We start from the raw sequence: 54,044 nt of genomic DNA on the forward strand, positions 1-54,044 counted from the left end.
TGGAAAGCTGGTCCTCATGAAGGTCTGGAGATTGGAGATTAGTCACAGGTGTGCTGCTCTGCTGCCAGCAACAGCCACACCCAGGTAGGTGGAACTATGAGGGACTCAGAAGAGGGAGAGAGAGAGAAGCAACTGCAAATCCTGACATCGCCACAGCCAATCAGTTGCCCCCATCTAACCCTGTCTTCTGCATCCTCTTCTCTCACACCAACTACCTCTTTCACTACATCCATAAACCTCCTCTTTGGTCTTCCTCTAGGCCATATATTCACTGGCTCTCCTCTGTCCAAATCATCTCAGTCTGACCTCTTGAGTTAATCTCCAAAACATCTAACGTGTGTTTGTGTGTGTGTATTTAAAAATAGATATACTGTTTATACATCAAATATATACGCACACATATTGTATAATATATAAGGATCCTTTTGGTCATGCAGGTATTGCATTAAGCTGTAAGGTAGAGATGAAACGCCATTGATTCAATCGGTGAAAGCACACAGAACAATGTCCATTTTGCAAACAAATGAACTAAACACAGCAATGATAATATCAATAATAGACGTGACCATTTTTTACATGGAAATCATAAGAGCAAGGGTATACAACCTTAAATTGCTTCAGTGAAATATTGAGAAAATTAAAAATAATTAAAAAATAAATTGAATACATACAATGTATACATATATATCAAGCTCTCTCTTATGTCGTGTTAACAAATGTAAGCTGTATACCAAGCCAATGCCAGACCATGATGACATGCGAGTGGAGTCAGATTTACACCAGCAATGTAAATGATGATGAATTTGCACTAGATAGATATATACTTTATTAATCCTGAAGGAAATTCAGTGTAACGTGCTCACAGGAAAAATACGTAAGTACACATAGCAGTAGCTGACACAAAAAGATGTTAAATAATTGCATAAGTACACATAAGAACATAGAAGAAGCATAAGAAAAAGCGAATGAACCGAGCTATGGACTGACACCAAGGACCCACCCGCATAAAGTATCTCCACAGTGCAACCCCCGACCCCCCGTCTATTCCCTTTTGGCTGACCTTGATGACAGTGCAGCTTCAGCTTCACCCCCCTCCTTCTGAAAGAGCGGTTGTGCCCCCTGATGGCATGGGGCACAACTGTGCCATCAGGGGGCACATCTCAATGTTGAGGTTCTCCAGATGTCACACATTTACAGTGTAGTTCCCATGTGGATGAGTGTAAAAGTTAACAGCCAAACTCATTTTAAATGAAAATAGTGTCCAAGTGTTTGGGAGGGCAGTGGCTCAGCGGTAGAGCAGATGTCCTGTAGACCAGTGGTCCCCAACCTTTTTTGCGCCACGGACCGGTTTCATCTAAGACAATATTTTCACGGACCGGTCTTCATTTGCTCGATAATCGTTAATGACTCCAGGACAGCTGTAGTCTAATAATAAATCGTCCGCAGTGGTTTTATGTAAAATGTAGACATTAACAGACAATTAACAAACTTTTTACATAAATTGATAATCAACATCTCTATTTCGTCTCTGTAAACGAAATAATTATAAGAAATAATTACATTAAAAACTCGATTCAAGTGACTGCACTGATGAGGTTTATTTTGAAATTTCGCGACTTACAGTCAGTGCATTCAACACAGGAGAAATATTGATCATTTCCAATAGAAAGGTGAACAAGTCAATGAAATGATAGTAATTACAATAATGAGAATTAGTGGATGGGGACCGCTGATCTAGGGGTAACGGGAGACAATGACACCTGAAGTGTGTACCATATGTCTGCTCTACTCCGCAGTTTGGTTTTCGGTCACAGCAGAAAATCGCTTCACAAAGACAGGAGGTTGGAAATGGAAGCAGGGTTTTCGATACTTTTTGGGCGATCTCAGGATAATCTGCCTTTACTTTAATCCAGAACACTGGTGCGTTTATGGGCCCTTCATTGTGTGTGTTGATAACCTGTCACGTGACCGAGACCCGTCAAGCGGGAACAGATGCATGAATTTGTCAGTGCGTCATTCCACACAGACGTCACTTTTCAAACTCAACGTCTTTCAGACTCCAAAATAAATAAAACGGAAGTAAATAAGTTCTTCTTTCTGAGCGGCCCGGTACCAAATGCCCCACGGACCGGTACCGGTCCGCAGCCTGGTGGTTGGGGACCACTGCTGTAGACAGATTGCCCCAACGATTGGCGGATTGAATCCCGATCTCACCAGGACATCTTCGGAGGGAGTGTGAGCTGACGGTGGGAGGTGTCAGCTCACCTCCCAGCCACTGCCGAGGCGCCCTTGAGCAAGGCGCTGTCCCCCCTACAAGCTGCTCAATTGGGGCGCGTTCCTGAAGCCGCTGCCCGTCACTCTGCCTCCCTATGTGTGTTGTTTGATGTGTGTACTAACTGCTAACTGCATGCTTACAGGCCCCCCTGTGTGCTGTGTTTCACGGGGCCTGTGTATACACTGATTGTCATAAACTAACACAAAGAACATGTAAAAATACCTGAGTGACTATGTAATTTCCCTACGGGGATTAATAAAGTGTACTTCTTCTTTTATGGAGCAGCACTGTTGTCCAATGTTACTAAGAGTTAAACTGAGAAAAAACAACAACTCCAATATAAATTATACTTCACTGCGACAGAAATTGAGTGTATATGGCTTAACCCCACAGTATAAAGCCAAGTCTATCATATTTGATGCACTTGGACTTCCAGGCTTTTATACTTCATCATAAATTTGATATTTTTTCACCCAAAACCTAATGTCTGCAATGTGTATGTATCTCCAATTCTTCATTAAAAATATCAAGGATATACGTAGACAAAGAAAGATCTACTCACTCACACCTACAGACAATTTGGAAGTGACCAATTTACCTGAGACGTACTGTATGTTTGTGGATGCGGGAGGAAGCCAGAGAGTCTGGAGATCCGGGGCGAGTTCGCGGGGGCAACAGTCTCAGGAAGCATGTCCATACTTCCCTCTCCCCAGACACCTCCTCCGGGAGGATCCCGAGGCATTCCCATGCCAGCCGAGTGACATAGTCCCTCCAGCGTGCCCTAGGTCTTCCCTGAGGTCTTCTCCCGGTAGGACATGCCTGGAAAACCTCCCCAGGGAGGTGTCCAGGAGGCATCTGGAACAGATGCTCCAGCAACCTCAGCTGACTCTGCTCGAGGCGGAGGAGCAGCAGCTCTACTCCCAGCTCCTCCCTGGTGACTGAGCTCCTCACCCTGTGTCTAAGGGTGCGCCCAGCTACTCTATGGAGGAAACTCATTTCAGTCACTTGTATCCGGGATCTTGTCCTTTCGGTCATGACCCAAAACTCATGACCATATGTGAGAGTAGGAACGTAGAATCACCGGTAAATCGAGAGCTTTGTCTCGCGACTTAGATCCTTCTTCACAATGACAGACCTATACAGCGACTGCAGCACTGCGGAGGCTACACCAATCCGTCTGTCAATCTCACGTTCCATCCTCCCTTACTCGTGAACAAGACCCCAAGATACTTGAAGGGACAGTAAAGTCAAAATGAACCATGTCTGTATTTGAAGTACATCAGTAACTGACAAGACAGCACAGAGGCACTGATCATGGCAGCATAAGAATAGGCCCTAAGTACAAGAGCAATAGAGGCCAATCTCTACCACAGTAGATCTGATTCAAGGTGCAGGCTAAGTAAAGAAGCCCCAGAGACAGTCCAGCATGTGGTAGCAGGGTGTAAAATGCTAGCCAGGGCAGTATACATGGAGAGGCACAACCAAGTAGCTGTGATAGTGATATTTATGTCAATATAAAGCATAGATAAAGGAAGATGTAACGGTTAACACAGCACAGCTGAGCTGTCCTAAAAGGTGCCTGACTAAATTTTTTAAACATCACGATAAGGTCGATAACATAACAGCAACGTGCAGTCAGGGGAAGCAGGTGCTTCACCTGCCATCATAAAAGAAAAAAATGGAAAATGAAAGAAATAAATTACATGGTTATATTTGTCCAGTGATGTGTATTATGTAGTTATTTTCTGTTTAGTGTCACCAATTTCAATTTTTTTTACTCATTTTCACATTTACTGCTGAAATACTGAGAAGAGTCCTGTGGTGAGGCACCAGCCAGTCGAGCTTCACCATGGATTGCGCAATGACTTAGCCAGCTGTGCTTGCAGGCAATACAGTGAGACCATAATGCTATCTCTCTATATGTCGCTATTAATATGTTCAAACACATTTGCTCTATGAACTAAATTTCCATTATTTAGCTAATGTATATAGTGTGCAGTGTTTTTTTTGTCAACAACTGCATGTGTGTAACCGCTGGGAAAAGACCCGAATTGCGTCACACAGTTCTCGTGCATCATGGCAGGAGGTGCTGGTGATCCCAGGATTCGGCCGAGGATTCTTTGGCCGTAGAAGAAGTGACAGTAAACTACAAGTCATTGAGTCTAGTGCAGCCAATCGATTCTGCTCGCCTTGCCTTACCATAAAAATGGAGAATTACATCGTAACTCAATACTTTTGTTCAGAAGGAGCTGCGAATGGACTTCATTTATAAGTAAGTAAGTATAAGTATAAGGAAAATCAGAGAGGGGAAGAATATGTACAGGAGGAAGATGGAGGACCAGCTGCAGCAGAATAACGTCAGCGAGGTGTGGAGGGGCCTGAAGACCATCTCAGGCCATAAAGGACCCGACCGCCAGGTCACTGGGGACCAGAAGTGGGCAGATGACCTAAACAAATTTTTCAATAGATTTGATCAGGCATCCACGCCCCCCCCCAGCCCAGCCCTCCACGCTGTAGCCCCCTCCTCCTCCTCCCCCCCTACCCCTGCCCCTCTCCAACACCACCACAGCTCCTCCCCCTCCCCCTCTACAACGATCAGCTCACGGCCACCCCCGACTGCTCAGGTCATATTACAACCACCCCCTACAGTTCACCTCTTCAACCCACCCCCCTCACCCACACCCCCCAGCACACAGTCCCCCTGCTCCACCCTGTCCCTCACTGAGTCCCAGGTGAGAAACCAGCTCCGGAGGATCAAGACGAGGAAGGCTGCGGGTCCAGACGGCATCAGCTCCAGGCTCCTGAAATCCTGCGCAGACCAGCTGTGTGGGATTGTTGGACACATGTTCAACATGAGCCTGAAGCTAGGAAGGGTTCCACAGCTGTGGAAAACGTCCTGCTTGGTTCCCGTGCCCAAGATCCCGCATCCCAAGGACCTAAACAGTTACAGGCCGGTGGCACTAACGTCTCACCTGATGAAGACCCTGGAGCGTTTGGTCCTCTGTCATCTCCGCCCCCTGGTGAGCCCATCACTGGACCCACTCCAGTTCGCTTACCAACCTGCCATCGGGGTGGATGACGCCGTCATTTTCCTCCTAGACCGAGCTCTGTCCCACTTGGAGAGGCCTGGGAGCACTGTGAGGATCTTGTTTTTTGATTTCTCCAGTGCTTTCAATACGATACAACCAGCACTGTTGAGGGACAAACTGGAGATCACTGGGCTGGACCACCACCTTACGGACTGGATATTGGACTATTTGACCAATCGTCTGCAGTTCGTGAGGACCCGGGACTGTGTGTCGAACACAGTTGTCTGCAGCACAGGGGCACCTCAGGGAACGGTTCTGGCTCCGTTCCTGTTCACCCTGTATACTGCAGACTTTTCCTACAACTCCCCCACATGTCACCTGCAGAAGTTCTCTGACGACTCTGCAATCGTCGGCCTCATCACCGATGGGGACGATAGAGAGTACAGAGAACTGACCCAGGACTTTGTGGACTGGTGCCAGCGGAACCGCCTCCAGATCAACGCGGGTAAAACCAAGGAGCTGGTGGTGGATTTCCGCAGGCGATCACGCTGCCCGGTTACACCGGTGAAGATCCAGGGTACGGACATTGAGGTGGTGTCCTCGTACAAGTACCTGGGTGTTCACCTCAACAATAAACTGGACTGGAGCACCAACAGTCACTCACTTTATAAAAAGGGTCAGAGCAGACTCTATCTGCTCAGGAGGCTGAGGTCTTTTGGAGTGCGGGGGTCACTCCTAAAGACCTTTTATGACACGGTTGTAGCCTCAGCTATTTTTCATGGGGTGGTCTGCTGGGGCAGCAGCATCACTGCGGCCGACAGGAAGAGACTGGACAGGCTGATTAAGAAGGCGGGTTCTGTCCTAGGATGCTCCCTGGACTCAGTGGGGGTGGTGGTGGAGAGGAGGATGACAAACAAGCTGTCATCAATGATGAAGAACCACTCCCACCCTCTACAGGGCACACTGACATCACTGGAGAGCTCCTTCAGCGATAGGTTGCTTCACCCGAGATGCGTGAGGGAACGCTATCGCAGGTCCTTCCTGCCCACGGCTGTCAGACTGTACAACCAGCCGTCCTCCCAGCAGACCACTCAAAGAACTCAGGGAACTACAACAACTCACCAAACTCAAAGAACACAACGTTCTAACTCCGGATGAGCAGTGTAAAAACCAGCCTGTAGTGTATATTCTTTTTTTGGTGTGTAAATATAATGTACATTCGGATAATATGATATATGTTAATATGTTTCCAATATGTGAATATGTAAATTTCATATGTTGCAGATGTTAATATGTATGTATATTATTTAACTATTTATGTTTGACCCCCCCCCCCTGCTGCCACGATCGCACAAATTTCCCCACTGTGGGACAATAAAGGTCTTTTATCTTATCTTTTATCTTAAACATAACATAAAAAAGTGTAGGTTTTTTTCATCAAATGTGCTTATTTGTGTGTTAGTTGGTATGTGTAAATAATTCTGCTATCAGACTTTAAAAATAACCCACTCACTGCTGCTTATTAACCCTTACAGCCCTATGATCACGCCCCCGTGATCTGATCGCATGATGTTTTTAAACTGTTCATAACAAAGTCTGTCACGTGGATTGCTGTGTGCATGTTTACGTGACAGTATAGATGTGAAACTGTCTTTTGGTTTTTATTTGGAGCCGATTGACTGCGGAAAACCGGAGATATGATCGTTTACATTTGATCTAAGACAAGCGGTTCAATCAGATGGTAGGCGCCATATTGCTGTCCATGTTGTTGCCATCATACAAGCGGTGATGCATATATTCACTTGATTAGAACATGTATCACGATTCATGCATTTTGTCACGTGATGCAAACATGTACCAGGATTGGTGCATTTTGTGACGCAAACATTGCGTCACATGATTCATGCATTCATGCATTCGTGCGTCTTATATTGAGAAACTCCTTTGAAGAGTGGCACAAGTGACACAAACTGTATTTAGTTATTTTAGAAGCCTATGGCAAACTTTTTTGAGTTCGAAACAAATTGACGAGCATGTTTTTAGTTTTTATATGCAATAAAATATCATTTGTTCCAATTTCAAATTTGACTGTCAGTCTATTTTGGCCCAAAAATCTCCTTTAAAGAATGGAACAAGTGAAAGAAACTGTATATAGTTATGTTAGAAACCTATGGCAACCTTTTTGGAGCTCAAAATCAATTTAATTAGCATGTTTTTGGTTTTTATGTGCAATAAAATACAAATCTTCCACTTCCGAATTTGACTGTGTGTCTATTTTGCCCCAATATGTCAATATAATAAGTTATAGGGAAATAAAAAATCTCTTCATATAGCTGAAGTTGTGCTGAAGATAAACATACCAAGCATGGGTATTTTTAATGTGGTATATAGAGTAGAGAATATAGTAGAGTAGAACTTTATTGATCCCTTAAGGAGGTTCCATCAGGGAAATTAATTTCTCCGTCGCACTACACACAGCACAGTGAGTACACAAAAACACGGAAAAAGCACACAGAAAGCACCAGCACATACAAAGTAGTACCAACACCAAATAGTGATAAATAACCCATCCATCCATCCATCCATCCATCCATCTTCCACCGCTTATCCGTAGTCAGGTTGCGGGGGCAGCAGCTTCAACAGGGAGCCCCAAACTTCCCTTTCCCCGGCCACATCCACCAGCTCTGACTGGGGGATCCCAAGGCATTCCCAGGCCAGTGTTGAGATATAATCCCTCCACCTGGCCCTGGGTCTGCCCGGAGGTCTCCTCCCAGCTGGACGTGCGAGAAACACCTCCCTAGGGAGGCGTCCCGGAGGCATCCGCACCAGATGCCAAAACCACCTCAACTGACTCCTTTCCACCTACTTCACTTGTGGAGGGACCTCATTCCCCACTCGGAGAAGGCAGTCCACCGGTTTCCTGCTGAGGACCATGGCCTCAGATTTGGAGGTGGTAATCCTCATCCCCGCTGCTTCACACTCGGCTGCAAACCAGACCAGTGAGCGCTGTAGGTCACAGGCTGATGACGCGAACAGGACCACATCATCTGCAAAAAGCAGCGATGCAATCCCCAGGCCACCAAACTGTAAAGCCTCCTCACCGCGACTATGCCTCAATATGTCCATGAAAATAAATAACCCATCAAGAATATACAAATAGAAAGGCATAAATAGGCATGGGAATAAAAAGGCATAAATAAACAGGCCTAGTTAGGCATGGTTAGACTGAAATGTCTATAGTGTTTGCATTGTTTTTGATGTATTATGTGTGTCATCCCTCAGATCTTGTGTGGACTCTCTTCTTCTTCATCTCCCCCAGAGAGGAGTTGAGCAGTTTAATGGCTCGGGGGATGAAGGAGTCAAGTCTGTTGGTCCTGCATGTTGGGAAGCGCAGCCTCTAGCTGCTCAGGCTTCTCAGGCTTCTCTGGTTGTTGGTAATGGTGTGCAGAGGATGTCTGACATTGTCTTATGTAGAGAACTCTTCTTCTTTTCCTTTTGGCTTTTCCCTTCAGGGGTCGCCACTGCCAATCAGTTGCCTCCATCTAACCCTGTCTTCTGCATCCTCTTCTCTCACACCAACTACCTTCATGTCCTCTTTCACTACATCCATAAACCTCCTCTTTGGTCTTCCTCTAGGCCTCCTGCCTGGCAGTTTAAAACTCAGCATCCTTCTACCAACATATTCACTATCTCTCCTCTGGACATGTCCAAACCATCTCAGTCTGGCCTCTCTGACTTTATCCCCAAAACCTCTAACATGTGCTGTCCCTCTGATGTACTCATTCCTGATCCTATCCTTCCTGGTCACTCCCAGAGAGAACCTCAGCATCTTCATCTCTGCTACCTCCAGGTCTGTCTCCTGTCTTTTCCTCAGTGACACTGTCTGTAGACCAAACAACATCGCTGGTGTCACGACAGTTTTGTACACCTTTCCTTTCCGTCTTATGTAGAGACATTGTCTTTATATAGAGACATATGAAATGCACCAAAAAACGGCCAAAATAGTTCACGGCTGTAAGGGTTAAATGGTGAATAAACTACACTGTAGGTTACTATGTTTGTAAACATTTTCATCTGATTATGATGAAGTCAGTGCCTCACCACTATGTCACTGGTAACAAAACAAAACTGCAATTTCCTCCGGGATTATCTATCTATCTATCTATCTATCTATCTATCTATCTATCTATCTATCTATCTATCTATCTATCTATCTATCTATCTATCTATCTATCTGTCTATCTGTCTATCTGTCTGTCTGTCTGTCTGTCTCTGTCTGTCTGTCTGTCTGTCTGTCTGTCTGTCTAAAACATAGGGAATTTACCAAAATAAGTTTTGTTTGTAAAGATTTTTAGCTATGAGTAGAATATCAGTCTATTTTTTTTTTCTTTTAAGTATTTTTTTTTTCTTTTGTGATTAATCTCCAGGGAGCCGCAGGGCAGGCGATACAGAGCCGCATGCGGCTCCTGGACTAGACTGACAGTGGCTTCCGTTTTCTGTGAATCTGGATGTGGTTCTTCCTCCAGACCAGATGGTGGCGGTAGTTACCAAATAGATGAATCACAACCGCCAGAAAAACAGAGAGAGAGAGAGAGAGAGAAAGAGAGAGAAGTCACCTGACCTTCCTGATTTCCAAACAGGAAGTGGTTTTGCTGATTCAACATGGCTGCCGTCTGCGCCGAGACGATGAATATTTAGGCAATGAGAAATCTCAAATTGAAGGACAGTTGACTCGGTTAAGTGTGTTAGCTGTTTTCTCGGCCATGGCGCAGTGTGCCCAGTCTGTGCAGGAGTTCGTTCAGGATTCCTTTGTACCGATGGTTGGCGTCTTATGTAGTGAAGAAGCAGAGAGAGTGACTCGCAAGAACAACCTGAGTTTTACGGAGCTGCTGAGGCCTTTCTGCAGACTAATGTCCGAAGGTAAGGGCATCCGTAGGATAACCACCGCCAATATCGCCTGTCGTACTCAAAGATGTCGCAGGTCGAGTAAATTAGCGCCGGTACACGGAAGAGTTTATAGTTGACATTTGCTCCACTTTATCAGACGGCTAGCAACCCGGATTAAGATTAAGACGCTTTGACGGGCAGTGAGATGAGATTACGGAGTGAAACCTGCGTGGGCCGAGTGTCACCCGAACACCCAGTTTCAGGAACATGTTCAGGGTGGCTGTCGACCAGTAGGCCGCTGGTCCGGTGAGTCCAGGAGACCAAACCACACGCAGTTGGCTTGTAAATATGCTAACTGGGTACGGTTTGCAAGAGTCTGAGAACCAATGCTTGCGTTGAACCGACAGCCTTTCACAAACAAACCACTGTTGCTCGTAAACTGGAGAGCTCTGTGGATGTGACCGTAGATTCAAGCCGTCCTATTTATGACATGTAAACCAGATCATAGTATTGGTAGACATTTAATGTTAGGTGCAGAGTTGGTCCCATGGGCTGTCCGCTCTGGTCCCCCAGGCCCAGGAGCGACATAATAGGCATGTTGAGAGGTAGCATTATTGGTCCCTGTGACTTTTGGTCGTTTGAGTTTCTCTTTAGATTATTCTTCTGCTTGATGAGGAACTAATGACCTAAAAATACCAAGAGTGGACTGATGAAAATTCCGTTTTGGATGGGAAAAAGTACATTTCCTAGAAAAAAAACCATAGCACCCAGAAGACAAACTTCCGCACACAGTTCAGTTTTGATCTCATGATCTCACCAAATCTTTCCAGTGACCAGATCTTTGCCTCCTTAACCACTGAAGCTGCACTTCGCTTTGCCTGTTAGTACCTATACGATGCTACAATACTCTCACATGGTAACCATGTGGGAGTATTGTAGTGGGGTTAAGTAGCAAAAACATTGTGCCTTTGAAGGCAAGAGATTGCTGGGGACCTGCAGTTTCATGGATGTCTGCAGGATTAGCATCAATCTATTACAAAAGTCTAGTCCGATACCATGTATTCAGAAAGCAGAGGTCTAGGTAACTCAGTAAAATGTTGTTGTTCTTGTATAGGTCACATACGGGACCCCAACAACCAGGTGCAGGTCGTGAAAAACCTGCGCATCTGCATCAATAATGTTGTGACCAGCCTCAGTACACCACCAGCAGCCCTGAGCTCAGCAAAGTCCAGACTGCTCAATGAAGTGGTGCTATCCTGTCAGCCTCAAGAGGGCGCTGTGACCAACATGATCATCGCAGGAAATTATGAACTCAACTTCAGTGGTAAGGTGGTTCCCACAGAAGCCTTTCATAATCAACAGATTTTGTGTGTGTATGTGTGTGTGTATACACCAGCATTGATTCTCCCTTGCACTGAACTACATCAAACAAAATTCACAAGATCAATTCTTCTATTATTTTCTTGCACTTTAATTTTTGAAGATAGTGCTCACTATGAATAACATCAAATGCCAGTGCCAACTTTAACCTGATATGCTTGCATTTTTTAATTTGCATAAGACTGCTTTGATGACCAGGGTTGTACGGGGGCATGACCCCATCAAATTATTTAGATTTTGCTGATTTGCGATCGAGCGACAAACTATTTCTTATTATTTACGGCAGGGGTGTCAAAGTCAAATACACGGAGGGCCAAAAAAACAAATTCACTACAAGCCGAGGGTTCAATTTTTATTAAAACATATTCAAATGAACATAGCCTATTAAACGAACAGCTAACAGTGTATATTATTTAATGATTAAATAAATAAAGCAATATTTTCTTATGGCTCTATCAGTAACTTCAAGGGGAAACCTTTTCAACAGGCAGACAGCAGAAAAGTAAATGTCTTTTGAAAACAAAATATGTTCCTTAATATCAAGATAAATGCATGAATGAAATTTAATGCATTATAAACTGAAAATAGGTTATTGTTCATGTGTTACTGCTTGAACAATAATAATGTTGTACATGCACAATAATAAGGCATTATTGTGCAAAAAAATAAATAAATATATTGTGCTGCTCTATGATCCTACCAATCACTGCTTGCAAATAGTAAAATTTTAAAAATCAAATCAGTTGTATCCGTTCTTGTGGCTCTTATTTGTAGAAACAAATGTAAAAATGTAACTGAATTTAAAACAGAAAATATGTTACTGCTGTGTGATGCTTCCTTGTCTGAGGCTGTCCCTGATATTTGATGGTGTTTTATCTTTCGTACAACTTCATCAATGTTCGGGGTCAGGCTCTGACCTGAGGAAACCCTCAGGATTGAGTGAAGGTGTTGATCAGTCAGACGGCTCCTATGTGATGTTTCGTTCAGCTTCATCAGAGAGAAATATTCTTCACACACGTATGTGCGATAGAGAGCATCCAAGCTGGATGCAATTGTGTCGTGGATAAAACTTTCAAACTTAGCAAAAGACACACAGATTTACCTTTTACCTCTTTGAACATACACTCTGACCCCCACCTGGCTTGAAACCCTCTGCTCTCAGCCTCCACCTTCCTATTAGCCAATTTGAGGAGGGGAGTAGCTAAATTCAACCTCCGCCCTGACTGATGATAAATAATGAAACCAAAGCCCGCTTGTTGGACTGCATGACTTTCGCTACCATTGCATTGTGGGGAATGTAGTTTTGTTGCGTGCAGCGGGCCGATGTGGTCTGCGGGCCGGTTCTAATAGTAATTAAAAAGGACCATGAATAATTCGTCATGGGCCAGATCTCGCCGCGTTCCTTGACTTAGACATATCTGATTTCCGGTAATTAAACGTTTATGACCCTCCCCATACTGATATTAAACCACCTTACCTTTTCCCACACTCTTATTGATTGTTTAAAGCACTTTTGTGTCTCACGGAAGTCCTAGACTCACGGAACCCACTTCCAGATGCTGTCAGCCAATTGAATGCGCGTACGTTATCACGTGACTGCCTACCAAAAATCCGAAATGAGGTGAAGTCTGAGCGTTGATGCGCGAATGCGCAGGGGCGCACTGTAGTTATAAAACCATGGCAGTGGGCAATGCATGACAATCATAATCATGTTAACATTACTAACAGTACTTATAAACGTAACGCAACATCATCAATGATGACAATGTTGACACGGTCTCTATCTGGCCTATCTGTCACTCTCTCTCTGTCTCTCTCTCTCTCTGATACTGTTCTTATCTTCCTTTGATTTCTTTTCCACCCAACCGGTCAAGGCGGATGGCCGCCCAAAAGAGTCTGGTCCTGCCCGGAGTTTCTTCCTCATCGAGGGAGTTTTTCCCCGCCACTGTCGCTTATGCTTGCTCTGGAGGGTTCCGTTTGGTTTCTCTGTCTGTTAAAGCACTTTGAAATGTCTGCTGCCATGATTGAGCGCTATATTAATAAAACTTGATTGATTGATTGATTGATTGATCAATGTATTAGTCAGTTTTGTCTACGTGATTAAACTACCAGGGTGAGGGTAATCATCTTTGTTCTCTTTCTCTGTGCGTCTCTGTCTATCTCTCTTATTGTTTCCTCCCCGTAAACTATTATTCTGTCTCTAAAATATACAGTACTGCATGAAAGTATGTAACCATTTTAATAATTAGTTTTTTGGTGTTAAAATAATTTTCTTCATCGTCACCATATTTTTAACAAATATCAGGGTTATGCTATCTCAACTTATGTACTTGTGTAGAGGAAATTGTTTACGTAGCAAAAAACCACATGAAACATGGAATTATGTTATCTGCAAAACGAAGTGAACTCACAGCCACACTGACAAAATCAAGTAGGTAACAGATTTAAGCGAAACTTGAGACAGCCTTAGGAAAGGGGCGGGACAAAACTGATTGGAAAAGCGAGGAAGGAACCCAAAACACTGCAGTGCCAACGAGAGCAAAGAAGATACCAAGACCATTACATGAAAAGTAGTGACACCTCCATATGATTCCAGCTGCAGCCACTGGAAAGACAAATCAATTACAAATTGAGGTCATTCAACATGACCACAACGCTGAACAAAAGTGGACACCCATCAAAACTATCACCAGAAACACACAAAACCAAGAAGGGATCAACCCACATATCTGCTTTCAAAACAGAACAATGTGTAACCTGTCAAATTTGCCAAAGAGCACTTGGACAAACCGTAGGCATTCTGGAGCTCTGTCCTCTGGACAGATAAGTCCAAAATAGAATTACTAGGTCACAATAAATACACATTTTTTTGTAGAGAAATGAACAGTGCATACCAAGAAAAAAACAGGAAATGATTATGGAAATGTGAAGTTCTAGGGCTGCTATTTTCTTCGGAACTAATTTAGCTGGGTTTACTTTCAAGCTGTTATTGATTGATTGATTGATTTGCCTAAAGCAATGACAATATCTGGAGGGTTCACAAATTTCATGCGGTACTGCATATGCTTAAACTGCAAAGTCAGAAACTGAACGCACTAGGTTTTAAATTTAGACCGGTAAACAAGAAGAAACAGTCAGCGGTTGATTGGTGTCTCTTTATGTCTGTTTTTGCAGCGACCACGCCTTGGTTTGAGACCTACAGGGAGAACTTCCTGCAGTCCATGCCTCCCTCCGACCATGAATTTCTGAACCACTATCTTGCTTGTATCCTTCCAAAAAAATTGAGTTGCTTGCAAGCACTGGTTTGAACATTTCTAAGCAAGTTTGAGCGGGGTCTTGGTTCACTGCTGTCGCAGATCTGAATTTGTTTGTTCTATGCACTTACAATGCTGACAAAGAAAGCATCAATGTCTAAAATCCTAAATGAAGGCATTGATTAAGGCTATATTATTATTGTTATTGTTATTATTATTGTTGTTATTGTTGTAGTTGTTGTTAATAATAATAATACCCCTTTTAATAGTTCTCATTTCAATGTATTTATCATTCTGTGGTGGCTCCACATGGTCCGTAGTGTTGTCCTTGACATCGCGGTCAGGTCTACTGGTCGTGTCTTCCACTGAGGCGGTCCCTGTGGAGCAGTTCCTCAAGCTTTCTCAAGAGCAGCATAGGATTCAGCACAGTGGAGACTATACAAACCCCAAGTGGTTTATCCCCAATACACTCAAGTACTACGTCTTACTGCATGACATGAGTGAAGGAGATGAACAGAGGTACTTGACTGCCAGCACGCTTACAGTTATACCACAGAACTATATATTATATCTAGGCCTCTTTTGCTTCCTGTCCAGGGCCAATGGGGTGTATGAGGACATGAAACAGAGATATGGGTCTCAGGGCTGCTATCTGTTGAAGATAAACACTCGTACTTTCCCAGCTGAAGATGATGAACAGATTCCAGACCCATGGAGTCAGTACCTGAATAGGAATAATCTGCATAGTCAAGTAAGAATTGCAGACTCCTGCAGGACACTCAATCAGTATTTGACAGATTTAGAGTGATACCCTTGCTATAAATTCAATTTGATGTAACATTAATATCCATTCTGTTTATCATTTTCAATAGCTGTAAATACCAAAATATTGTCTTAACATTTTTAGAGACTGAATAAATTTCCAGATTATTATCAATGTGGCAATGGCGGGCCCACAATCAGTCAGAGGACTAGTCTGCTACATACACGCTATGTCAATATCCTGGTGTTATCACGGTGTTAACATGATGAACCTTATTGCAGGACATACTTGAAGATTTGTCTCCAACTGTGAACAGTATCAGTGCAGCTGGAGAGGACTGCCATCAGTATACGGAGAAAGGTAACTCAGTTCAACTGCTCTGTAATACTCTGTATTACTGGCCCTACATAGAAAACCAACAATCATCTCTTAAGGCAACCATTTTAAGATACAGTGGTACCTCTACCTATGAAATTAATTGGTTCCGGAAAGAAATTACGGAAGTAGAGACGCGTTTTCCATGCAAATGCCCTAATCCGTTCCAAGCCCCCAAAAATGCCGACATAAATGTTTTATAAAGCATACAAATGCATCAAAACATGTAACAAATGCATGTTACGATTAGATTATTACACAATAAATGAGAGTTGTGCATAACGTAAAAAACAAATAATAGAGTAAAGAACAATGACGGTTATTTACCTTTTAACTGCTGTCCTCATTGTTTTATGCCCTCTTTGGTTTATGCGCTCCTATCTCACGATGCTGAACAACAGAGGGAATTCCAGTCGTCCTTTTGAACTTCTCCAACCACCCACACAATGCCTAAAACTCCTTAAACTTCCCTTTGTTTTAATAACGTGGTGACTGTACAGTAGATACCCTACGGCCATATTCTTTGGCTAGATCAACCAAACGCATCCCTTTCTCATGCTTTTCTATGATCTCTTGCTTTGTTTGTATGGACAAAAAACTCTCTTCTTCGTCTTTTCTTTTCCTCTTTACTCCGTCACTTTCTCGGGGTCCATAGCGAATACGTTATTATATTTGTGCAAAACTATCAGACTACCTCACGGGTCGAGTGCCGAATGCCCAAGATGCTGCATAAACACCATCTAGGTCCACACAGTGTGTCCTAAACAATTTTTTAACTAGTTTTTAATGTCAGGCTGCTAATTTACTGTCAAATGTGACGCTGTTTTACTCCTAGAACTGACTTTAACGTCGGTGTCTCACCGACGTTAATCTCAGAGCACGTCCCTGCAGACAGAATACACAAGCCTGAATGCGCCCCTCCGCTCGCTGCCCGCCCAGAGCTATCAACTACATTTGTAAATCAATTGCAGCACACCAGACACCTCTGTCTAGCAGTAACTCAGCTCTTGATATTTCAGAAAAGACTAGAAGTTCAGCTTTGAGGGTCTTTCATTCACCTTTATAGATAGATAGATACTTTAATGATCCCAAGGGAAATTCAGGACAAATGCTAGTTTCTCCGTGTGTTTCCACAGACTAATAGAATGGACCGTCACTAGATTCCAGATGACAGCACAATGGCATTTTTAAGACCAATTAAGATTAAAGTGGGTTATTTCCGACGCCAAATAGTTAGGAAATACTGAGATCAGCCAGTCAAACTTTATCGATAGAATTGTTGAAAGTTCCTTATGTTTTGCTACGTAATCACCGGTGCTCCTACAGTCTGCTCTACCGTCTGAGAGCAGCTAAGTCAGAGCGACGCCCGGTGACGCCCCTTGACTACCGTTGTTAGGGGGCGTAGGCCCGAGTGCCTCGTGAGGGTGCTCCTCTGGTGGCGGAGTATGGCATGAATGGCGGCCAGACTGCTGGGTTTTTTTCAGCGATCATGTTTTTAACCAATATTAATATGAATATTAATCCATATATAAGACGCACCGAATTATAAGGCGCACTACGCGTTTATGAGAAAATTTTAGACTTTTAGGTGCACCTTATAGTGTGGAAAATACGGTAATAGGTACTAGCCAATGGAAGAGCAGCTATGAGAGTGTTGCGTTCAGGAACCTTTGGGAGATTCGATTATCAGCCAATACTGTGTTTTTACATTACGTAAGTCAAAATTTCTTTCGTAAGTAGAGGCAATATTTTCTTGCTGAGAAATTTCGTAAGTAGAAAATTTCGTAAGTAGAGACATTCGCAAGTAGAGGTATCACTGTATACTGTCAGCAGTCAGATTAAATAATTGCAGTTTTACCTTGAGCATATATGCATATCTATATGCATATATAAACAATGATAAAGTATGAAAAAAACTGCAAAAGTCACAACAACACACAAGCTATGTCTTTACTCCATGAACAAGAACGAGATTCCATCTCAGGTGATATTGTATCCAACTGCCAACTAGCAGTGAGCTGAAGCATGGCTTTTATCTTGGATTTTGCGACAGCTCATATTTCAAAGAACTTGTATGTATGAATAGTTTGTATCTTGAGGTAGTATTGTAACAGTAATTATCTCTTTCCTCTGGCATCTTTGAAGGTGTGAACTATTTTAGTCTATTGTTGCTGTTGGTATGTTGGATGTAAGCTAAGGATCTCTGAAACTTGAAATAGGGCTAAATTTTAATAGGTTGGAGCAACTCAAAAGTCGAAGGTCTTATAGGGTTTTCAGGTATGTAGTGGTTCATACTTACCAAAGTGGCTTTAAGAAAGAAGTGAACTCAAGACAAACGCAGTGGCACCCAAACGGGATACTAAAAATGTTTCTTTCTGGATATCCAAGTGTTATCAGTGGACATGGGTAATACAGATCCCACAGAAGAGAGGCACAAGAAAAATAGACATCACAGTTTACAGTGACCCAACTAAGAAAATGAAGTTGTAGTTCTGAGGGCTCTAAATAGAGATATGAATAATCCAATACAATATGAAGATCAGAGTCTAATAGATCAGTTTCTGTAGCTGAAATTGCTGAAGAAGTCAGTTGTGGTTCTGATTCAAATGTGTCTGAATACAGATTGCATCAGTTTCTTAATTTAACTTAACTTCACTTTCTTAATTTCCCTTCGGGGATCAAACCAGTATATAAAATTAAAAAAAAAAAAAAATCAGTTTGCACATTGTATCACCTCTCCACTGCCACTTCACACTCCAAAATATTTGTCTCTTTGTTTCTCATCAGATGATGTATCAAACAACGTGGAAAGCCATCCTCTCCAGCTGAACCCTGGGAGCCTGCCCCCTTTCACTGATGACATGAAGAAAGATTCAGATAATCTGGCAGGAGGAGCAGGAAGCCACGGAGCATGTTTGACTTTGAACGACCACGACCACATCAGACAGTTTATCCAGGAGTTCACCTTCAGAGGTCTGCTGCCACACATAGAGAAGAACATCAGACAGCTCAATGATCAGGTACAACATCCAGCCTTGCTCGTGTATGGATTTAAACAGATAGTGCATCTGTGAAATAAACACCCATGTCCAAGTCCATGTGCAACTTAATCCAGATTTGCAGCAACAGTTGATGGAGTCTATTTTCAGTTATATGGAAATCCTTTTATTCATTTTTCTGTTATGCTACTTACTAAATAATTGACTCCCCCGGGTGAATATGTAACTTGCTGGGTAGACGTAAAGATAAATGCTTCAGAAAATTAAAATGCATTTGGGAGCTATGCAGCGATATTGAAGGCTCTTTAATATCTTATCACTGCCGCCCCTCTTATAGGGGCGGCAGTGGCTCAGTGGTAAAGCGGGCGGTAGAGCAGGTCGTCCTATGATTCAAGATCGGCGGTTCGATTCCCGCTCCCGCCCCCCCCAAAATATACCCGGAGGTGAGCTGACAGTGGGAGGTGTCAGCTCATCTCCGGAGCACTGCCGAGGCACCCTTGAGCAAGGTGCCGTCCCCTTTACAAAAAAATTGCTCATTTGAGGCGCACCAAGAAGGAGCTGCCTGCCACTCTACCTCCCCTGCATGCCCACAGGCCCCCTTGTGTGTGTGTGTGTGATACAGGGGCCTGTACTCACATGTATGCATGCGTTTGTAATCAGTAGCTAGAGTGTGCTGTCTTAATTTCCCTTCGGGGATCAAACCAGTATATAAAATTAAATTAAAAATTAAAATCAGCCAAGATTCTCTATTAAGCTCTTCATGCATTACAGGGTATTATGTTTTTTAAAATATATTGATTATTTTATGCATGTATAATGTACCCTGTAATCGCTTTTATTGCTTCTGTGCAAATTCATTAATTCCTTCACGTTTTTGAGGTTCTTCTTCCACTTTGCCAAACCTGGATACACAGGTGGTCAGGATTTAAATACAGACACACAGACACTCAACAAGTGCTGCATCTACTCAGATACATGGTCTGACTCTGTTCACAGTTGGTCTCCAGGAAAGGTCTGAGCCGGTCTCTGTTCACTGCCACTAAGAAGTGGTTTGGTGGAGGGAAAGTTCCAGAGAAGAGCATCAGTGAGCCAAAGAGCACCTGTGGCCTCCTGTAAGATCTGTAACCTCATATGAGAATTTTACTCACCACAGCATGACCATTGTCAGCCATTTAATCTCACCTGTGATTGTAGGTATCCCCCAGAAGCCCCTGAGCTGCAGATCAGGAAGATGGCTGACCTGTGCTTCCTGGTGCAGCATTACGAGTTGGCATACAGCTGTTACCACACTGCCAAGAAAGACTTCCTGTCAGACCAGGCCATGTTATATGCTGCAGGGGCACTGGTGAGAAGACACACACCTCTCTATGTCTCCTCCTTAAGACCATGTGTTTCTGGTATTCATTCCTAACTTTTAGCTGTTTTAGCAACATATTTTGATTTTCAGCCAGCTTTGGTTTGTCTAGTTTGCTCGTACTCAGATCCTGCTGTTCATTTTTTAAACTGAATAGACATGCCAGCTCTGGGCAGTTACTCAGACTGCAGATAGTCCTTCTTCATTCTTGCGTCCAATAAAATGGGCAGAAAGGTATTCAAATCAGACGCAGATAGTCTGTCTTTCTGGTTGTGGTATATAAAGGGGTGTTACGCTAAAGTCAGACTTGAAATGGGTACTCCCATGGCTTGAGTACCCATTTGGTACCGTTATTGTCCCCAGAAAACATGCTGCTACAGTGTGATGATTGCATCTATGGAGAATGATGGTCAACAGACACAGCTCCATTCCTTGTTTTCCCATACAGTAGTACCTCAACATAAGAGCTGCTCAATATACGAGTTATTTGAAATATGAGCCCTCTATATTTTTGTTCGACATACGAGATCTGAGATATGAGTCGGGCTTCAGGACACCACTGACAGTAGGCGGATGGACACAACATGAGCTGAGACCGGATCTCAGTCTCGTTCGTGGAGTAAAGGCGTAACTTGTGTGTCCTCGTGACTTTTTGCATTTCTTTTCATACTTTATCATTGTTTACGTAACTTATATGTAATTGATTGTACACAGATAAAGAATTCATGTATATTAGTTGATAAAGAGTAATGGAAATTTTGTTTGACTTAGGAGCTCAGTCACAGAAAAGATGAAACTTCTATCTCGACATACTTGCTTAAACCGAAGCTGAAAAAACTCAAATGAATAACTGTTCACATGTGAACAGTGATTGTGTGCAACATCCAGTCCTCTACTAATTTTTTTTCACACACAACATTTTATTCTTTATTTACCTGAAGTCTAGCAGGTAATACTATTCATTAAGGCGCACCACGAAGGAGCTGCCCGCCACTCTACTTCCCCCACACTCCATGCACCTTAAGTGTGTGTGTGTGTGTGTGTGTGTGTGTGTGTGTGTGTGTGTGTGTTAGAGCCTGTATACACTATATATATATGCATGTCTAAGAACTAACAGTGTAAAAGAGTGTGCAACTAATTTAGTATATATATCTCCTCACCTATATACTTGAATAAGCTCATTTGAAAACCTCACACTGTCACGTTTTAACTCCACCCAGTACCTGTCAATTACGGCGCCCAACCAATCACGATCCATCTGCCAGAAGGAATCACATGAACAATATGGCATAAGACAGTGGTCCCTAACCCCCAGGCCGCGGACCGGTACTGGGCCGTGGGTCAGTTAGTGCCGGGCTGCACAGAAAGAAAAAATAATTTACATCCGTTTTATTTATTTCGGAATATTATGTATTTGTGTTTGTCGGGCCAGCTCAGGCCCGACACACACAAAGAATTTACTCTCGAAAATTAATTTTCTCTTCAGGAGATAACGAGATCTCGGGAGTCAAGCTGGCACTCAAACTCAAAACTCAGCTAAACTCTCCCTAATTTTTATAGTCAAGCTCTGCTGTGTGTATGTAGTGGTAACATCAAGGTCGAATAGTCCTTACGACTCTACTGTCAACTTCTCTAACACATTTATGTCTGCTGTGTGTGTTTATTATTTTAACATTCAAACATTTAAACGTGCACATTCCACCACAGGGGAAAACCTATAAAGAAGTGAAGAAAATGATAGGTGTTCAGCTAAAAGGATATCAAATGCTTTAAAATGGCAACCAAAACCAGAAAGACGAGAAATAAAAAGAAAAACGACTATTTATTTATTTTATCAGAGAAGATCTAAGGTGGTCTGTACTGTAACCATCAAATGACATCTATGTGAAGCCAAACTACCAGCAACAAGCCCCAGCAAAGTCCCATTGTTAAAAAACAGACGTCTGCTGAAGCGGTTACAATTTGCCAAAGAGCACATTGACTGGCCTGAAAAGAAATAGCGCAGTATTTTGTTGACTGATGAAAATCACATTATTTTTGGGGTCTAAAGTGAAGACGGTGAAGCATAATGGTGCAAGCATCATGATGTGGGGATGTTTCTCATACTATTGTATTTGTCCTATTTATTGCATACCAGGGATCATGGATTACTTTTGAGAACATTGGAATTTCCGGAAGTAGTTGGCTGAAATGAAAAATGCTGTTCATGAGGCAAAACCAAGAATGCAGAGGAAATGTGCATCTTAGTACAACTGTCCTGGGCTGGAATGTCTGTTGACTGGTGTCTGAAGTTGGTCGACTCCATGCACCACAGATGTGAAGCAGTTATCAGAAACCCTGGTTATGCAACTAATTATTAGTTTGTGATTCTCAGGAAAGTTAAATCCTCAAGCATTTCTTAGTTTATACGGTAGCTTTTTGAGTCTGTAGATCAAGATGATCAACGCTATTTTTTTTAACGTTGTTTCTTGACTTTCTGTAAAATATGGAATTCAAAGACTTTTTCCACTTTTCTTGCTTTAATATGGAATGTGAAGTGTTCCTAATGCATGTGTGCATTAAAAAGTATTTGAAGAATTCTGACGTTTACTTACATTTTTAGACAGACTGCTATTATTATATATTATTATATATAACTGTACATTTCTTTTAATTGCCTGTACTTTGTGATGAGTGTGAGAAAGAAAAGTATTCAACCTAAGCACCAAATGCTTTAAATGTATAGAAGTGTCTGGATGTGCCCACAATCTTGAGCTCATTGCAGTCCCAGTGAGACTATAACAATAGAAGTTGATTTGGCAGTGCTGTTACCACTTACCACTTTTTTCACGTGGTGAAAGTTACGTATGTCACTATAACTTGTTTCTTGTAATAATCAATTTATTTTTTGTGACCCTTTCCCTGTTCTCTTCAGGAAATGGCTGCAGTGTCAGCTTTTTTGCAGGCAGGAGCTCCCAGACCCTATCCAGCACATTACATGGAAACTGCAATACAGAAGTACAAAGACGAGTGCAAGTATGACTTTACTACAAAATGTTCCTGTCTGCTGTTGTAATTTAAATCAGCTTATTGCTTTACTTCCACATCACTTTAAGGTGGAATAAAGTGAATATTTCTTTTCGCACACGAAAGAAAGAATTTCAAACAGATCAGTATGACTACTTTTTCATTCATTTGGCTCATCATGTTATTTCTTTGCCTTAATGCTGACATGTCTTCTAAAGAACCATGGTGTTGGCTGAGCGCTGCGCTTTACTCAGTGCTGAGATACTGAAGAGTCAGGGCAAATATTCAGAGGCTGCGACACTCCTCATCAAGATGACCAGTGAGGTGAGGAACCAAAAATCCTTTTCAGTCTTGGTTGACTCTTCATATGCATCATGACAACGTACACTTCAATAGTTCTCATAGTCGTCAATTAATAAGGCAGGAATCATATTTATAACAACAAATATCACAAGTGAACACTTGTGTAAACTATATTTACATTATTTTATTTGTCTTCATTACTAGTTATGCCTTATTTCAATTCAATTCAGTTTTGTTTGTACAGCACCAAATCATAAAAATTAATCTATGCACTTTCCAGGTAGAGCATATAGAATTCATTTGTTACTTCCTGCCATTGAGGTATTTGCCCTACCTCTGAGGGAGATCCTTTTCTTATGCTATCCTTCTCCAGCCACAGATGCAGCTTTGAAATGTGACATTCACATTTTACAGCAGCAGGAGAAGACAGACACTGTAACAAAGCGTTGAAAAAAAAGTGTAAAAACAAGAATTTGAAATAAATAGAAAAATAAGAATCAATCAACCATTATTTATATAGCGCTTAATCACGTTAGCAGACATTTCAAAAGGCTTTAACAGACAGAAACCCAACATGACCCTCCAGAACAAGCATAAGCGACAGCAGCGGGGAAAAATTCAGTCAATGAGGAAGACACACCAGGGAGGACCCAGAATCTGGAGGGTGGTCATCTGCCTTGACCGGTTGGGTGGGAAAGGAAATACAATGGGTATGGGGACATCACAAGGAAAAAAGAGTGACAGAGAGAGAGAGTGGGAAATAGTCCAGATAGAATCTGCAGTCCAAATTTTTGCTGTAGTTGCTGAAGTGGGGTCGGGATTTCCAGGCCTCTGGATTTCCTGTCTTCTATATTTGTTCCCCACCTGTCAAGCAGAAGCACATAGACAGTGGCAGTATCTTGAAAGCATTTGAAAGGTTAATGTAGTATTTGCAGGAAAAGCAAAGAAAGAGAAATGACATGAGCTCCTAAAGTAATTAAAGTAACTCCCTTTAACGGGAGAAACAGAGAAAATACCCTCAGCAGTCTAGGCCTATAGCAGCTTATCTAGTGGAATCTGTGTTGTTTCTAATTGTAAGCTTTATCAAAGAGAAAGGGCCGTATGACAATAGTATAAATTAAATAATATATAATAGTATATTATATAGTATATACTATATAATGTAGTTAATCTCTATACTATGATATAGTATATCTCTATACCATATTCTATATTATATATATAATATACACTATAAAATATACTATAGTATACAATAGTATATATATATAAATTATATCATAAAATTATAGTATAAATAGTATGAGAATAGTATAAGTGACAAGGAAAGTGTGAACAGTGTTTTTGAATTAATAAAAACCGTGTTCACACTCAGTGTATATTGAGGTATCTATATTCTGTATGCTGTGTATGGCTTGTGTAGATTTTTGACTTTGCTTCTAGAGTTGTGTTAACAGCAAGAACAAATAAACTGAATTGTATGGTCAGATATTACTGTAAATGTCTTAAGTACTAAAAGTATATGGCAGGTGTCAGTTTTGTGCTGATGTCTATGTTTTTATTGAGACATAACCCATTACAAGATGGAAAAAGGAAAATGCATCTTTTAGATGAGAGTAACGACCTGAGCGTGGAAACCACTGTCAACACTTTCATCTTTCTATTGTCACTGATTACTTTAGTTCCAAAGAGTCATGTCGGAGTGGACTGATTGCATGTCCATTTCCTCTTCTGTCAGGACTCGGACCTGCGTAGTGCCCTGCTGTTGGAACAGGCGGCCCACTGCTTCATTAATATGCGTAATCCTATGGTGCGCAAGTTTGCCTTCCACATGATCCTGGCTGGTCATCGTTTCAGTAAAGCAGGACAAGTGAGTCTTCCACTCGTCACCTGTGCTCCATACATGTCTAACCTTGTGAGAATAAAGGCTCTGAACAGCGGTTACAAACATGCTTGTCATGGCTAAGATCCATCTTTAAATTGTAGCAGTACATGAAGTGTTCCTTTTAGATGGTTATTGTTTGTGTTCAGCACCAACATTTACTGTCTGTTTCTTCCATTGATGTCTTTATATGATCTTTATTTTTCTTTTTTCTTCCGAGCCATAGTCACTATGATTGCCAGTGGATAAAAGTAAACATTCCCTCTTGTCATGAGCTATGAGTTCATGGGACATGCCAAGATTTTTATTTTGATTTGATTAGTTTATGCTGCCTAAGTTTGATTATAGTTGGGTATTTTGCTCGCCCATCAGTACTGTCTGTTTGTGGTAAATGGAACCTTATATCCCTCACCTGTTGTAGCTGAAAATCATGGATGAATATGTTTTGATGTTCACAAATCTGCTGTAGTTTTGCTGCTCCTCATCCTCATCGTTTACCTCCTTATTTTCTGCTGTTTCCTGGTTGCCTTTTGATACTCTTTTTTTTCTCATTATCGTCGTAACATTCTTTTGTTCTAGAGGAGGCATGCGCTGCGCTGTTACTGTCAAGCCATGCAGGTGTACAAGGATAGGGGCTGGTCACTGGCAGAGGACCATATTAACTTCACCATTGGCCGTCAGTCCTTCACGCTTAACCAACCAGAGGGTGCTGTCCTGGCCTTCAGACAGCTCCTGACCAATGACAGCAAGCAGACAGCTACACAGCAGGGTGCCTTTCTTAGAGAATATCTCTATGTTTACAAGGTAAACTCCTACTTTTTTGCCACATATTTATATTTTGATACTTTATACGAAATACTAAAGATATATAAAAACATCTACAGTCATAATTTCAGGTCAAGGCTGCACAAATGTTTACGATGTTAGAAATGTTCCAGTATTTAAGCTACATTTTTGTATGCTAGCACTTAATGCAGAATATTAATTTGAAAAGAAAAACTAATCAACTGTTGACTGTAAATGTCCATCAGCAATATTTGTTGTGTACATTACATGTCTCACAAACTACATAATTAGCTTCATCAACTTTTTCAACATTATTAGTAGACCACTGATGATATTCTTAGTCTTCTCCAGTTCCTGATGGCCTGATTGCGTGTATTTTCCAGAGTGTGATGGGAGAAAATGAATCCAGCCTTCCCCAGTTGCCTCTGCCATGCATCCAAAGCTCATTGACAAGAGTCTACTTTGGACATGAACGGCGCCTTGCACAAGGTAACACACCAAATAGTCATTGTCTCCTCCATGACTAAAGAATAGTGAGTATATATGTATTTAAATCAGTAATCCAGGGGTGTCCTGACTTAGTGTAAAGAGGTCCAGATTTGATCATGTAACCGGTCCGAGGGCCAGCAGTCCTTCAGTACGTCATCTCAGTACTGATGACAGGTCTGGTTAGACAGCAGTGGTAGACATACGTACATGTGTTAAAATGTCACGTAGGTTGAAGTGACTTAGTCTTGATCACAAACGGTTATTGTTCAAGTTCGTTCAGAGAACTTCTACTCACACAAATATATGAAGCCAAACAGGCTTCAAATTTTCTTAGCATATGTATGCATCTCTGAAAACTTGTCCTCACCCAGCTGCGAGGAATAAAACAAAAGAGCTGCAGGTGTTACTGCATCATTCCGTCCTAGACTGAAGCTCAGGTGTGGTGAAGTCTCATCAGGATCCACGGTGAAGGGAGAGGAGAGTAACTCACCAGCGAGGGACGTCATACTGTTCTCATTTGCACACCCATATCGCCAACAATGACGTCTCACGGAGTTCGAAATGCTTGGAAATTGTTTGTCCATTTTGGGACAAATACTGTTCATTTTCCATATTAACAGAAAAAAGTCCCTGCATTGTGGTTCTTCTATGAAGACACCTCATATTGTTGCGATAGATTACATCTTCATATTCCGCCTCTATGAATTTGGAGATGTTTTTCAGCAAGCGACTCTTGAATAACTAGTCATGTGTATTAACATGTAGAAGTATTAACAGTATTAGTATTAACAAGGAAACAAGCTCATGGTAAATCATTTATTTTAGCTTTCAGTCTAAGCAAATTGTAATGTCCACATTTCATGGAAGCTGCAGCTTCATTGTCAACTTTCCTGTTGTAGGGTCAGAACAAACGTCCTTTAGACAGCTAAGAGTAGGCTGCGAACACCTGCAGAGCTCTCTGGAGGAATGACCCCTCCTAAGCAAGAGTACCAGAGTAGTTCCGATTGGTCCATTATTCAGTCTTTTTTGAAGGTTTATGACAGTTAACAGACATGTTGCACTACGCCGCCTTCATGAGTTCAGCAAATGAACTGCAGGTACACTTGGTGTACAGTAATCCCTCGTTACTCGTGGTTAACGCGTTCCAGGACCACCCGTGAAAAAAGAGATTCTGCGATATAGCGACAAACTATTATTTACTTTAATTTAAACGTTTATGAGCTCTGTCCATACTGATATTAAACCCTTTTATATCTGTATTAACTTTTCCCACACTATTATAGACTGTTTAAAGTACTTTTGTATTAAAGAAAAGTTGAAGGAGGAACTGTGAGTAGGAACGCAGCACACTCAGATGATGTCAGCCAGTAGCTGCGCATACGGTATCACATGAGTACCTATTAAAAATCCGCGATGTAGTGAGGCCGTGCATCTTGAATCGCGAATACAGGAGGGATTACTGTATTTCTGTCTGGTGGGCCAAATATAACACATTTTTAGATACATCTAGGAACTGTTCTGTCATCACTGAATTGCAAAAAATAGAAGAGAAGAATAGAACATGAAATATAGTTCCAATTCTTTATAATTAATATGACATGAGGTTTGGCTAAGTTTGCACAGTAACCCTCCTATAAAATACACTACATTAAAACTTTTTTGAATTGGATTTCATTGGGGATGTGGCAAAATGTCTTGACAAAGCTCGGTTGAAGTTTTCAGAGAAGCACCAACCAGATTTGATCTAGAAGTATGAAATTTGATGTGAAATTTGACTGTTCCATTGCAGTGATCTAAACCAAGCATAGTTTGTATGTTCTAAACTTCTTTAGTGTATTAACTGAATTGATGGGTAGTAGAGTTGTTTTAAAACCTAAGGTAGAGCCCCCATCTACCTTAAAGTGGCAACAGCAGTATGGGCAAGCCAAGGTTTTCCTTGGAGTTGGAAGTTGTCATACCTCATCTTCCTTTGGTCCAGCCATCCTCAAATGTCACTGATCCTTTAATGTCAAGTCAGCATCCATAGTCACATCCAGGCCAGACATCATATAATAAGGAGGTAAGATCTACACTGTGAAATCATCCAACTGCCATCATGTAATTATAGGATAGCATCACTGGATGGCAATGTACTGGCTTGAAATGAACAGCAAAGTGTGCTCCAGCTCATTTCAAGCCTGTGCCAGATATCATTTTATTTACATAGTTTTATGGCACAATCTTCACATCATATCCTGGAGAGGATGTGAAACGGCTGTGTTCTCTGAGCCACATGGAAAGCTTTGCTCTCTTTTTCAACTGCACACATAAACATCTACACATGTCTAAAAGCAAAACACACGCCCAGCAGGTGCTGTATGTGAGGACCTTTTAGACAATCCTAGCAGCTTCAATTGTTGTTATTGTTGTTTCTATTATTATGATTAGTGTTATTATTTTAGTAGTTATTATAATTGCCTCATTTCACTCCCCCCCACCTCCTGATAAAATATTGGACTGATAAAATATTGTAAAATTAATATTGATTGTAATTCTTTGTGTACAGGAGAGAAGCAGGCAGCCACTCATGTGTCTCTGGACCAGGAGTATGACCAGGACATGGCAGTCATGTGGTGCCACCTAGAGGAGGAGCTCGTGGCTTCTGCCAACCGTGGGGTTGTTCCAGGAAGCTTCCAGCCCACTCAGTGCTGCTTGAACAGTCAGACAGACAACCTGCGCCAGCCACTGGCTGTGGTCGAGGGTAAGAGGTCCTCAGCAGACACTGCACCTTACATGAAGTGATTAGGAGACCAATACCATTATCTGGAGTGGGATCATATTCTCATAAATTCACACACAAAAGAGAGAATCTGCTGGCCATACACAATCTGGGATTGGCTTCAATCTCAATGAGTCATACCGTTACTGTTTAATAAAGAAGCTGACAAACACAAAACTGTCTGTTCAGCTAATTAGTCTAGATGTGTCCTTGCAGAGCCAATCATTGTGGAGCTGACGTTCAGGAATCCTTTGAAGGTTTCTCTTGCTCTGTCAAACGTCTCTCTTCTATGGAGATTCAGCCCGGCTGGTGTGTCTTCAGTGAAGGAGAACACAACTGAAGAGGTGATCCTCCCCACTGGAAAGCCCTTTGCTAAGAAAATAACACTGAATGTTTTTATTAAGAGTTAGTAGGTTCAATAAAAGCCAAATTCATTCACAGTGTCCTTAATATCTCCTTTAATATCTTGCAGGTCACACAGAAAGAGGATGTCATCAGTGCTGAGATCATCCCGGAGTTTCATATGTGTCCAGAGGAGACCAAAGTGGTGAGGTTTTCTCCTGATCCTTAGAAGGTCCTACCTTATGATTGTTTGTGACATAGTAACACAATGCTAATAGAATGGAAATGTGCATCAACAAACTGGTTAATATACAACATGCTTTCAAACAGTCCCTCCCAGACCAATCCGAGCATTCTCACTGGTTAAGCCATACTTGTATGTCTTATTTTCCCTACGGGAGATTAATAAAGTAGATTTCAGTTAATCTCATTATGGTCTCATGTCCATTTTGAGATGTCTCACATTTACCAACAATAATTCTGTGTCAAGACTGAGCAAATGAGTTAAAGCTGAGGTCTTTGGTCTGCTGGAGCCTGACCCCAGCGAGAAGTGGAGAACTCCCCGGACACATCACCAGTGCTTTGCAGATCTATGCAGTGTTGTGGTGGGACAGTTGATAGTGAAGAATTGACAGAGTAAATAGACTGGGGAGTGATAACTTTAGTGTGGAATTAATAAAGTGATCAAAATGCCTGTGCCTGAAAAAAAAAGTTATAAAAAAGTCTCAGACATGACGTTGAAATGTAACTTCTTTAAGTCGACGAAGTTTCTGGGGTTGTGTGGGTAAAACAGGACAATTTCCCTCAAAGACTCAACAGGATGGAAACTCATTTGAGATAATATATTTATCTTACATTTTACACCCTTATTTAGACAAAGTCTTCACTGTCATCTCAGCTAAGTGAGGGCATTCACTTGAGCAGGACTGTGTGAACATCAGCATGGATCTCCACTTGCGTCCATCTTGATCAGCTACCTAAAAATGTGTGTCCCCAATAACAAGAGTTCTGCTGAATGATTTTGGGTGTGCTGTGAACATTCACCGTGACCTTTGACCACAGGCTCGACTCAGGCTGCTTCCACATAGAACAGGCCAGCTGAAAATTGTGGGAGTCGTATACAACCTGGCTGCAGGCTCAGTTGGAGAGACTGCTTCAGGTACTGAAGGTACTCTCCCCACCACCGTACACACACACACGCACACGCACACGCACACGCACACACACACACACACACGCACACACACACACACACACACACACACACACACACACACACAGAGAGAGAGAGAGAAAACAACAGACCTGACAAACGCTTCAGGTGATTGACTGACATGTGAACTTCCTTCTTCCTGTAGGGCAACATACACTGGAGTTGATGGTGGTTCGTGGCAAACAGGACCTGAAGGTCCAGGGTCCTCGACTTAACCAGACCAAAGAGGATAAAATGTTGGTCCGACATGGTCCTGACCTACGTTTGGATCCCATCATAACTCCACCCATGCCTCTACTGGAGGTATTATGAGACAGTCGAGACATTAGCCGTCCTGCTCTTTACATCGAACAGCTCATCGTGGCAGAGCTATGTAGTGTAGGCTGGAGAACAATGTCATCTTTTCTTTGTTTTTACGCCCCAGCAAATCTTGCTGAGGGGGTATTGTTATCCCCTCCACCATCTGTCTGTCTGTCCATCCTTCACTCATTGTTACCTCTGCAGGGATAACCTTCAGATTTACACAGATGTGTTTTCAGCAAGTCTTTGGAAAAGGTTTAGATTATGTTACTGCTCTACCGTTCAGTGTATGTACTCTTTATTAGTACTGTTTTGCAGTGCTTACTGCAAAAGTACAATCAAAACATGCAGACTGGGGAATTTTCAAAAATACCAAATCACTGTAAAAAAAAAAATCTCATTAGAAAATTTTGGGTGTTTTACAATTACTGCTAGTACTACTAGTCATTCTTTTACTGCTAGTACTTATTCTTTGTGTGTGTGTGTGTGTGTGTGTGTTAGGTCTTCTTCCTCCAGTTCCCCACTGCTCTGCTTTGTGGTGAAATCAGGAAGGCGTACGTTGAGTTCTGTAACGTCAGCGGCGTTTCTTTGTGTGGCCTTCGAGTGGTGTCGACACACCCTGAGTTCTTCACTTTCGGACGCCATGCCACAACAACAACACCGACTGCCTCGACCTCGGCTGAAATTGGCTCCGCCTACCAAACCTGTGCTGCTACCTCCCCGTCGTGTTCGGCCTCAACCGAGGTGTTGGTTCCAGCTGAGGATTTCAGCCAGCCATGCGGTGTGATGGACATCCCGGTAGAAGGCAGCACGCTGCAGCCAGGACAGTCCACGCAACTGCCTCTCTGGTTGAGAGGACCGGACCAGGAGGGAGTCCATGAAATCAATTTTCTTTTCTACTATGAGAGCACAGACAAAGGAAACAAAATGAGGTAAACAGTGATGATGCTGAACATAAACAGTATTATTGTTAAGGAAAAATACCAGTTGCAGGTCACTGGTCTCAGACAAACATTCCACCACTATCAGTTCCACGGTTCATGCAGACCGGTGATAATCAATTTTGACATCATATACGTAGTCAAGAAAAGCACAGCAGATGGGGCTGCCTAGGGACAAACATTTTAGTCTTTCAGCTAACATTAGCTAGCATAGTGGTCATGACTAATACTGAAACCTCACCTCCAGGTCCCTGAATGATACCCAGCCTCTGTTGAGAACTTATTCGAACTGTTTCCTCAACCACACTCATTTCTTCACCAGTAATTGTAGCAGAATCATCAGTAATTTTGTTTACATCACACAGATTCATTTGATAAACAAAAGTATTATGGAACCCTGTAACAATGGGAAGTTATTTTCTCAGAGGGTGTGCATACTTGACATCAGAAAGATCACGTGCGGAGTACTTCCTGTGGTGAAACCTCTTGAAAAGCCTGGGTTGAACCTGGCTTAACCCGTTACATTCATGAACCTGCACGTATGGATTTTGGCAAGTACAAATGCAAAGTTGATGACAACCCTCAGTTGTTAAAACTCTACGTCCTCATTCTGAGACCTGATCACAAAGAAAGCAAAGTTTACTAGAAACAAACACACTGGCTTTGTTCACTTATTGTTTTTCCAGTATAAAAATATCTGAGTGGGATATGTCATAATGGAGCTACGTAATGACACCCAGTATTGATGCTGCATGATGGAGGACTGTTTGTGTCTGCCTCTGTTTGCAAAGCATTCTGAGATTTTCTTTTACCCCTCAGTTTTGAGTCTGCATCTGAAAACACCTTGTCTGGAGAGATAGATGGCATGAGACACCCCTACCCCAGGGGGGTTGGCATTGAGCCTTAGACTGTAGTGTTCTAGATGGCGTGTGAGATAGTGTGAGATGGGAACTATGGCAGCATTTTGACGCCCGTCCCCGCCATGTGTCCCTTTGTCTCCTCATGTGAAGCCACCGGGTGCTGCGTCACACAGTCTTTATCTGTACCAGTCGCTCTCTGAGTGTGCAGGCGTCAGCATGTCGCAGCAGTGGACCTCCCCTGCACAGCCTCGATGGTGGCGGCGGTGGTGGAACATTGGTCTTCATTGATGTGGAGAACATCAACTTGGTAAGATACTTGTCAGCGTCTTGGAGCCTGGTCTGGCAGGAAGCTGAATGTTGTAACACTGATTTAACCTCCATCCTGTTGGTTCGCAGAGTGAATCTGGTGTACGAGAGTTCCATATCATCCAGGTGTCCAGCAGTAGCCAACACTGGCGCCTCCACAAGTGTATCAACCCATCCAAGGATAAAGGTGAGGGTGTCGTTTTGAATCCTATGCTCTCCTTCTCTTCAGTGGTCTGGTTGACTCCTGTGCTTATAGTGATCTGCTGTAGATCCTTAAAGGATCACCTGGAGTTTGAACACACTGACCGATAATAAAGACTTAGATTCATTGGCTGTGGGTCGGTATGTGTGTAGAGTACTACACCATGTAGTAAGTAATGTAATGATTATAAATGTCATTGTTAGCCAACAATACATTTAGTCCTCAACTTACAAACATAATTGGTTCTGACGGGCTGTTCAAAAGCTGAATTTTTTTGTGAGTCCTTTTTTAAATTACAATCTATATTCACCTTTTGAGGTCATTTAAATGTCATTACTACTCTAAATACGAAAGTATTATTCTGTAGGACTGACCAGAAAGAATTACTGGACATAAAAACAACACATAATAATATAAAATACTCTAGTACTGTAATATAACTTTAACATCTGTACCTCTGCTAAATTAATTTTATCCTCAGGGGTGCAGAGGCTAAACCCATCTTTAATCCACTGGAGTTTTCCACCACACTGACATGAATGACGTGCTGATGCACTTCCTGGTCATCAAAAGTCTGAATCTATGGGGTGTTCATGCTATGCTGCTCCCAGATGGTTGTGGCAGAAAGGGGAACTTTTTTCGTGTCTATGAATGTTTGTAAGTCTTGTATCTTGAGGACTAGCTGTATTACAACAACTCCAGTTCAATGTTGATCTGAGAAAATGACAACTTTTTGTCTCAGGATGTGACTGAACATGGAAGTCTTGGTATTTATTTTTTTTACTCGAGTGTTACAGTCAAATTTACACAGGCTTTCTGCACACAAACCGGTAGTTTTCTCCACACTCATCCACTAAATGTTAACAGCTTACAGACAGAATTCAGCGTTACGTCACGACTGTAATGTCTGGGAATGGCTAAACAAACTACTAAGGAGCTTACAGGACTGTTTGTTGTTGGCTCAATCACAGCCTGTCGTCTCTCCTAGACTGTAGGCTAACCAGCAGAGAGAGAGCCAAGTTGTGCTTCAGAGCTACACGGTGTCCACCACACCAAGGTACCGACACGAGCAGAGCACATCAACATGCCTTTCATTGACTCCGTGTATTCAGTCAGCATGCTTATGTCTGTGTTGTCTCTAGATGCCACCAGAGATGGGAAGAAGTTCACCTTTGCTGATGTGAACCTTGGGAATGAGCGGGTAACTGAAAGCAGCAAAACTTCAAAACTTTAAGGCCTTAAAGCAAAAATGAATGTGCTGAAAAAGGCTATACCTTTCCCATGACTGTGAGACACACCTTTCATATACAGTAAACCCTCGTTGCTCTTCCAGGACCACCGTGAAAAACAAAATTCTGTGATATAGTGACGAACTATTTATTTTATTATTTACAGTAATTTAAACATACAGGTAGTCGCCGACTTACGACCGCGATTGGGACCGACAGATCGGTCGTAACTCGACTTGGTCGTAAATCGACTCTTAAGTAAAAATTCAATCCAGCAGCGCTGGTTCTTGGCTGTGGGTCGTCCGGATCGTCAGCTGGGGCAGCGTGTGGGTTGGTGGGAGCGGGAGACGATCTTTTCATAATCATTGTGAGCTTTGTCTGAATTGTTCGTTTCTTTTTCTCCTCATAAATTTCACGATATGGACGGAAAGCGTCGTTTGCCATCCGTTCAATCCTTGCAAATGTTTCTATGTTCTATGTGCATTTCTTCAAAGTGTGCACGGAGTTTATTTAACAGGGAAAAGCCTTCTGACAAGCCTTTGGTGGTGAACATTTTTTCTGTTTCCTCCTCTTCTTTCTCTGCTTCTCTTCTCTCTTCTTCTTCCACTCTTTCTTCTTCCACTCTTTCTTCTTCCAGTGCGATCAGTTCTTCATACAGCGCGATCATTCGTGAGTTCTCCAAGGAGAGGTTTTTTGCCAGTTTCACTATTTTCTCCCGAATCTGATCAAGTTCTTCGTCACTTTCAAATCCAACAGAAGAGTTCACGTAACGCTTGACAGTTTTTCCATACGCCATTCATACATTTCTCCGTCACAGCCTCCTAAGCAGCCCAGCCCATCAGTAGTGGGCTGGGCTGCTGATCTCAGTGTGACTGAACAGCGTGTGTGCGCCGTGGGGACTGAAGAGAGCGCGGGAGCCTCAGAGCGTGAGTACTGTGGCTGGAGGGAATGCCCCGCCCTACCCGGACATTGTGGTCGTAAAGTCGGTCGGTCGTAAGTTGCACAGGTCGTAAGTCGGCGACTACCTGTATATGAACCCCCCCCCCCACTGATATTAAACCACCTTATTATATCTGTATTACCTTTTCCCACACTCTTATAGATGATTTAAAACACTTTTGTATTAAAGAAAAGTATTTATTTAATATACGGAAGAGTCTTGGAATGCATCGTACACATGGATGTCATCAGCCAATAGAGCATGCACGTACGGTATCACATGACTGCCTATTAAAAATCCAAGATGTAGTGAAGCCGTACGTCTTGAAGCACGAACAAGCGTGGGATTACTGTACAAGCAAATCATCAATAATACAAAAACTTACTTATTTTCTTAACTATTTCAAAAAACACAAATTGCTGAAAAAAATGTAAAATCTCTTAAATTTGAAGGACAGTCACTAGCTAACAGGCTACTCTATAAGAGATGAGAAGAGAGAACCTCATTGTGTCAGGACAAACATGTAATCAGCGGTGTGGACTATGTCTCTGCAGGTCTTTAGCTCGTCCACTCCCTGTGGAGATTTCTTCTTCCGTGGCTGTCGCACCTCAGGGTCTGTAATGTCATCCAGGACATCATGTAGCACCAAGAGTCATAGCTGTGTTCCTGCTGAGGACAGAACCTCTGACATCACCAACATTGTTAAGAAGTGTAATGAGCTGGATTTGAACATCATTGTCATCTGGAAGGTACGTTCACTCAGTGACGCGGTGTCAGTCAATGCTGGGAATCAGGATGAAGGAGTTTGGGGCAGTTTCATCCAAAAAGAAGTTCAGACCATTTGTTTTGGAGAGCAAGCATCTAAAGATCTCTATGAATCCTCTGGATCTGCTCACAGACTCATCAGAGTCAATATGAATGTGAATGTTAGATTTAAATTTAATTTATCTGAATGATGACAATCAAGTCAATGAGGAAGACATCACCGACAGCGGATGAGGCTACCACTGAACAGTAAGCCTGCTCTCGTAGCTAAAGTTAGTGATCATAGTAATTTTGACAGAAACTGAACCTCACTTGAACGTCGCTGGAGAGCAGACGGTGCATCTCCATGATTTTTATTTCAATTGTTTCATGAGATCACATAGGAGAGGTGAGGCTTCACTCCCTCAACGTGACACAGTCGTACTTCAAGATAAGAGTTGAATCTGTTCCGTGACTGAGCTCATAAGTCAAATAACATTTCCCCATTTAAAATGACTAAAATCATTTGTCTTTCCCAGCTTTGTAAAAAAGACTATCCCTAGTTTAAATTATGAAAAAAAAAAAATTTTTAATCAATCGATATACATGCATACTTTACCTTTGTATAATTAATTATAAGTTACAGTACGTGAACAATGATTAAATATGAGAAGAAATGCAAAAGTCACAAGCAACACATGAGCTACATCTTTACTCCGTGAACGAGAACGAGATCTGGTCTCAGCTGATGTTGTATCCATCCACCGAGTAGGGGTCGTGTCCCGCAGCATGGCTCGTGCCGTACGGGACACACCTAGTCATTCCATACGTATTCTTCATTTTCATGACTATTTACATTTTAGATTCTCACTGAAGGCAGCAAAACTATGAATGAACACGTGGAGTTATGTACAGGTACTTGACAAAAGAAGGTGAAATAACTGAAAACATGTTTTATATTCTATTTTCTTTAAAATAGCCACCCTTTGGTCTGATTACTGATTTGCACATTCTTGATATTCTCACAATTCTATTCTCTAGGTCGTCACCTGAAATGGTTTTCCAATAGTCTTGAAGGAGTTCCTAGAGGTGTTTAACCCTTTGGCCCCATTGCCTTCACTCTGCCGGCCAGCTCACCCCAAACCACCTTGATTGGGTTCAGGTCCAGTGACTGGAGGCCAGGTCATCTGCCACAGCACTCCATTACTCTACTTCTAGGCCTCACACAGCCTGGAGGTGTGTTTGGGGTCATTGTCCACTGAAAAATAAATGATGGTCTGACTAATCGCAATCCGTATGGGATGGCATGTTGCTGGAGAATGCTGTGGTAGCCATACTGGTTTAGTGTTCCTTCCATTTGGAATAAATCCGCGACAGCAAAACACCCCCACACCATCACACCTCCTCCTCCATACTTCACAGTGGGAACCAGGCATATGGAATCCATCGGTTCACCTTTTCTGCATCTCACAAAGACACAATGGTTGGAATTAAAGATCTCAAACTCATTTGTCTTTAGTTAGATGTTTGATTCTTGCCATAATTTGAATTTAACAGTTGTCCAATATGGTTGTCGGCTGTGTGTAATCTGACTTCTACACAACACAACTGATGGTCCCAACCCTATTGATTAAGCAAGAAATTCTACTAATTAAGTAGAAGAAGGGGTCATCTGTGAAGCTAAAACCATTTCAGGTGACGACCTCTTGAAGCTCATCAAGAGAATGTCAAGAGTGTCCAAAGGAGTCATCAGAGCAAAAATGGCTACTTTGAAGAAACTACAATAGAAAACATGTTTTCAATTATTTTTTGTTACGTCCATAACTCCACAAGTGTTCGTTCATAGTTTTGATGTCTTCAGTGAGAATCTACAATGTAAATAGTCAGGAAAATAAAGAAACGCCATTGAATGAGAATATGTGTCCAAACTTTTGTCCCGTACTGTATGTCGGATTTTGATCGTATGTCGAAAATAATTTGTATCTCAAAGTTTTACTTTCACATCTTTGTGTGTGTAATCTGTGAAATGTGTACTTGGGTGTTATTTAAACTAGACAGACTAATGGAATCAGGTGTCCTTCATTGTACTGGTTTGTCAGGTCTAACCAAAGACGTTAAAATAAAACATACACTCACGTTTGATTTGTGCTTGTGTTGTGTGTTCAGGCTTTTGTGGTGGAGGACAATAGACAATTAATCCTGGAGGGTCAGCTCCATGTTGCGCTGCAGACGATTGGCAAAGAGGCCAGCTCTTTGGTGCCCAGACAGGTAACACCTCCACATGTTTGACACCTGACAGATGATCACAGAGTGACTAAGTTTGGTGTCCTCTTTGACGTATCAAAAGGCTGTCTTTCTGAAAACTGATTGAGGTCATTAACAGAGAAGATGTGTTCACCAGTGGAACTGTGGGTGTCTGTGTTTGTTTCAGGAATCTCAGGAGATGATGTTACTCAAGTTTAAGTCAGAGGTTCCCCCTCCATTTGTCATTCCCCCTGCAGAACTGTCCCAACTTGTCAAAACCCACCTGCATTACCCTGAGACCTACACACATCCATTCACCCAGGACAGGTGAGACGCACAAATACACAGGAGCATCTCCTGAGACATCACATCTATCCTGTAGTGTGGCAGTAAATACTTGGAGCAGACACACGGCTCTCAGAAGAGGAACATTCTGCGTCCACTTCCATCACTTCACAAAGCAATTAAGAAGATACGCTTCAAATTAACATACAGATAGTCCTGAAGATACGAACATCAGACTTATAAACAGTCGCGGATACAAACAACCGCGCGCTGCCATGTATGACTGTTGTTGTTCCCTTTTCTGTCACAAGCGCTGCTGAGCAGCGTAACATTACCAGGCCATAGATCTAGATTTCACACATCATGTTAAAATGACTCAGCAAATATCAGACTAAGTGAGCAGTTAGCTCTGATGTCAGACTCGCATGGTCTTTTGGATTTACCTATTTGCGTCATCTGCAGCATTTCATCCTTCTTTTATCCACATCTCTGAACTTCTGAGCAGTAAACAAACCCACAATCAATGTTCCCTCTAGTTTTTCATGTGTCTGGGTAAACACACAACCTTCCTGAGCGCACTGCGGACCATTGTGAGCAACATCAGATGGATCATAGCAAGTTACAAGGCTTATAAAAAGAACCAAATTACAGCAGCAATTTTCATTTGTTCATTTCTAATATAAGTAATTTGACCCACTTGAAATGAAAAAGACAAAAATATTGTTCTTCATGTGATATGTAGTATTTTATATGTGAGCGTCCTGCTTTAGCCATGGGAAGAGAGCTGCTGTGGCCAGTGAGGTCTAGTTGTGGCCTGGTTTAGGGTCCCCCTCTGGAAGAAATGACACATATACACCTGTCAGACATGACATTTTGTTCACATTAAAACATTCACATTTTGCACAATCATGTGTGCAGTTCAGGGGTGTCTCAGGATGTTGCAGTCTGTGACTGCCTTGATATGTGTTTTTTTTATGTCCAGTTATTGTTTTAGGGAATACAGTGCGCATCAAAGTTTGCGACTTAAGCTCATTGCGGATTTTTAGTAGGCAGTCACTTGATACGGTACGCGCATTCTACTGGCTGTTCCGCGAGTCTCGGACTTCCGTGAAACACAAAAGTGCTTTAAACAGTCAATAAGAGTTTGGGAAAAGGTAATGCAGTTTGGGGAGGGTTCATAAATGTTTAAATTACCATAAGTAATAAGATAGTTTGTTGCTCTATTGCGGAATTCATTAATCGTGTGTGGTTCCTGGAACGCATTAACCGCAAAGAACAAGGGCAAACTGTAGTTCTTTTTCTATTTAGAGTAGTAATGACATTTAAATTATCTCAATTGTTAATTATACATTGAAATTTAATAAATAGTGACTTAGAACAATACAACTTACCAACAGCCTCTCAGAAGCAATTGTGCTTGTAAGTTCAGGACTATCTGTATTTGGATTTCAAAACCACTATTGTTGACATCACACCTGATGGTTAGAACCAGCAGAATTACTGAATGAAATAAATCAGGTGATTGAGGATGGAAATGTCATGAAAGAATGACTGTTTATGGATGGGTGATGTCCCCCAGCATTAAATGGCTCTTCTAAAAAGCCTGTCGACTTCTGGTTAGACGTAGAGGAAGAATCTCCCAGTGTCTCAGTGTAACTGGTTGATGAAGTGCTTTTGTGCCTGTTTCCAGCCTCTGTTTGGTTCCTGTCACTCTCACTCTGTCCAACTGTTCCCTGGCCCAAGTGGACATCATTATTGACATGAGGCACATGGACACCTGGTAATTTTACCACTATGCAGTAACACGTTACAAATTTAGGTCATCAGTTGTTGAGCTGTGTTATTCAAGACTTGTTTTAACATTTTTGTGTCCAGTGAGTATATCTCAGTGAGTATATTTATCAGTGAGTATATTTATACAATTTCCTCCGGGATTAATAAAGTATCTGTCTTTTATGTTTAGAATCACTACAGATCACGCAGCCTGACAGAGTAACTTGTGTACACATGTAGTAAAATTCTAGTTTGAAGGAATCCTGTTTGTTACAGCTATGTATAATATGTGTCTTCAGTGAAAGCTTGTTTCTGTGTTTCCATTCATTTCTTGTGTTTTCTTTGCAGCACAGAGTCTGTGGAGGTCCACAGCTCCTTCTGCTGGGTGGGTCAGACCCAGTACAAGCTGCAGCTGAGTCCTCGGGAGGTGCTAGGTTTAACTCTACAAGCATGTTTCCTTCAGGCTGGAGTTTACAACCTCAACACGCCCCGCATCTATGCCAAGCCTGTGGAGCAGGATGCCATGTGTGAGACAAGCCAGCAGATGGCGAGTCCTGCTTTCATCATCATCATCAACAGCAGCTGAACTGAGGGTCACAGGCAGCAGACTGGAGGACATCCCTCTGGACACAGGAGCAGATGTCCAACGACCTCCTCAGTGCCACACACAAGAGGCTTATCGTTCAGAGCGACTTATGAGCGGATGTCATTGAGGAAGTGATCAGATCAGTTTACATACAAATAGTTAGTCTCATCAGCCAGACATTGTTGAGCTTGAATGCACAGCACGTTATCAGAGCAGCTGGCAGCAGGTAAATGGTTTACCCTGCCACCATACTGCCTCCATACTGGGGTGACTCCACTCCCCCAACCCCCGTTTTCATCACCAAATAACAGTGAAAGAGGAAGTATCAGACCAGAATATCGACTGATCATGACCGACATGTTGATGAAAAGTCCCTTCAGGTTGTTTTTAACTGACTGTGAGGCCTCATGGAACCACATCACAATACCATAGCATCATCTGTTATGGACTGGCTCTGAGTTGCAGACTCTGTACTGATGCTGGGACTGACCACCTCCGTCTGCAAATGTGCAGTTTCAAACTTTTGAATCAACTCAGCAGTCATAGTGAAACGTTGGTTACCTCGAGACACTGTTGATTATTGTCCACTCACCAAATCAAACATTCAGTTTTTCTTTCTATCCAGGGTTCCTGAATTGCATAGAGCCTGAATCCGATGTGGACCCGTTTTCATCAAACTATCCATAATGCCTCGTGTGCATATTTGATTTTTTTGCTGATATATCCTAACCTGTACTTAACCTTACCCTATTTTGTGTTCCTGTCCAAATTAATTTGACAGCTTTTCTGAGAATTATGTATTATATTTATATAACAAATAAGATGTAAATAGAAAATAAAAATTAATGGTACCATTCTTTTGTTCAGTTCTTCCTAAGACTAGAGTATTAAATGTATTAAAGTATTTTATATACATATATATATATATATATATATATACATATATATATATATATATATATATATATATATGTATATTAAAGTATTAAATAATCTATCAAAAAAAACAAAACAATTTCCTCCGGGATTAATAAAGTATCTATCTAAATGTAGTTTATCTGTGATGCAGTCTTTAACATTCTGAAACTGTATTCAATCTACATGTACCTGCCCATTTAAGCTGTGAGTGGACTTCCTATTCGCATTAACAGCTTCTTTATGTTATTGATGGGAGTGTGGGTGTCATCTATCCAGCCAATGATATTGGGAAATCCTAAAAGAATTAGTTACTAATCCAAATCTGAGGTTGCAGCACAGTGTCATTAAGAGAATATAATTTCAAATTAATCAGATTTCTTCATCATTCACCTGCAATCCTCTGGAACTCCTGGATGATTCTGACTGGTTTATTTCCAGGGAAATTGAAAAAATTGTGAAAGTGGTTTCAAGTTGAGGCACACAGCGTCTCCCACATTGTATAAAAAAAAAAAACCATTTGCAAAGAAAAATAACACGGCAGTACACACTACACCTGCTGGCATGAGAGAGTACAACAGCAATTTATTGTTGCAGATGTGATACATCTGTGTGGTCATCCATGTGGTCATGGATGTATGTGATGGATTGGGACGTGAACCAGTACCGATCGTAAAGATAACTATGTTGGGACATACAGTATAAATGCTGTATAATATTTAATTCTCTGTGAATTAATGCTGCACCTTATCAAAAGGACAAACTAATGTTTGCCTGTAAAATTCCTCTAAAATGCAGGTCCCTAACATTTTTGCACCACGGACCGGTTTCATCTAAGACATTTTCACAGACCGGCCTCCATTTGCTCGATAATTGTTAATGACACCAGGACAGCAGTAGTCTAATAATAAATCACCACAGTGGTCTTACGTCAATTGCAAACATCAACAGAAAATAAACCTTTTTTTCATAAATTGATAATCAACATCTCTAAACAAAATTATTAATTGTAGAACAAAAATCCTTTCAATAACAATTAGTTTATTAAAAAAAACTCCAATCAAGTGACTGAGCTAATGCTTATTTTGAAATACAGCGATCAGTGCATTCATCTTAGGAAAAAATACTTCTGAGAAATACTGATCATTTCTATATGAAAGTGTGATCAAGTCAGTCAAAGAAAAATAAGAACCAAGGCAGTCACAGACTGCAACATCCTGTGACACCCATCCATCCATTTTCTTCTGCTTTATCCGCCACAGCGGGTCACGGGAAGCTGGAGCCTATCCCAGCTGGCACAGGGCGTGAGGTGGGGGACACTCCGGGCACGCCGCCAGCGCACCATGGAGCCACACACAAAGACAGACAACCACACACACACTTACTCACTCCTACGGGCAATTTGGGACCGGCCAATTAAACTGAAGCACATGTTTTTGGAGGTGGGAGGAAGCCAGAGAACCCGTAGAGAACCCACGCAGACACGGGGAGAGCATGAAAACTCAATTCAAAATACCCTGACCTATCTTGCATAGGTCAACGATCTAAGCTAGTGCTCTGACCTACGTATTTCCATAGATCAAAGCACTTGTGGTGTAATGTTTTAAATACAATAAAATAATTAAATAATATCATTTCATAGAACCAAAGATCTGGAATGTTGCATTGGTGTTCTGGTGTGATCTGTATTGCATCAATATGTGTGTGTGTGTGTGTGTGTGTGTGTGTGTGTGTGTGTGTGTGTGTGTGTGTGTGTGTGTGTGTGTGTATGTGTGTGTGTGTGTGTGTGTGTGTGTGTGTGTGTGTGTGTGTGTGTGTGTGTGTGTGTCAAATCATTCAGCTCTCATGAAGGTGGCACCAGGCTGTCCCGAGGTCATGAAGGTTCTGTATGGATATAATCTACTGTTTGAACATATTTGGAAATTCTTGCATGACTGTCGGTATCCTTGAATAATTTTGTCTGCAATAGATATGTCCTCGCAGGGTTCGCTTGACTGATTGTGTTGTGTCATCAGATAGTTTTGTGAAACTAATTTTTGTTAACGTCTGGAGGTCATGATGTACCAACTGACACCGGTAAAAAACTGGTTGAGAGCAGATATGTCGAGGTTAAACAACAGATTCATACCTCTCACAGCCATGCCTTTTAGAGTATAAATGACGTTTTGATCCTTTCATATTTTTGAACTTGTCCACCGCTGCAGCTCTTGTCTGTAAGTCAAGGACTGTTCGTTGTCTCCAGAGATCTCATTATAATTAGATAAGTATTTGTTGAACTTGTCTGTTTATATCATCAATGATATTATTGGACTTCTACTCAACCTGTGCGTGATTTGAATTGATTTAAGAAAAACGGAACCCCACTACACAATTTGATCTATGGTCTTTCTATCTTAAGTTGAAATTTGACATTGACCTAGTTTTCTCAAGGTCAAGGTCATCATCTCATTTTCATTCTTTTTGCCACCTGAGTAGATAGATAGATAGATAGATAGATAGATAGATAGATAGATAGATAGATAGATAGATAGATAGATAGATAGATAGATAGATAGATAGATAGATAGATAGATAGATAGATAGATACCTTCCTTAATAATCCTGGAGGAAATTGTACATATCCACTGCTCAGGCATTACATAACGAATAAATACTGGAAAAACACCATGAGAAAAAGAAACTGACATCACAGGACATACCACAAAACATACACTACACTAACAGACACATACAGTATTAACAGAACTTATATACTAAACTATAACTAAAATATAAACAGTATAAAATTAAAATATAAACAGTATAAAATTAAATTAAATCTGATCAACCACGTGCTGACCTCGCCACCCCCCTCCCCCCGCTCCTCCTGACAGAGTCATCGTACCCCCTGATGGCACGGGGCACGAAGGAGGACCTCAGCCTCTCTGTGGAGGCGCTGTGTGACAGCAGTCTGTCACTGAAGGTGCTCCTCTGCTGGGAGAAGGTGGTGTGCAAGGGGTGGCTGGTATTGTTCATGATAGCCTTAACTTTAGACATGGTCCTGCTCTCCAGAAGCATATCCACAGAGTCCAGGCTCAGCCCAACCACTGAGCCCGCTCTGTGGATGAGTCTGTTAAGACGTTCCATATCTCTTTTCCTGGCCCCCCCACCCCAACACACAATGGCATATGACAGCACACTGGAAACTACGGACTGATAGAACATGAGAAGGAGCTTAGGACAGATGTTGAAGGAGGCCAGCCTCCTCAGGAAGTACATCCTGCTCTGCCCCTTCTTGTACACGCAGTCCGAGTTGAGTGACCAGTCCAGTCTGCTGTCTAGCTGCAGTCCCAGGTACTTATAGTTACCTACCACCTCCACCTCACTGCCCTCAATGATCACTGGCTGTGGAGAAGGAGGTGCCCGCCGGAAATTCAGCACCATCTCCTTCATCTTGGAGACGTTGAGCTGGTTCTGTTGGCACCACTCCATGAAGTCAGCCACCAATGCCCTGTACCCCCCATCACCCTCCTGGATACATGCCGCAATCGCAGTGTCATCAGAGTACTTCTGTATGTGGCATGTATCCGAGTTGTGCTTGAAGTCTGATGTGTAGAGGATGAAGAGAATGGGGGATAGAACGGTCCCTTGTGGCGCCCCGTGCTTCTGATCACCAAAGAAGACAAACAGTCTCCCATACGGACGTACTGGGGTCTGTCTGTTAGGTAGTCCGTGATCCAGCTCACGAGGTAGGGGTCCACAGCCATGGAGGTCAGTTCATCCAGCAGGAGCTGGGGATGGATCGTGTTGAAGGCGCTCGAAAAGTCAAAGAAGAGCACCCTGATGGCACAGCCCCCAGCGTCCAGGGGGGAGAGCATGCGGTGGAGGAGATACAAGACAGCGTCGTCAACCCCAACCTTGGCCTGATAGGCAAACTGGAGAGGGTCCATAGCACCCTGCACCTTTGGATGCATGAGCTCCAGGACCAGTCGCTCTAGGGTCTTCATTACATGGGAGGTAAGAGCGACCAGTCGGTGGTCGTTGAGCTCAGTAGGGCGTCCTTTCTTGGGTACAGGGATGATGCAGGAGGTCTTCCACAGTGACCGGACCCTCCCCAGCCGCAGACTGAGGTTGAACAATCGCTGAAGGGGGTCTCCCAGTTCCGAAGCTCGGAGGAGTCTTGGGGAGACCTTATCCGGTCCAGCCGCCTTATAGGGACGGAGCCTCCGCAGCATTGTCATCACCAGGTCTGCAGTGATGACGGTCTCAGTCGTAGTGGGAGCAGGAGGTCGTAGCAAAGTTGGAAGTCCAGTGGTTTAGGTGGGGCCGTTGAGCTTCGCAGTTCTTGGAGTGGGCTCGGGAGAAGTGGCAGGGGTGGAAGGAGAGGAAGCACAGGAGGAGGGAGCATCAGTGGAGCGGTCTGCAGGGCCGGGAGAGGCCTGGGACGAGGAGCTGGGAGTGGTGGGGGAGCTGAACCGATTGAAAAAGCTGTTTAGTTCATTTGCTTGTTCAATATTCCCCTCCACAGTACTGCGCCCTTTCCCGTGTCCGGTGATGGTTCTCATCCCATTCCAGACCTCCCGCACCTGGATGCACCCCAGCTGCTTCTCCAGCTTCCTCATGTACGCCTCCTTGGCTTCCCTCAGGAAGAGTCTCACTTCCTGCTGGGCCTTCCTCATCTCCTCCTCGTTCTTGCTCCTGAACGCCCGCTTCTTCCTGTTCAGGACAGCCTTGACTTCCTTGACAGCCTTGACTTGACAGCCTTGAAGGTACACTAGGTTGTGGTCTGATTTACCTAGTGGAGGGAGAGGGCTGGCGGTGTATGCCTCCTTAGCATTAGTGTAGAACAGATCGATGGTTCTGTTCTTCAGTGTGGGACAGTCTACACACTGGCCCAGTAATGTCTTTTGTTTCATCTTTCTATCTGCATCAGTTGTGTTCGTCAACGTCCTTCCAGTGACGGATGGAAGGACAGACGAACGAACACACAAACAAAGACAATTACAATACATCACCACTTTGTGGTGGTAAAACCCACAGTGATGTCAGAATAAGGAGAATTTAAGAATGTAGAGCTAAAACAAATGGTAATAGAGAATAGATAAGAGAATAAAAATGTATACAGAGGTATGTACAGTTTTTCGTGTCCTCCTCCTCACATTGGGTTAGCAGATGGAGGTAAAGTAGGGACAGCATCCAACAACCAACAGTTCAGTATACTTCTTGAATACAAGAAAACCACCACGCTTCTCCAATAACATCCCATGTTTCATTAAACTGGGTTAGTTTAGCTCCCCAGCGTTGTTAGCCAGTGATCTCACATTATGCGTAACGACTGTCAGGAACCAGGCTTTAATTACCTCCTGTCCGTCATCATTTGTTGTCGTCTCCACTGATTTCTGTTCCATTTGCAAACACTGTGTGTTTTTCTCCACAAATCCTCCACGGCATGTCTTAGTTGTGTGACCGGTAGAAAATGTCCCTCCTGGGCCACCAGAATGGGGTAGCAGTCAGCTCCTCCTACCAATCAGCCAGAAATTGGTATAAGGTGTCACTATGCTTCCTTTCTGGCTAGGAGTTGACTGCTACACATGCTGCTGTAAGTTGTCTTCTGTTTTTTTGTTTTTGTTTATGTGCTTTGTATGTGTTTTTAGATGTATTTTTGTCATATGTTAGGTTTTGTTCAGGGACTTCCCTCATGCCCACACAGGTGGATTCCTGGAGATGATTGTTCCACGGGAGGTAAGGGGACAATTCCTTTAGTGTACAAATTGGTTTATTTGGCAGAGGTATTTAACCTGTCTCCTTTTTATTTTAGACAGACTGCCACTGCTGTTTTGTTTTTGTTTTTGTTTTTTTTCATAGTTGGTTCATTGTTTTATTTTATTCAATTTTATTGGTTAGGCTTTTGTGCCCTTTTATACTCCTTGATTTTATTCTATGCTTGTATTTTCCCCCAAGAGAACCAAACAGTACTGTTGCAGCAGTCCTGCTAGCTTTTAACATGTTTTTAATTGTTCTTTCTATTGTATGAGTGCCAGGGAGCTGCTTTGGACGGTGGAGCCATCAGTGGTCGGGGTCCCTCGCTTCAGCTCCACACTCCCCTTAATTTGTGTGTGTAGTGGTTTTTTACACAGTCTTCACCTTTTACACTTTACCCCTTGTCTTTTTGGTTGTTTGCTGTGTGAGTGTGAGTGTCGGGCAAGGAGCTGGGTGAGTGCTCCGGCCTCGATTGGCTCCCTAATTAGTCATCCCGGCCATCCTGCAGTGCTCATGCAGACCTGATAGGTCTGATAGGTTTCTTGGTATTCTTGTTCTTTTTACTCTTTTAATAAAGTTTTCAGTCTTGGGGGAAGAACTTTGTCTCTGCCCATTATTGGACCGTCACTTGTCCAATGGTTTTTTTAAAATATCTGTGGCCTGTTCACCAACTTAAATCTTATAATTTGGTTATTTACTGTTCCTGAACTATTTGAGTTCTCACCTAGCGGCCAGTGGCTACAGTTGGATCAGCCATCTTGTTTTTACATAATAGTCACGTTCAGCTGACTGAGAAAGTAGCTCCATGCTTCCTGCAAAAAATTGAACAGTTATATAGCGAAACACATGAGAAAAATAAGAGCGAAATACGTAGTAATGAAGTCACTAAAAGGTTGAAAGTTCTTGACTAGGGCTAAGTGCAGTGGCGTATTCACGTGGCCCATGCAAACAAAATGCACCATTTTGTTTGAAGACGTTTGAACAAGGGAGTGGGCAGGTCGTTGATAGCGAAAGGTCAGAGGCACGTCCATTTAAACTGAGCGTCAGGACTGGAAGTGACTTGTTTAATTTTCATTCAAAGATATTGAGGACCACAGATCAGTTTGGGGCAAGATATTTCAAATATAGTGTAGTTGGACATCTGGCAGCTGAATGACATGAATTAAAACAATGTGTCACTTTTAAGTCCAGTGGATTGATTTAAACAGCTTTGGATGATAAAGTATGAAAAGAAACACAGAAGTCATGAGAAAACACAAGCTACGTCTTTATTCCACAGTCAGAAATGAGATCCGGTCCGATTCCGAAGCAGGGCTTGTATCTCGGTACTGCTGAATGTGGTGATGTGGCTCTGAGTCTGTTGGTCATTTATCAGCTCAGATGGTCCAATAGAGAACTCACCATTACAGACAGAAGACAGGCACCATATTGTTGAGCACTGGAAAGAGTTTTATTAGGAAGTAGAAACTGCCTCAGTGTTGTATTTCCAGAAGAGCATGTTAGCCATGATTTCTGAGAAATCCTAACATCTGTTTTGTGAAAAATTTTGCAGGTCCGCTGGAGGTAGGTACACAGAAAAACTCTATGATGCTATAATAAATGAATGATTTATTTCCCATAGAGCAAACCAACAAATAATGAGCAGCAAACAGTAGATAATATACAACTATGATGCTAGAATAAACTGGTAGCTACATCCACCACAAAGAACAGCTGGAGTAAGCTCGTAGTTTCATTCCCCACAGAGCATAGTCATGTCAACTATGATGCTAGAATAAACTGGTAGCTACATCCTCCACAAAGAACAGCTGGAGTAAGCTTGTAGTTTAATTCCCCACAGAGCATAGTAATGTACTTTGAGTCCCAGGACCCCCTATGATGCTAGAACAAATGTGTCGTTCATTCCCTCCACAGAGCATAGGACAGTGGAGCTAAAGCATTCCAAATGTGCTCAGTCTCTTACCTTGACACACGAATCGGAGAGCCCAACTATCCAGGTAGAGTAGCATCAACCATGTTGGGTGTTCGTACGCGTCCACACGCAACCCGCAGCTGACTCCAACATGGCGCCGGACACCCTCTACTTTTATACGCCGGAATAAACAACGCAGCACACAGAAAGACAGGGTTTCTCAGGCAGCGTGGGGAAGCCCTCGCTACACCTGGGAAGGCAGTGTAGGAGGCATTCACATACCCCGAGAAAAACATCTTTATCAGGCGACCTTGTACACTGGAATGGACCAAAACAACTTAACTGAGCAGAGTTGCCTGAGAACAGGCCTTTCTATTCTCTTCAAATCCACACAGGTGAAATTCCCATTACAACATCCAACAACCAAACATCCAAACAAACACCAGAAAACAAAGAGTGCTTAGTTTTCGAAGTCTTTTTAAATACCAGTCTCATTCTTCTTTCTCTAATGTGATGTGGTTTTGCAGTCTATAAGATTTAGCTCACAGTGAATCACGTCAATCAGAACATGCTATCGGGGACATTAGTTCTGTGGTCTCTGGTTGGTGAAATAATGCAACACTGGACAATTCCTGTGTTTTATTGTCTCTGTCTATGAGGAGTTTCTGAAGAACAACCCAAATGGAATTAACCCTGTCAATGCCAATGACATCTTCTTCAGCCTTCATCTCATTTTCATCCCCTTCGCCGCCTGAGTAATGTACTTTTTTTTCATCTTTCTATCTGTAACAGTTGTGAAGACATTTGGTGGACCAGCGGACGGACGAACACAAACAATTGCAATACATCACCGCTTTGAAGCGAGATGTAATAAGGACAATTAATGGGAGCTTAGTGAATATATTGGTAGAAGGATGCTGAGTTTTGAACCACCAGGCAGGAGGCCTAGAGGAAGAGCAAAGAGGAGGTTTATGGATGTAGTGAAAGAGGAACTGAAGGTAATTGGTGTGAGAGAAGAGGATGCAGAAGACGGGGACAGATGGAGGCAACTGATTGGCAGTGGCGACCCCTGAAGGGAAAAGCCGAAAGGAAAAGAATGGGAGCCCTGAGCTTGTATTTCTCCGCAATGACCCAGTCCCATTTCGGGGTAACGGGAGTCAAAGACACTCAAAGTATGTCCTGGACGTCCGGGGTAGTCCATAGTTTGATTTTATTTGCGGTCACTGAAGAAAATCACGCTTTACAAAGATAGCAGTTTGGAAATTGAAGCAGGGTTTCCAATGCTTTTTGAGCGATCTCAGGTAAATTCTGTAACAATGTGGTTGTGGTTCCTGCTTGGGTTGTCTGGAGGACGCATTTGAGTGTTACACTACTGGGGACATCGATGCAGTTGAGTGCACGTGTTGTCTACTGCTCTGTTCTAATAAAGACACCAGTAAGAATGAAACAAATTTCTGCCTTAATTTAATCCAGGACACAGTATTGGAGAAGATTAGGGTCAAAAAGTTCAAATTTTTTTACAATTCTCAGAATTACGATTGTGAAATCTACTTACCTACCTATCTACAGTATCTATCTTTTCTAAAATCTTACTGATTACGGTGGCGCAGTGGGTAGCGCTGTCGCTACACAGCAAGGCGATTCCTGGTTGGAGTCCCGCTCTGTGCGGAGTTTGCATGTTCTCCTGAAACTCAATGTTTTCTTCGACAGGTTCAGTTCACAGCTGTCTGCCTCCCCCTCACATTCCGACCCCCATGCTCCCCTTCCACTTCCATCACCCCCCCCCCCCCAGTTGGTGGGTAGTCCTGGGTATCAGAGAATCAGAGTCATAGAATCAGAGTCTTTACTTGTCATGCTGACACACGTTTACATATGACAGTACGAAATATGTCTCTAAAGGTCCCAGTAAGCCCGGTTGATAAATAAGATAAACAAGATAGAATAAGATAAATAGGATAAGGTTAAAAATGTAAGTTAAATAAGAGAACAGAGAAAAGTTAAGAATGCTAGATATACGGTATAAAGTGTAAAGTGTAAATTGAAAAGTTTCTGAACAGCAAAATCTATTTAGTGTAGCAGCTTAAGTATGTGGGTGCTCCATCATATTGCACCAGATCCCCGTGTGTCTGTGGTGACATACGGGGCGTCGTGAGGGTGACTACAGAGCACCACAGGAGTTCAGCTACAGCCTCCGGGAAGAAGCTGTTCCTCAGCCTGGTGGTCCTGCTCCGGATGCTCCGTAGTCTCCTGCCTGAGGGGAGGGGTTGGAACAGACTGTGTGCTGGGTGGGTGGGGTCTCTCATGATGTGGATGGCCCTCCTTCTACACCTACTTGTGTAGATTTCTGTGGTGGTAGGTAGGCCACCCCCTACAGTCCTCTGTGCAGCCTTCACCACCCTCTGCAGAGCTTTCCTGTCTGCTGCAGAGCAGCTGCCGTGCCACACGGTGATTCTGGCGGTGAGGATGCTCTCCACTGCTCCCCTGTAGAAGGCCTTCAGGACGGGACCCCCCAGTCCAGCACGCCTCAGCTTCCTGAGGAAGTAGAGCTGCTGGTGGGCCTTCCTGAGCAGGTAGAAGGTGTTACAGCTCCAGGTGAGGTCCTCAGTGAGTTGAACCTCCAAGTACCTGTAGCTGGAGACCACATCCGCAGCTGCTCCTCCGATGTGCAGGGGGGGAGGGGAGTGACTTTTCCTCCTGAAGTCCACCACCATCTCCTTGGTCTTCCCCACATTGATGCAGAGGTTGTTGTGTCTGCACCAGTGCACCAGGTGCTCCACCTCCTCTCTGTATTTGGACTCATCATTGTTGTGGATGTGTGAACTTTACGATGACATCTCGGGTGTTTTGCTGAGCAGTCATACGTCAGTAGGGTGAACAGGAGGGGGCTGAGCACACAACCCTGTGGGGAGCCGGTGCTGGGGGTGATGGGGGAGGAGACCGTGTTGATCCTGACAGTCTGTGATCTGTCTGCCAGGAAGTCCAGGACCCAGTTCCCTGTGGTGGCAGACAGTCCCAGCTCTAACAGTTTCTGCACCAGGGTCTGGGGGATGATGGTGTTGAACGCGGAGGTAAATTTCCAAGAAGAGCAGGCGGATGTAGGAGTCCTTGCTGTCCAGGTGGGTGAGGGATGTGTGGACCACAGAGGAGATGGCGTCGTCGGTGGAGCGGTTCCTCATGTAGGCATATTGGTGGGGGTCCACCGTAATGTCTATGGAGTCCATGGACATCACCTCCCCCCTCCCACCACCTCCTTCACGGAACCAACACCCTCCTCGACCAGCACCCTTACCCACATGACAGTGACTACGGGCCAGGTCAGGAGCCAGCTGTAAAGACTCCACCAGCGGAAGGCTGCCGGACCTGATGGTATTAGCCCCAGGATCCTGAAGACCTGTGCTCCCCAACTGTTTCCAGTCATCAAACACCTCTACAACCTGAGCCTGAGCCAGGAGAGAGTCCCAGTGTTGTGGATAACATCATGCTTGGTCCCTGTCCCCAAGAAGTCGGCCCCATTGGAGTTGAATGACTACCAACCAGTTGCCCTCATGTCCCACCTGATGAAGGCGCTGGAGAGGCCGGTCTTGGCCAGCTTGAGGCCTCAGGTGAAGGAGCTGCTAGACCCTCTACAGTATTGGCCCCAATTGGGAGTTGATGACGCCGTCATCTACCTCCTGCAGAGAGCCCATTTGCATCATCTGCATCATGTGGGAAGCACTGTGAGAATCACCTTCTTTGATTTATCCAGTGCTTCTAACACCATTCAGCCAAGGCTGCTGGGTGAGAAGCTGCAGGGGATGAGTGTCGACACCTTCACTGTCTCCTGGATCAGTGACTACCTGACAGATAGGCCAGAGTTTGTCCGTCTGGGCAGTGTTCTGTCTGATGGTCAGTGATACAGGAGCCCCTCAGGGGACTGTACTGTCCCCCTTCCTCTTCACACTCTACACAAATGATTTTCAGTACAACTCTGAGT

At 42.9% G+C, this 54,044-nt stretch overlaps 1 protein-coding gene across 3 annotated transcripts; it reads left to right on the forward strand.

Moving 5' to 3' along the window:
- Positions 1-9,684: 9,684 nt before the first annotated feature.
- Positions 9,685-42,355, forward strand: trappc8 (trafficking protein particle complex subunit 8). 3 transcript variants are annotated; one of them, XM_068319578.1, is made up of 29 exons: positions 9,685-10,224; positions 11,306-11,515; positions 14,746-14,835; positions 15,170-15,344; positions 15,423-15,576; positions 15,870-15,948; positions 18,751-18,983; positions 19,959-20,074; positions 20,157-20,307; positions 23,231-23,331; positions 23,541-23,646; positions 25,364-25,495; positions 26,087-26,311; positions 26,677-26,782; positions 29,328-29,522; positions 29,757-29,884; positions 30,013-30,087; positions 30,945-31,050; positions 31,241-31,398; positions 31,897-32,327; positions 33,347-33,503; positions 33,593-33,689; positions 34,693-34,761; positions 34,847-34,905; positions 36,428-36,622; positions 38,784-38,885; positions 39,049-39,188; positions 40,837-40,926; positions 41,268-42,355. In XM_068319578.1, the coding sequence occupies exons 1-29, from the start codon at positions 10,068-10,070 to the stop codon at positions 41,503-41,505; spliced, it is 4,275 nt and encodes a 1,424-aa protein (XP_068175679.1). In that variant the 5' UTR covers positions 9,685-10,067; the 3' UTR covers positions 41,506-42,355. The 3 variants fall into 3 exon arrangements, with proteins under 3 accessions (XP_068175679.1, XP_068175680.1, XP_068175681.1); XM_068319579.1 differs by having other exon boundaries at positions 30,945-31,041; XM_068319580.1 differs by lacking the exons at positions 38,784-38,885; positions 39,049-39,188; positions 40,837-40,926; positions 41,268-42,355 and adding an exon at positions 37,659-38,765.
- The last annotated feature ends 11,689 nt before the right edge of the window (positions 42,356-54,044 follow it).

The sequence above is a fragment of the Antennarius striatus genome, chromosome 7 (assembly GCF_040054535.1).
Source record: "Antennarius striatus isolate MH-2024 chromosome 7, ASM4005453v1, whole genome shotgun sequence".
NCBI classification, from domain to species: domain Eukaryota; kingdom Metazoa; phylum Chordata; class Actinopteri; order Lophiiformes; family Antennariidae; genus Antennarius; species Antennarius striatus.

Bases quoted from the DNA above. Each gene is read 5' to 3' on its own strand.
- trappc8 (XM_068319578.1), top strand. From the start codon at position 10,068: ATGGCGCAGTGTGCCCAGTCTGTGCAGGAGTTCGTTCAGGATTCCTTT. The intron at 18,984-19,958 runs GTACAACATCCA...CTCTGTTCACAG, and splicing joins TCAGACAGCTCAATGATCAG to TTGGTCTCCAGGAAAGGTCT. The intron at 29,523-29,756 runs GTAAGAGGTCCT...GTGTCCTTGCAG, and splicing joins GCCACTGGCTGTGGTCGAGG to AGCCAATCATTGTGGAGCTG.